The sequence below is a fragment of the Coregonus lavaretus genome, assembly GCF_964263955.1.
Source record: "Coregonus lavaretus genome assembly, chromosome: 16".
In the NCBI taxonomy this organism is placed as follows: domain Eukaryota; kingdom Metazoa; phylum Chordata; class Actinopteri; order Salmoniformes; family Salmonidae; genus Coregonus; species Coregonus lavaretus.
Window position 1 is genome coordinate 10511023 of NC_140003.1, and position 72089 is coordinate 10583111.

General features: G+C 43.1%; 1 protein-coding gene and 3 pseudogenes across 4 annotated transcripts; 1 reads left to right on the forward strand and 3 right to left on the reverse strand.

The window, feature by feature from the left end:
- Window positions 1-7383: 7383 nt before the first annotated feature.
- On the reverse strand, window positions 7384-32377 carry LOC311143594 (sterol 26-hydroxylase, mitochondrial-like; the record flags this gene model as incomplete). The annotated part of the gene is made up of 9 exons (XM_084179444.1): window positions 7384-7885; window positions 8619-8819; window positions 8987-9068; window positions 9244-9410; window positions 9504-9667; window positions 14592-14789; window positions 30363-30562; window positions 31305-31495; window positions 32135-32377. 9 exons carry the CDS (start codon window positions 32375-32377, stop codon window positions 7754-7756), a joined length of 1578 nt encoding a protein of 525 aa, XP_084035570.1. The 3' UTR covers window positions 7384-7753.
- LOC311143595 (toll-like receptor 13) lies at window positions 20701-21730 on the reverse strand (annotated as a pseudogene). The gene has a single exon. The product of its transcript is annotated as a toll-like receptor 13 (transcript).
- Window positions 21727-28082, reverse strand: LOC311143371 (annotated as a pseudogene). The gene is made up of 4 exons: window positions 28058-28082; window positions 22271-22956; window positions 21873-22014; window positions 21727-21790 (listed from the first exon to the last, which is right to left on the reverse strand). The product of its transcript is annotated as an uncharacterized misc_RNA (transcript).
- A 19500-nt stretch (window positions 32378-51877) lies between the features above and the next one.
- On the forward strand, window positions 51878-54275 carry LOC311143574 (mitochondrial chaperone BCS1-like; annotated as a pseudogene). Its single transcript has 7 exons — window positions 51878-52195; window positions 52402-52541; window positions 52672-52866; window positions 53006-53068; window positions 53347-53492; window positions 53826-53943; window positions 54057-54275. The product of its transcript is annotated as a mitochondrial chaperone BCS1-like (transcript).
- The last annotated feature ends 17814 nt before the right edge of the window (window positions 54276-72089 follow it).

Below are 72089 nucleotides of genomic sequence, written 5' to 3' on the forward strand. Positions count from 1 at the left end.
CTTCCATCAGCAAGGGCATTGAAGATGAAACGTAGCTGGGTCTTTCAGCATGACAATGATCCCAAACACACCACCCGGGCAACGAAGGAGTGGCTTCGTAGAAGCATTTCAAGGTCCTGGAGTGGCCTAGCCAGTCTCCAGATCTCAACCCCATAGAAAATCTTTGGAGGGAGTTGAAAGTCCGTGTTGCCCAGCGACAGCCCCAAAACATCACTGCTCTAGAGGAGATCTGCATGGAGGAATGGGCCAAAATACCAGCAACAGTGTGTGAAAACCTTGTGAAGACTTACAGAAAACGTTTGACCTGTGTCAAAGGGTATATAACAAAGTATTGAGAAACTTTTGTTATTGACCAAATACTTATTTTCCACCATAATTTGCAAATAAATTCATTAAAAATCCTACAATGTGATTTTCTGGATTTTCTTTTCTCATTTTGTCTGTCATAGTTGACGTGTACCTATGATGAAAAATACAGGCCTCTCTCATCTTTTTAAGTGGGAGAACTTGCACAATTGGTGGCTGACTAAATACTTTTTTTCCCCACTGTATATATATATATATTTTTTTTTTATATATATACACTACCGGTCAAAGGTTTTACTACACTACTCATTTATTTTTACTATTTTCTACATTGTAGAATAATAGTGAAGACATCAAAACTATGACATAACACATATGGAATCATATAGTAACCAAAAAAGTGTTTAACAAATCTAAATATATGTTATATTTGAGATTCTTCAAATAGCCACCCTTTGCCTTGATGACAGCTTTGCACACTCTTGGCATTCTCTCAACCAGCTCCATGAGGTAGTCCTGGAATGCATTTCAATTAACAGGTGTTGAATTTATTTCCTTCTTAATGTGTTTGAGTCAATCAGTTGTGTTATGACAAGGTAGAGGGGTATACAGAAGATAGCCCTATTTGGTAAAAGACAGTCCATCATTACTTTAAGACTTGTAGGTCAGTCAATACGGAACATTTCAAGAACTTTGAACGTTTCTTCAAGTGCAATCGCAAAAACCATCAAGCGCTATGATGAAACTGGCTATCATGAGGACCGCCACAGGAATGGAAGACCCATAGTTACCTGTGCTGCAGAGGATAAGTTCATTAGAGTTACCAGCCTCAGAAATTGCAGCCCAAATAAATGCTTCACAGAGTTCAAGTAACAGACACATCTCAACATCAACTGTTCAGAGTGGACTGTGTGAATCAGGCCTTCATGGTCGAATTGCTGCAAAGAAACCACTACTAAAGGCCACCAATAAGAATAAGACACTTTCTTGGGCCAAGAAACACAAGCAATGGACATTAGACCAGTGGAAATGTGTCGTTTGGTCTGGGGTCCAAACTGGAGATTTTTGGTTCCAACCGCCGTGTCTTTGTGAGACATGGTGTGGGTGAATGGATGATCTCCGCATATGTATTTCTCACCGTAAAGAATGGAGGAGGAGGTGTTATGGTGTGGGTGTGCTTTGCTGGTGACACCGTCTGATTTATTTAGAATTCAAGGCACAGTTAACCAGCATGGCTACCACATCATTCTGCAGCGATACGCCATCCCATCTGGTTTGGGCTTAGTGGGACTATCATTTGTTTTTCAACAGGACAATGACCCAACACACCTCCAGGCTGTGTAAGGGCTATTTTAACAAGAAGGAGGGTGATGGAATGCTACATCAGATGACGTGGCCTCCACAATCCCCTGACCTCAACCAAATTGAGATGGTTTGAGATGAGTCGGACTGCAGAGTGAAGGAAAAGCAGCCAACAAGTGCTCAGCATATGTGGGAACTCCTTCAAGATTGTTGGAAAAGCATTCCTCATGAAGCTGGTTGAGAGAATGCCAAGAGTGTGCAAAGCTGTCAAAGGCAAAGGGTGGCTATTTGAAGAATCTCAAATATAAAATATATTTTGATTTGTTTAACACTTTTTTGGTTCCTACATGATTCCATATGTGTTATTTCATAGTTCTGATGTCTTCACTATTATTCTACAATGTAGAAAATAGTAAAGAAATAAAGAAAAACCCTTTCAGGTAGGTGTTCTAAAACTTTTGACCGGTAGTGTTTTCATTTGCAAAACATTTTGCTTTGTCATTATGGGGTATTGTGTGCAGATTGATGAGGGAGAAAAACAATTTAATCCATTTTAGAATAAGGCTGTTATGTAACAAAATGTGGAAAAAAATCAAGGGGTCTGAATATTTTCCCAATGCACTGTACAGTGGGGGAAAAAAGTATTTAGTCAGCCACCAATTGTGCAAGTTCTCCCACTTAAAAAGATGAGAGAGGCCTGTAATTTTCATCATAGGTACACGTCAACTATGACAGACAAATTGAGAGAAAAAAATCCAGAGAATCACATTCTAGGATTTTTAATGAATTTATTTGCAAATTATGGTGGAAAATAAGTGTTTGGTCACCTACAAACAAGCAAGATTTCTGGCTCTCACAGACCTGTAACTTCTTCTTTAAGAGGCTCCTCTGTCCTCCACTCGTTACCTGTATTAATGGCACCTGTTTGAACTTGTTATCAGTATAAAAGACACCTGTCCACAACCTCAAACAGTCACACTCCAAACTCCACTATGGCCAAGACCAAAGAGCTGTCAAAGGACACCAGAAACAAAATTGTATACCTGCACCAGGCTGGGAAGACTGAATCTGCAATAGGTAAGCAGCTTGGTTTGAAGAAATCAACTGTGGGAGCAATTATTAGGAAATGGAAGACATACAAGACCACTGATAATCTCCCTCGATCTGGGGCTCCACGCAAGATCTCACCCCGTGGGGTCAAAATGATCTCAAGAACGGTGAGCAAAAATCCCAGAACCACACGGGGGGACCTAGTGAAGGACCTGCAGAGAGCTGGGACCAAAGTAACAAAGCCTACCATCAGTAACACACTACGCCGCCAGGGACTCAAATCCTGCAGTGCAAGACGTGTCCCCCTGCTTAAGACAGTACATGTCCAGGCCCGTCTGAAGTTTGCTAGAGTGCATTTGGATGATCCAGAAGAGGATTGGGAGAATGTCATATGGTCAGATGAAACCAAAATAGAACTTTTTAGTAAAAACTCAACTCGTCGTGTTTGGAGGACAAAGAATGCTGAGTTGCATCCAAAGAACACCATACCTACTGTGAAGCATGGGGGTGGAAACATCATGCTTTGGGGCTGTTTTTCTGCAAAGGGACCAGGACGACTGATCCGTGTAAAGGAAAGAATGAATGGGGCCATGTATCGTGAGATTTTGAGTGAAAACCTCCTTCCATCAGCAAGGGCATTGAAGATGAAATGTGGCTGGGTCTTTCAGCATGACAATCATCCCAAACACACCGCCCGGGCAACGAAGGAGTGGCTTCGTAAGAAGCATTTCAAGGTCCTGGAGTGGCCTAGCCAGTCTCCAGATCTCAACCCCATAGAAAATCTTTGGAGGGAGTTGAAAGTCTGTGTTGCCCAGCGACAGCCCCAAAACATCACTGCTCTAGAGGAGATCTGCATGGAGGAATGGGCCAAAATACCAGCAACAGTGTGTGAAAACCTTGTGAAGACTTACAGAAAACGTTTGACATGTGTCATTGCCAACAAAGGGTATATAACAAAGTATTGAGAAACTTTTGTTATTGACCAAATACTTATTTTCCACCATAATTTGCAAATAAATTCATTAAAAATCCTACAATGTGATTTTCTGATTTTTTTTCCTCATTTTGTCTGTCATAGTTGACGTGTACCTATGATGAAAATTACAGGCCTCTCTCATCTTTTTAAGTGGGAGAACTTGCACAATTGGTGGCTGACTAAATACTTTTTTCCCCCACTGTATATGTAATTTCCACCACACCTTGTCATTTCCACCACACCCATATTTTTTAGGTAAATGAGAATACTATTTATAATTTACATTGATTGATTTGTTTTAGATAGGGAAATCATATGGTTGTTATAATAATCTCACAAAAAGGTTGTGTGGAAGTATTATATTTTTCATGATAAATAAATGTTTTCAGCTGTCACAAAGGCAAGTTTGTACATTCATGGGTGGTGTTGAATTATTAATATTAGGAAAACCTTAAAAATATCTTAAAATAATATTCAATACAAGTTAATGTACAAATGTATAAGAAATGTGTTATAAATAAATTGTATGATATTTCATTTTAAACTAAAATGGATGTATAATGGCTATCTGGGAAAATGACAAAAATATATATATTCCTGAACAGTATGATCGCAGCCATTATCAGGTATCCAGGGTTTATATACATTGGGAGTACAGGAGGGGACTAAGCACGCACCCCTTAGGGGCCCCCGTGTTGAGGATCAGCGTGGCAGATGTGTTGTTACCTACCCTTACCACCTGGAGGCTGCCCGTCAGGAAGTCCAGGATCCAGGTGCAGAGGGAGGTGATTAATCCCAGGGTCCTTAGCTTAGTGATGAGCTTTGAGGGCACTATGGTGTTGAACGCTGAGCTGTAGTCAATGAATAGCATTCTCACGTAGGTGTTCCTCTTGTCCAGGTGGGAAAGGGCAGTGTGGAGTGCAATAGAGATTGCATCATCTGTGGATCTGTTGGGGCGGTATGCAAATTGGAGTGGGTCTAGGATTTCTGGGATAATGGTGTTGATGTGAGCCATGACCAGCCTTTCAAAGCACTTCATGGCTACAGACGTGAGTGCTACGGGTCGGTAGTCATTTAGGCAGGTTATTTTAGTGTTCTTGGGCACAGAGACTATGGTGGTCTGCTTGAAACATGTTGGTATTAGACTCAGTCAGGGACATGTTGAAAATGTCAGTGAAGACACTTGCCAGTTGGTCAGCGCATGCTCGGAGTACATTTCCTGGTAATCCGTCTGCCCTGCGGCCTTGTGAATGTTGACCTGCTTAAAAGTCTTACTCACATCGGCTACTGAGAGCGTGATCACATAGTCATCCAGAACAGCTGATGCTCTCATGCATGCTTCAGTGTTGCTTGCCTCGAAGCAAGCAAAAAAGTGATTTAGCTCGTCTGGTAGGCTCTTGTTCAGATTAAATCTTAGTCCTTTATTGACTCTTTGCCTGTTTGATGTTTCGTTGGAGGGCAAAGCAGGATTTCTTATACGCGTCCGGGTTAGAGTCCCGCTCCGTGAAAAAGGCACAAATTGCTAACGTTATGCACAATCGCTAGCATGCTACCACCTGTTGGGAACGTCCGATTACACCATGGTGAGATACGGTGCAACGTTAGCTAGTTAACGTTAAGCTAATGTAGCCAACTAGCAAACCAAGTTGCCTAACTAGCTAGCCCGCCAGGTTATATTTAGCCAGCTATAGCCCTGCCCTGGTGGGCTAACGTAAGCTAGCATGTCACCACGTGAAAAAGTATGACTACACAAACCGTGAGATAACGTTAACTTGCTGGCTAGCTCACAAAGAATGTGCGTTGTACACATAACTAAAGTCAATGGTTATCTAGCTAATTTTCAAAAGCATCTACTAACCAAAATAGCTTGTTAGCAGCTAGCAAACAGGGCTTACCTTATCACACAGCTCCAGCGATGCCTCTCACTTACAGAGGTCGGACAACAATAAAATATGCTTATCGGAGTAGTGGTTACAATCCAGTACATGCACAGAACCATACTTGGTTCTGATCGACGAAGAGACCTAAGGTTAGCTAGTTCACTACAAATGTTTTAATGTATTTAAAAATGCTAAGGTAGCTAGCTTGGTAATTCCGAAAAATGCTAAACAAGAATACACACGAGAAACACTATCAATTATTTACATGAGAAACTAAAAAGGCTATAATATCTACTTGCTAGGTTACTTGTTACTTGTTGATGTGTTTGCATTGAGAAATGTGCCTTGAGGGATGACGTCAAAGCTTGCGACAAGATGTGTAGTTCTGTATGATAGCCACATTAGCGGCTAATTAGCATTTCGTTTTGGGGGCTTAATTACAGGTGAATATATTGATAAAAGTTACATTGTCCAAAAGAGATTTGCGCTGTTATCAACACGTAAGCCTACACGAAACACAGACGATTTAAACTATATATACAAAAGTATGTGGATTCAGCTATTTCAGCCACACCCGTTGCTGACAGGTGTATAAAATCAAGCACACTGCCATGCAATCTCCATAGCCAAACATTGGCAGGAGAATGCCCTTACTGAAGAGCTCAGTGACTTTCAACATGGCACTGTCATAGGATGGCACCTTTCCAACAAGTCAGTTCGTCTAATTTTTTGCGTAATGCCAAGCGTCAGCTGGAGTGGTGTAAAGCTTGCTGCCATTGGACTCTGGAGCAGTGGAAACGCTTCTCTGGAGTGATGAATCACGCTAACCCATCTGGCAGTCCAACGGACGAATCTGGGTTTGGCGGATGCAAGGAGAACACTACCTGACCCAAATCATAGTGCCAGCTGTAAAGTTTGGTGGAGGAGGAATAATGGTCTGGGGCTGTTTTTCATGGTCGGGCAAGGCACCTTAGTTCCAGTGAAGGGAAATCTTAATACTACAGCATACAATGACATTCTAGACAATTCTGTGCACAAAGCAAGGTCCATACAGAAATGGTTTGTCGAGATCGGTGTGGAAGAACTTGACTGGCCTGCGCAGAGCCCTAACCTCAACCCCATCAAATACCTTTGGGATGAATTGGAACGCCGACTAATCGCCCAACATCAGTGCCCAACCTCACTAATGCTCTTGTGGCTGAATGGAAGCAAGTCCCCGCAGCAATGTTCCAACAGCTAGTGGAAAGCCTTCCCAGAAGAGTGGAGGCTGTTATAGCAGCAAAGTGTGGACCAACTCCATATTAATGCCCATGATTTTGGAATGAGATGTTCAACGAGCAGGTGTCCACATACTTTTGTTAATGTAGTGTATGAAGTAGTTCTAAAATCCCCAACGCAAAAATGAATGGTGAAAAAACGATTGGAACCATTTCCGGGTTTTACCGCAAGGTTTTATGGGTATTATGACTCATACTGTGGTACTCAATTCATGCACTGCGTTCATGCATCGTGCATATCCAGACCTCGTTACGACTAGCCCTACATGTGTAGCTACTGCAGTTGTTTGACACCATCAATAATTGTACTTCCTGGTGACAGGTATGCTACTTCCATCTGCTGGACATTATTGCAACATCACTGACATGAACCAATGACTGATTTTATGACTGATAAACCACAACATGTGGTTTTGGTGCACCTAAGTGGTGCACCAACATGTGGTTTAATAATCCACATAAGAAATTTTGAGAACTTCACAGATGGAGGGAATGAAGTATACATAGTATGTTTAAAAATGTAAAGCAGGCCTACACACACACACACACACACACAAACACACACACACACACACAGAGGGGGACGGATATATCAAGAACTACAACATCACTGTAGTGAATTTATTGACAGAAATTGAAAATACTTTCCATAGTAAGAAAATACATTTTCATCAACAAAATAGAGAATAACAGAACAGTTTGGTCTATATATAGCAATTCATATTGTACATAATAATAATAAGCCATTGTAAAGCCTTTTCAGAATTACCAACATAAGTAGGGAAGTAAAGCTGAACCACAGCAACTATGAAAACAAACCTTCAATACAACTGTAATACCACAGTATTGGGTTGGAGTGTAACAAGTATTTATGTATGTTTATTTTAATTCAACAATAGATATATTGAAGGCCTTTATAGCATTGCTGCTTGGGTACATGGCTATCACCCGGCTTTAACAAATCAAAGGGCAGCTTTGTTTGTCCTCTCCAGGAAGTGCAGATTGACTTGTCTGTCTGCTACTAAGACGGTGCGATTGAGGGCTTTCACCTCTCCTATGCTGGGGTCCGGTCTGATTTCAAACAGCTTGATTATCTGAGGGAGATTAAAAACAAAAATAATGTAATTGTCTGGGTCTCTTCAGGGGTATCCATGCTCACATAACATCCCTGTCCTATAAGCTCATTGACAACACCAAGTTCATGCCTCCACCGCCTACCACTAACTTATGAAACCATGCACCCTAGGGTATTCACACTATTGTAATTGGCTGCAGTAGCCTACACATGTACAGGATGTTCTGTTTTTGTATTTTAATGTAATCTGTGGTTATGTGTGATTATAATGTCCACCTAGGCCTTCATTATATTTGTAAATGAAAAGCAATGGGATGGAAGCTATTTGTAACTGAAAAGCAATGGAAGCCAAGGCAAACTTTTCATTCTAGGACTACCCAATGGACAACACATGTTTATTCAATACTTTTAATAAGTAGCCTGATGATGGTGAGTTCGAAGTTGCCAACTTGCTGCGCAAGACAAGTAGCCTATTATTGAGTAACTTGGTCAAGCATGACGTCTGCAGCAATGTGTATAAAAGCATTTGGTCACATTCCGGCTACAGTTGATTGATAATAAGGTAGGCTATGAGTTGTTCCAATAGTTTGGTAACAGTAGAATAGGTCTAGTAGGCTACAATTGCATGTAGCCTAGTAATTGAAGTAGCCTAGCTTACTGTAACTGTTCATCACCTCTGCTATCACCTGTGCTGCTATACACATTCTATACTTTTTCCTATGACACTCAGGTATAAAATCTCTGGCTCTTACCCGTGACAGAGCCAAGTACATCTCCAGTTCAGCTATACGACGACCTACACAGCCCCGAACCCCAAACCCAAATGGGATAGAGCCAAATGGGTTTGGTCGAACTCGGCCATCCCTCAACCAGCGTTCGGGCTTGAACTTCGATGGTTCTGGGAATGTCTTTTCATCCTGGCTGATGGCATAGTGACACATTGTAAACGAAGTCTACAGACACAAGACAGCAGGGAGGGAATTAATTGACAGCACTACACCAACAACGGCATGATTTACATGAATTCAAATGGTGTTTTGTTTTAATAGTTGGGCCAGTTTTAGGCCATTAAAGTGAAGATGTACTTGAAAGTTATTTGTTCCCCTAAAGCTAGACTAACCTTCTTGGTAAAAAAATGTCCGCCAATGATGATATCATTCTCTACCATGATACGTGCATTCAATGGGACCACAGGGTACATTCTGGTTAACAGGAAGTACATAAATTGTGTTAGAGAAAGATAAGGAACTATCAAGAACTCAATCCTTTCCGAAGAAAATATAAATGCTGACATACAAGAGCTAAATTAGGCAATCATACTCATGATGTATACCAGGGTTTCCCAAACTCGGTCCTGGTCACTTCCACAGTTCTTACCTCAGTGCTTCCTTGATGACAGCCCTGAGGTACGGCATACGGTTGACGTCTTGGGCAGATGGGATCTTGTCTCCTGGTATGCAGTGGGACACCTCCTGATAAAGGGTGTCCTGCACATTGGGGTCCCTGGACAGTAGGTGCATGGCCCACATTATGGTATTGGAAGTCTTCAAGTATGACAACAACAACAGTGTTAGTGAATTCAAGCCCTTATGGTACAACAGATCGAGATTGTAGTGAAACTACATGGATTTGCTAACCGTGTCCACTCCAGCCAACAACAGCTCAGCGACACTGCCGTACACCTCCTTGTTGGTCATGTTGGTGTTGGAGAGAAGGTACGTTAAATATTCTCCCTCGACTTCCTGGTCTGTGTCCACTCGCTTCTGAATTGCCTCCATCTTCATGTCAATCAACTTCCCAGCTGAAAACGTCTAGCATTATCTACCTCAGCGGTTCCCAAACATTTTAACTCGGGCCCCCCTTCCAGCATTCGGGAGACATGTCTATTTCTATGGGCACAAGCACTGTTCATGGCACAAACTGTTCACACCCCTCTTGTTGGTGGAGAGAATTTAGCAGTTTTAAAGCAAATGTTCTTGCAATTCTATGAATGTTGCCATGTCTAATGTGTATTCCTGTGATATTTGAGTGACAAAAAAATGACATATTCTATGGGCTAAAAAAAACATTTTTTTTTAAATGGGTTAGTTGATCTGGACATTTCTGACAAGTTATAAATAGCTTTCTAAGGTATGCAATGACTAACATGACAAAAGGAACTGATGATGCACTACCCAATTTCAAGAGGAAGTTTAAAGATGGACTGAGTTGCTTAAAATATTGTTTATACATATATATACAGTGAGGGAAAAAAGTATTTGATCTGCTGCTGATTTTGTACGTTTACCCACTGACAAAGAAATGATCAGTCTATAATTTTAATGGTAGGTTTATTTGAACAGTGAGAGACAGAATAACAACAACAAAATCCAGAAAAACGCATGTCATAAATGTTACAAATTGATTTGCATTTTAATGAGGGAAATAAGTATTTGACCCCCTCTCAATCAGAAAGATTTCTGGCTCCCAGGTGTCTTTTATACAGGTAACGAGCTGAGATTAGGAGCACACTCTTAAAGGGAGTGCTCCTAATCTCAGCTTGTTACCTGTATAAAAGACACCTGTCCACAGAAGCAATCAATCAGATTCCAAACTCTCCACCATGGCCAAGACCAAAGAGCTCTCCAAGGATGTCAGGGACAAGATTGTAGACCTACACAAGGCTGGAATGGGCTACAAGACCATCGCCAAGCAGCTTGGTGAGAAGGTGATAACAGTTGGTGCGATTATTTGCAAATGGAAGAAACACAAAATAACTGTCAATCTCCCTCGGCCTGGGACTCCATGCAAGATCGCACCTCGTGGAGTTGCAATGATCATGAAAACGGTGAGGAATCAGCCCAGAACTACACGGGAGGATCTTGTCAATGATCTCAAGGCAGTTGGGACCATAGTCACCAAGAAAACAATTGGTAACACACTACGCAGTGAAGGACTGAAATCCTGCAGCGCCCGCAAGGTCCCCCTGCTCAAGAAAGCACCTATACATGCCCGTCTGAAGTTTGACAATGAACATCTGAATGATTCAGAGGAGAACTGGGTGAAAGTGTTGTGGTCAGATGAGACCAAAATCGAGCTCTTTGGCATCAACTCAACTCGCCGTGTTTGGAGGAGAAGGAATGCTGCCTATGACCCCAAGAACACCATCCCCACCGTCAAACATGGAGGTGGAAACATTATGCCTTGGGGGTGTTTTTCTGCTAAGGGGACAGGACAACTTCACTGCATCAAAGGGACGATGGACGGGGCCATGTAACGTCAAATCTTGGGTGAGAACCTCCTTCCCTCAGCCAGGGCATTGAAAATGGGTCGTGGATGGGTATTCCAGCATGACAATGACCCAAAACACATGGACAAGGCAACAAAGGAGTGGCTCAAGAAGAAGCACATTAAGGTCCTGGAGTGGCCTAGCCAGTCCCAGACCTTAATCCCATAGAAAATCTGTGGAGGGAGCTGAAGATTCGAGTTGCCAAACTTCAGCCTCGAAACCTTAATGACTGGGAGAAGATCTGCAAAGAGGAGTGGGACAAAATCCCTCCTGAGATGTGTGCAAACCTGGTGGCCAACTACAAGAAACGTCTGACCTCTGTGATTGCCAACAAGGGTTTTGCCACCAAGTACTAAGTCATGTTTTGCAGAGGGGTCAAATACTTATTTCCCTCATTAAAATGCAAATCAATTTATAACATTTTTTACATGCGTTTTTCTGGATTTTGTTGTTGTTATTCTGTCTCTCACTGTTCAAATAAACCTACCATTAAAATTATAGACTGATCATTTCTTTGTCAGTGGGCAAACGTACAAAATCAGCAGGGGATCAAATACTTTTTTCCCTCACTGTATATACACACACACACATACATACATATATACACATGTGTATATACATATATATATACATTCATATATATACACACACACACACACACACACATACATACATGTGTATATATGTGTGTATTTATGTGTGTGTATATGTATATATATATATATATATATATATATATATATATATATAAACAACATTTTAACATCCTCTTGAAATATATGTATACACACACACACACACACACACACACACACACACACACACACATATATATATATATATATATATGTATACATACACTACCGTTCAAAAGTTTGGGGTCGCTTAGAAATGTTTTCGAAAGAAAAGCAAATTTTTTGTCATTTAAAATAACATCAAATTGATCAGAAATACAGTGTAGACATTGTTAATGTTGTAAATGGCTATTGTAGCTGGAAACGGCTGATTTTTAAGGGAATATCTACATAGACGAGGCCCATTATCAGCAACCATCAGTCCTGTGTTCCAATGGCACTTTGTTTGCTAATCCAAGTTTATCATTTTAAAAGGCTAATTGATCATTAAAACTGAAAACTGTTGTGCTGATTAAAGAAGCAATAAAACTGGCCTTCTTAAGACAAGTTGAGTATCTGGAGCATCAGCAATTGTGGGTTCGATTACAGGCTCAAAATGGCCAGAAACAAAGAACCTTCTTCTGAAACTCGTCAGTCTATTATTGTTCTGAGAAATGAAGGCTATTAAAAACCAGCCATTTCCAGCTACAATAGCCATTTACAACATTAACAATGTCTACACTGTATTTCTGATAAATTTGATGTTATTTTAATGGACAAAAAAATTGCTTTTCTTTCGAAAACAAGGACATTTCTAAGTGACCCCAAACTTTTGAACGGTAGTGTATATACACACACACACACATATATATACATATATACAGTACCAGTCAAAAGTTTGGACACCTACTAATTCACAGGTTTTTCAAGACATCAAAACTATGAAATAACACATATGGAATCATGTAGTAACCAAAAAAGTGTTAAACAAATCAAAATATATTTTATATTTGAGATTCTTCAAATAGCCACCCTTTGCCTTGATGACAGCTTTACACACTCTTGGCATTCTCTCAACCATGCCGACCCCTCAGTTTGGGAACCACTGATCTACAGTGGGGAAAAAAAGTATTTAGTCAGCCACCAATTGTGCAAGTTCTCCCACTTAAAAAGATGAGAGGCCTGTAATTTTCATCATAGGTACACGTCAACTATGACAGACAAATTGAGGGGGAAAAAATCCAGAAAATCACATTGTAGGATTTTTTATGAATTTATTTGCAAATTATGGTGGAAAATAAGTATTTGGTCACCTACAAACAAGCAAGATTTCTGGCTCTCACAGACCTGTAACTTCTTCTTTAAGAGGCTCCTCTGTCCTCCACTCATTACCTGTATTAATGGCACCTGTTTGAACTTGTTATCAGTATAAAAGACACCTTTCCACAACCTCAAACAGTCACACTCCAAACTCCACTATGGCCAAGACCAAAGAGCTGTCAAAGGACACCAGAAACAAAATAGTAGACCTGCACCAGGCTGGGAAGACTGATATTGTTGTAATTTTTTTGGCAAAATGTATAGAATTGCAAGAAAAGTAACTTGATTTGAAGAAATCAACTGTGGGAGCAATTATTAGGAAATGGAAGACATACAAGACCACTGATAATCTCCCTCGATCTGGGGCTCCACGCAAGATCTCACCCCGTGGGGTCAAAATGATCACAAGAACGGTGAGCAAAAATCCCAGAACCACACGGGGGGACCTAGTGAATGACCTGCAGAGAGCTGGGACCAAAGTAACAAAGCCTACCATCATTAACACACTACGCCGCCAGGGACTCAAATCCTGCAGTGCCAGGCGTGTCCCCCTGCTTAAGCCAGTACATGTCCAGGCCCGTCTGAAGTTTGCTAGAGTGCATTTGGATGATCCAGAAGAAGATTGGGAGAATGTCATATGGTCAGATGAAACCAAAATAGAACTTTTTGGTAAAAACTCAACTCGTCGTGTTTGGAGGACAAAGAATGCTGAGTTGCATCCAAAGAACACCATACCTACTGTGAAGCATGGGGGTGGAAACATCATGCTTTGGGGCTGTTTTTCTGCAAAGGGACCAGGACGACTGATCCGTGTAAAGGAAAGAATGAATGGGGCCATGTATCGTGAGATTTTGAGTGAAAAACCTCCTTCCATCAGCAAGGGCATTGAAGATGAAACGTGGCTGGGTCTTTCAGTATGACAATGATCCCAAACACACCGCCCGGGCAACGAAGGAGTGGCTTCGTAAGAAGCATTTCAAGGTCCTGGAGTGGCATAGCCAGTCTCCAGATCTCAACCCCATAGAAAATCTTTGGAGGGAGTTGAAAGTCTGTGTTGCCCAGCAACAGCCCCAAAACAGCTGCATGGAGGAATGGGCCAAAATACCAGCAACAGTGTGTGAAAACCTTGTGAAGACTTACAGAAAACGTTTGACCTGTGTCATTGCCAACAAAGGGTATATAACAAAATATTGAGAAACTTTTGTTATTGACCAAATACTTATTTTCCACCATAATTTGCAAATAAATTCATTAAAAATCCTACAATGTGATTTTCTGGATTTTTTTTCCTCATTTTGTCTGTCATAGTTGACGTGTACCTATGATGAAAATTACAGGCCTCTCTCATCTTTTTAAGTGGGAGAACTTGCACAATTGGTGGCTGACTAAATACTTTTTTTCCCCACTGTATCTGACCTAATAGGTAATCAACTGAATTCACAATGCACTCTCCAATCCAATGCTTTTTAAATTCTTGAGAAGGTGTGAACAAGTGACGGAATGTATTGTGCCAAATAACTCACAGAATTTGAAGATACCCTCCCAGCCAGCGATGTAGCGCCTGTAGATTGGCAGGATGTTGCGGCTCCACTTAGGCAGCATGGCCACCGGCATGCTGTAGGAGAACATCTGAGCGATGGAGTCGATGAAGTCCTGCGTCTCTACCGGGATCTCTTCCTCCAGACAGCCGATCCGCGTCTCAAACAGGATGGAAGAGATTCCTGAAGAACAGAGATTAGATATTTATCATTGAAACAGATGACGGAAATTCTCATTTGATGGACCAGAGTTGTATGCAGTAACTTACTTTCTATAATAACTTGTAAACTTTTAACTTCATTTAATTAAAGTTTAAGATAAACTTTTGTCTGCAGGTGATCAATGGTAAAGCCATAGACTTATAGAGCACATACACAACATCACTGTTCGACAAATATGTTGTGAGGAATGGATGAGCAGCAGTCGTCAGTATCATTTGCTGGGAAAATTAAAACCCACCCCCACAAAAAAAGCAGTACCATCAATATTCCAGTACTATATTTTCTATCAATAATCACTGAAGTATTTTGCATTAAATGCTACAAAGACCCACATATTCTGAAAGGCATCAGGCTTTCCTCTTATATGGACGTTTGTTCAAAGCAAGGCAAATCAAAAAACACAAAATATCAAACAAGATAACAAAAAAATAAGGTAAAGTAAGTATTTTGCAAAACAGGTAGCACATGTTAAAATGTAAAAAGACAGGTCTGTAAATGGTGAATACCCCTGTTGTGATAAGTCGTTATGGAGGAGGAAGGAAGAAAACAACTAAAAATGTCAAAACAAACATCTTCACATTTTCACAAATATTCAATAACCGTTAAGATAACCGTGTAGCTGTTAGTAGCAGTAGAAATATTTGTTTGAATGTTAAATAACGAGGCAGAGGCATTGATGCGAGTAACCAGTCTTGTTCAGTATATTGCAATACATCCGGGTATCTCAAGTACATCGGTAAAACACTGGAGTTGCAGTAATGAACATTTACCAACAGATGGCATCAATGTGCCATCTTCCACCCATAACATCTTCCCTTTTATAAAATAGGACAGGAGCTGTCAATTCACTAACAAAACAAACCTAGTAGTAATTTCCAACATGAACAGTTAAGTATTATTATTATTATTTTTATTTTTATTTTTTTTTATTAACCACTTAACACATTTTGATACTCTCTTCACTTTTATCTCTGTCTGTCAACAATCCCTAATGGGAAACCTACAGATTACGTCTTTTTGGTGGCTGGGACAGACGCCCGCAGCGTGAAAAGACAGGGCGCTTGTCTGCGTGGACTGCGGGCTCCCGCACAGGCGTGTCACCTGACTGTCTAAGGGGAGTATTGATGGGCGAGGGAGTGGCCGACCTGTGATCCCCTGGCTCTTCGCCCAGTGCCTCAGGCCCCATGTGACTTGCTGGGGTTCTGTCTTTTGTCATGCGACCCCTATGACCATCCGAGTTCTGAGTGGATGCTGGCTCAGCAATCCGAAGGTCAACCCTGTTACGACGGTACAGTGATCCGTTCACTTCGACCAAGTAGGAGCGTGGTGCCACTTTCTGTACACAGGATCCGAGTCTCCAGAGGCCCGTCCGGTCCCCTGGTAGTGGCTTCATTCGCACCGTTTCACCCACCCTGAGCTCAGGTAAGTCTTTTGCTGATTTGTCGTAGATGAACTTGGAGACCTGTCTTCTGTGACGTAGCTTCACCAGCACGTCTGTCACCACACATGGCTCCAGGAGAGTGCTTGCTACTGGCAGAGCTGCTTTTAAACGCCGTGCCATGAGGCGCTGGGCCGGGCTGCTATCCATGCCTTCTGTCGGGGTATTGCGCCATTGCAGGATTGCTTTCCAGGCATCTTTGCCCTCTCGCAGAGCTTTTTTGCAGAGGTTCTTTGCAATTTTGACTGCCGACTCAGCCTTCCCATTAGCTTTTGGGTGTCGTGGTGATGAAGTGACGTGCTCGAATTCCCATTCTGCAGCAAATTTTCGGAACTCACATCCGGAGAATTGGGGTCCATTATCTGAAATTACCCTATCTGGCTGGCCATAGCGGGCAAACTGAGCCTTGCAGCGTTTGATCGTTGTCTCTGCTGAGAGGTCGGGGAGGAGGTCAATCTCCCAGAAGTCTGAGTAATGATCAACTACCAGCAGAAAGTCTTTGCCACTGTGCTGGAAGAGATCTAGACTTACTATCTGCCAGGGGCGCATTGGTAGCTCGTGGGACATCATCATCTCTCTCTGTTGCTCAATGGCATATTCATTGCAGATTGTGCATTTACTGACATAGTCTTTGATTTCACTCTGCATTCCTGGCCAATACAGTGTGTCACGTGCTTGTCTGTAACAGGCCTCACCTCCTATGTGACTTGAGTGCACGCGCGCCAACATCTCAGGGCGCAGAGACCGGGGAATAACGACTCTCTGACCCTTGAATATTACTCCGTTTTGAACACTGAGCTCTTCTTTGACTGGCCAATATTCTCTGGTGGCTAAAGCAGTTTCTTCCTTGCAGTCGGGCCAGCCCATCAGAATCACAGACCTCAATGCCTGGAGTTGCTCATCCCTGTCTGTGTGCTGTCTGATTTGTATAAGGCGCTGGTCCGTAACATTGAGGTAGTCAGCCTGGTTGATGTGTTCAACATCCACTTGCTCTGTTTGTAAGCTGCACACTGCGTGTTGTTCATGCATGGAGCGTGTGTGAGTGCCTGATGCAGTAGCCCTGCTGAGCGTGTCACTCACATACATCTCTGGCCCTGGCTTATACACCACCTTGAGGTTGTAGTTTTGTAGGGCCAGTAGCATGCTCTGCAGTCGTTTCGGGGCATTCAGGAGAGGCTTGCTGAATATAGCAATAAGGGGCTTGTGATCTGTCTCTGCGGTAATATTGTCACGCCCGTACAGGTAGTGGTGGAAGCGTTGGCATGCAAATACAATGCTGAGGCACTCCTTCTCTATCTGGGCATAGTTCTGCTCTGTTGGAGTGAGTGCCCTAGAGGCGAATGCCACAGGCTGGCCCTCTTGCATGAGGCAACAGCCCAGTCCATACTGGCTTGAGTCACTCTGAATCGTGACAGGTTTTGACACATCGTAGTATCGCAGTACAGGTGTCTGGGTGACCAGTTGTTTTATTTCCCTCACCGCTGTGTCATGTTTTGGGAGCCAATGCCAGATGGTGTCGTTGTCCATGAGTCTCCTTAGTGGTTCACACACTTCAGAGAGCCGCGGTAGGAACTTGGCCAGGTAGGTGACGAATCCGACGAAGCGCTGCACTGCCTTCACGTCAGATGGGTGGGGCATATCCAAGACAGCCTTCACTTTTTCTGGATCCGCCTTCAATCCGGTGGAGGACAAGATGTGCCCATGAAAGCGAACCTCTGGCACTTTAAACTGAAGCTTTTTTATGCTTAGCCTTAGCTTGACCTGTCTGCATCTGACCATCAGGGCCAGCAGCTTGGCGTCATGGTCACATTCTGCCTCCTCATCACTGTCCCCACAGCCCACTACGAGGATGTCATCTGCTATGGGTTCCACGCCGCTGAGTCCCATCAACAGCTCGTGCTGTTTCCGCTGATACACCTCTGGAGCCACGGAGACACCAAACGGGAGCTTCAACCACCTCTTCCTGCCCCAGGGTGTCCAAAAGGTGGTCATGTAGCTGCTGGGCTCGTCAAGCTTGCACTGCAGGAAGGCATCTCTGGCGTCCACGAGCGTGAAGACTCTGGCCTTTGGGAGCTTGTAAAGAACATCCTCCAACGTGGGCATAATGTAATGTGAACGTCTCAGAGCCCGGTTGAGGTGTTTAGGATCTATGCATATCCGTAGCTTGTCTGGTTTCTTGACGATAACCATATTACTTATCCAGTCTGTAGGCTCGGTGACGGATATGATGTGGCCATCTGCTTCGTATTTGTCAAGCTGAGCCTTTGTAGCTGCTTTCATGGCCACTGGTACATTGCGAGGTGCACACTGGACAGGCTGGATTGCTGCATCCAACTCAAAGTGGACTTCGCCGGGAACTGACTCGACCGGTGCGTTGAAGACATCATGGTACTTGCTTAGGAGAGTCTCCTTGCTCAGGGGCCCAGCCTGGACTTTGTCTATAATGTTAAGATCAGCTGGGATGGTGAAGTTAATAAGCCCAAGGCGCTCGCATGTAGAACCTGACAGTAATGGCTGTTGACTAGCCTCAACTATTTCAAACTCAAGAGTGTGTTTCTGGCCACGTAAAACACACTCTGTCACAAACAGGCCTAAAGAGGTCATGAACTGGCCTGAATACAGTTTCAGCTTGGTGCTACTCTGTGTGAGTTTGTCTCTGGGCGCGAGCCTCCTTTTATCTTTAAGGCTCATAACGTTACATGTGGCCCCTGAATCTAGCTGGCATTGCTGTGGTTTATTATTAAGTAGCAGAGTGACAAACCATTTTTTTCCTTTTGCCCTTACTGCCCCTATGCACTCGCTAGCATATACATCCTCTGTGCTGTTGTTCCCTTCATCTGTGTTTATTTCAATGGAGTGCACTTTACCCTCCTTTCTCTTGCTTTTCATGCAGGCCCTTGCGAAGTGATTAGCTGTACCACAGGATTTGCATATTTTTCCATAGGCTGGGCAGTGTTCTTTTCCTCGTCCATGAGAAATGCCACAATATCGGCATGCATTGGGGTTGTCTACTGCAGAGTTGGCTGTAGTATTAGTATTAGCTGTGGCAAAAGGGAATTTCTTTATTGGCTGCCTGAATGTAACATTGACATTGTCCATATGTTGCCTTTCTAGCTCCATGGACCTTATCTGTATATCCGTAAGCTCTGCTGCACGGCATGTCTCCACTGCCAAGACTAGTGTCAGGTCACGTTCTCTCAGCAAACGTCTGCGGGTGCCCTCATCAGTTATGCCAAGCACTATCTTGTCTCTGATCAGTTCATCTCTTAAAGCACCATAGTCACATGTAGCTGCCTTTTCCCTTAGCTTAGTGACAAAGCTGTCAATGGACTCCCCGTCCTCCTGTTTGCAACAACCGAAAACATAACGCTCGTAGATAACGTTCTTTGCTGGCTTAAAGTAAAGTTCGAGAGCATCAAGAATAGCTGTAGCGTTACCTTGCTGAGCTGCTGTTAGGTTCAGGTTGTGTTTGTATACGTGTCGGCATTCTGCTCCCATTATAGTCCTCAAAGTGGCAGCCACTACCTCATCGTCCTTTTCCCGAAGTCCCGTTGCTAGTGCATAGTCCTCCCATTCACCTCTAAACGTATCCCAGTTTGTGCTCCAATCTCCGCTGAGCTTCATAACGGCGGGAGGGGAAATGTTCGCTGCCATGTCTAAACGGTGCTAACAACACTGAAGCTAACTAGCAAACTCAATCTAGCTAAGGACAATTCCGGAGAAGTTTTACTCAACTAAGCTTTTTAAAACCAGAACAGGTGACTCTAATTTGCGGAAAGCATGGTTAGTTATCCGACTCTGACACCATGTTTGAATGTTAAATAACGAGGCAGAGGCATTGATGCGAGTAACCAGTCTTGTTCAGTATATTGCAATACATCCGGGTATCTCAAGTACATCGGTAAAACACTGGAGTTGCAGTAATGAACATTTACCAACAGATGGCATCAATGTGCCATCTTCCACCCATAACAATATTGTTGTCCGTTAGTTTAGTCCAGTTAGGGTAGGGATGGTACGGTAAAGGGGAAAAAGTATAGAGAAAAATTAAAAATAAATAAAGGGTATTAGAAATGATGCAAACAATTAAATTGATAGAACCAACAATCTGCAATATTAAAGCTGATCTAAAAATTACAAATAAAAACTGTATCTGTGTCTGCTATTGCTGTCCATTGGCTGGTTCAGTGGTTGTCCCACTGGCTATCATAAGTTGAATGCACCAATTTGTAAGTCGCTCTGGATAAGAGCGTCTGCTAAATGATGTAAATGTAAATGTAATAGAACTGTTGTGGGATCAGGACAGTACGGGAATTTCCTTTATAGGACGTGAATATGAAAATGTATGCACTCACTAACTGTAAGTCGCTCTGGATAAGAGCGTCTGCTAAATGACTAAAATGTAAATGTAAAATGTTCAGGAGCGAGTTTGGTTCAGAGGCGGTCAGAGAAGGGAGGCTGCAGGGCCGGGTCCTGGGGCCAGTCCAGTTAGATCCTGGTCTTGACAAGCCTGGCCAGCCTGTGTTGGGCAGACAGGTGACGAGCGGGGGATGTCCTCCAGGAAGACCACGATGAGGATGTCCCCACCAGCAGACGGAGGGTGGCCAGTCGCAGCTCCAAGGAGCACCAGTTACCGCGCGGGTAGTGACGACTCACCAGACACAGGGTGTAGCTGCTGCCGTAGAGGCTGTCTGTGATGTTGTCCACAATGACCTTCCCCAGCTGGAAGTCCCTGTTGTACAGACTGAGACACAGGAATGGAGGACCCCTCTGCTTGAGGCCTGGCAGCAGCTGCTTCGCCACCCAGTGTTAGTCTCTCCCGCTATACGACACAAAGGCATCGTAAACATTTTTTAAAAGGCATCATAGCGGTATCGCTCCCTGGGGTTGGGCCTCCGCACAGCCTCCTCCATCCAGCCTCGGGCAATGTGACAGAGGGCCAGCAGGTTGTCTCCAGCCAGCTGATTGAGCAGGACCAAAATTATGAAGAGGAGCAGGCTCAGGGAGGTGCATATGAAGAGGAAAAAGCCCATGTCCAGGGAACAGTTGGCCTCTTGGGGAAGCTCTGGATGCCATCTTAATTTTTGCACGTTATCGCCAGCTCCACAGCATGCCATATGATGACCTGGATTTGTCTCTGTCCCCTGGCCCAGTTCTCCAGCCAGGCGTTCTCACAGCTGCAGTGCAGGCGAGGATAGTAGAACTTCACATACCTCAGGCTGGTCTGAGGTTCTGAAAATTTCTCCATCACACTAAACTCCTCTGTCACATCCACATATAGGAGCCTGAGGAAGTGCAGGTCTCTACTCAACTCCTCCCCCAGAGGAAGGATTCTACAGTAGATCAGACTCAAGCTCTCCAGCCTAGTCAGGTTGTGAAACATACTGCCCAGTGCTGGCTGCACGATGAGGTCCACGTTCATTAGCTTCAGATCTCTCTGCACTAGTGTGTTCAGGTCAGTCATGTCCGTATGGGGTGCAACATGTCCAAACTCTGTTGAGGAAACCAGCCGGAACTCAAACTCCTGCAGGGAGGTGGAGTACCATGCAAAGAAGTCAGAACAACACAGGAGTCGTCCTATCATGACATTGAGGAAGACAACTGACCGAAATAATGACCTCCAGCAGTCCTGGAAGATCACAGTCGATGGAGAGCTGAGTTTTAAAGCGAAGCCTGGTTTTGGGGCTCTGTCGCTGACAATGATGATGGTAAGAGGACACCAGGAGCTAATGTTCATGTGAGTCAGACCTTGAGGGAAGACACCAAATAAGTGTGTCAGATTCACACTTGTCTCTAACTCACTGGTTGGAGGGCGAAAGTCCAAATTTACTTCCTTCAGCAAAATAAGGTGGATGAATGCAGATGCTTCAATATGTATAAGTGGGTTATCATACAGCAGTAGGGTTTCCAAGCTGTGCAGGCCAAATAAACTTTTCTCAGATGTTATGTAGTTGTTCTTGAATTTAGGATTAAGTAACAATATTTGTGTCATTGAAAATTTCACAAATGGATTCGAAGGAAATCATATATATTCTGCTGATTCCAGACTGCAGAAGCTGTGTCTGTAGCTCACCAATGTCGGGCAAATCGAGAGATGAAATGTTTTCAAAGCTTCGGAATGCTCCTTTCGATAAATTATGTGCATTAGGGAATGAAAAAATAAAAAATTGAAGATGATTGAAATAAGGAAGTTCAAGAATGGCTCCATTTGTGTCTGAGTAATTTTTGTGTCTCAAAATGACTATCCCCTTTGACTCAAAGTCCAGGGTCGTCAATGACCGTGACATATCACCTATCCGACATAGCAAATCAGTAAGCTCCTGTGTACAGCTGCTGACTGTGATTTTCTTCTAAACAGGGATCCCCTCCATTGTGTCTATTACCATCACAGACAGCCTGTAGTTCTAAATGGACAGTTCCTCCAGATTAGCCAGGTCACTGAATGTGTTGGAGGAAAGGATGAATTGTAACACTGTAGCTCACAGAAAAGAGAAAGTGTGTTCACACTGGACAGCCCCTTGAAGGTGGCAGGTAGAATCATGGGCAGACAGCCTTTGACATAAAGGATCTCAAGGATGCGGAATCAAGAGTGAGCACCAGGCTGCATCACAGATCCATTCCTGATCTGGATACAGAGGGTCTGGTAGTGAGACGGGATGATGGATAGGTTGAGTTTGAAGTCACATACATCTCAGCAAATGGCAGATAGGCTGTTGTAACGACATTCCATTGGGTGAAAGATATCCCAGGTCCGGACAGACTCATCATATAACACACATTTATTACTCAACCAACCCCAGGATCCAATGATGCAAACCGCTAATTGTCTCAACTGAACACGGTGTAGCCTCATCTTTCTTGTGAAGTGGAGAAATTGGTCATGTAAAATCACATTGTATTTGTCACATGCGCCGAATACAACAGGTGTAGGTAGATCCTCGTACTCCTGAGTGGCGCAGTGGTCTAAGGCACTGCATCGCAGTGCTAACTGTGCCACTAGAGATCCTGGTTCGAATCCAGGCTCTGTCGCAGCCGGCCGCGACCGGGAGACTCATGGGCGGTGCACAATTGGCCCAGCGTCGTCCAGGGTAGGGGAGGGAATGGCCGGCAGGGATGTAGTTCAGTTGATAGAGCATGGCGTTTGCAACGCCAGGGTTGTGGGTTCGATTCCCATGGGGGGCCAGTATAAAAAAATATGTGTTCACTAACTGTAAGTCGCTCTGGATAAGAGCGTCTGCTAAAGACGTAAATGTAAACTTACCATGAAATGCTTACTTGCAAGCCCTTAACCAACAATGCAGAGTTTTATTTATTTTTTAAGAAAAAAAGAATTTATATATTTACATTTAAGTCATTTAGCAGACGCTCTTATCCAGAGCGACTTACAGTTAGTTACTTTTACTTATATATATATATATATATATATATATATATATATATATATATATATATATATTTTTTTTTTTTTTTTTTTTTTTTGTTATAAACTAAACTAAAGTAAGAAAAAGTAACAATTAAATTAAAGAGCCTATATACAGGGGGTACCGGTACCGAGTCAATGTGCGGGGGTACAGGTTAGTTGAGGTAATTAAGGTAATACAGTGCATTCAGAAAGTATTCTGACCCCTTGACTTTTCCCCCATTTTGTTAACAGACTTATTCTAAAATGGATGATTTTTTTTTTTCCCTCATCAATCTACACACAATACCCCATAATGACAAAGCAAAATAACAGGTTATTAGACGTTTTTGCACATTTATTAAAAATACATACTGAAATATCACATTTACATAAGTATTCAGACCGTTTACTCAGTACTTTGTTGAAGCACCTTTGGCAGCGATTACAGCCTGGAGTCTTCTTGGGTATGACGCTACAAGCTTGGCACACCTGTATTTGGGGAGTTTCTCCCATTCTTCTCAACAAATCCTCTCAAGCTCTGTCAGGTTGGATGGGGAGCATCACTGCACAGCTATTTTCAGGTCTCTCCAGAGATGTTCGATCAGGTTCAAGTCCGGGCTCTGGCTGGGCCACTCAAGAACATTAAGACTTGTCCCGAAGTCACTCCTGCGTTGTCTTGGCTGTGTGCTTAGCGTCGTTGTCCTGTTGGAAGGTGAACCTTCGACCCAGTCTGAGGTCCTGAGCGCTCTGGAACAGGTTTTCATCAACGATCTCTTTGTACTTTGCTCCGTTCATCTTCCCCTCGATCCTGACTAGTCTCCCAGTCCCTGCCGCTGAAAAACATCCCCTCAGCATGATGCTGCCACCACCATTCTTCACCGTAGGGATGGTGCCAGGTTTCCTCCAGACGTGACGCTTGGCATTCAGGCCAAAGAATTCAATCTTGGTTTCATCAGACCAGAGAATCTGGGGCTGTCATGTGTCTTTTTACTGAGGAGTGGCTTCCGTCTGGCTCAGTTTGGCCAAGTTGTAGAAACATCTCAAGGATGATCAATGGAAACAGGATGCACCTGAGCTCAATTTCGAATCTCATATCAAAGGGTCTGAATACTTATGTAAATAAGGTATTACCATTGTTTATTTTTAATACATTTGAAAATAATTCTAAAAACCTGTTTTCTCTTTGTCATTATGGGATATTGTGTGTAGATTGACGAGGAAATGTGTTATTCAATCCATTTTAGAATAATGCTGTAATGTAACAAAATGTGGAAAAAGGGAAGGGGTCTGAATACTTTCCGAATGCACTGTATGTACATGTAGGTAGGGGTAATGTGACTATGCATACTATTGATAATAAACAGCAAGTAGCAGAAGCGTATAAAAGGGGGTCCATGCAAATAGTCCTGGTAGCAGGGAGGTAGCTCAGTTGGTAGAGCATGGCGTTTGCAACGCCAGGGTTTTGGGTTCGATTCCCACGGGGGGCCAGTATGAAAAATTTAAAATAATAATGTATGCACTAACTGTAAGTCGCTCTGGATAAGAGTGTCTGCTAAATGACGTAAATGTAAATGTTCTTCGGCTTATCATGAGGTACTCTACTTCACGCGAGGAAAACCTTGAGACTTTCTTAAAATTAGAGATCGCGCCCCAGCTGTTATTGACAAATAGACACAGACCACCGCCCCTCGTCTTTCCAGAGGTTGCTGGTCTATTTTACCGATGCACATAACACCCAGCCAATTGTATATTATCCATGTCCTAGTTCAGCCACAACTCTGTGAAATGTTTTTAATGTCCGGTTGGTAGGATAGTCTCGAACAGAGCTCAGCCAGTTTATTCTCCAGTGATTGCATGTTCGCCAGTAGGACGGATGGTAAAGGCGGATTATCCACTCACCGATGAATTCTCACCAAGCACCGGGTCTGCCCCTGTATCAGCGTCTCCTCTTCATGCGAATGACGGGGATTTGGGCCTGGTCCGGGAGGAGCCGTAAATCTTTCGCCTCCGATTCATTAAAGAAAAAAAATCTGTGTCCACTCCGAGGTGAGGAATCACTGTTCTGATGTCCAGAAGCTCTTTTCGGTCATGAGAGAGTGGCAGAAACATTATGTACAAAAAAGTTGCAAACAACACAAAAAAACACACAGATGGTTAGGAGCCCGTAAAACGGCAGCCATCCCCTTCGGCGCCATTTACCCAGACAGCAAGGTTTATACAAATCTCAGCTTTTAAAGTTTGTTTGCGGAAGAAGAAGAAGTCATTAAAGAAAAAAATAAGCAAACACGTTTGGTGTTTGCCAAAAGGCATGTGGGAGACTCCCCAAACATATGGAAGAAGGTACTCTGGTCAGATGAGACTAAAATTTAGCTTTTTGACCATCAAGGAAAACGCTATGTCTGGCATAAACCCAACACCTCTCATCATTCCGAGAACACCATCCCCACAATGAAGCATGGTGGTGGCAGCATCATGCTGTGGGGATGTTTGTCATCAGCATGGACTGGGAAACTGGTCAGAATTGAAGGAATGATGGATGTCGCTAAATACAGGGAAATTCTTGAGGGTAACCTGTTTCAATCTTCCAGAGATTTGAGACTGGGACGGAGGTTCACCTTCCAGCAGGACAATGACCCTAAGCATATTGCTAAAGCAACACTCGAGTGGTTTAAGGGGAAACATTTAAATGTCTTGGAATGGCCTAGTCAAAGCCCAGACCTCAATCCAATTGAGAATCTGTGGTATGACTTAAAGATTGCTGTACACCAGCGGAACCCATCCAACTTGAAGGAGCTGGGGCAGTTTTGCCTTGAAGAATGGGCAAAAATCCCAGTGGCTAGATGTGCCAAGCTTATAGAGACATACCCCAAGAGACTTGCAGCTGTAATTGCTGCAAAAGGTGGCTCTACAAAGTATTGACTTTGGGGGGGGGGGGGGGGGGGTCATTTATATGGTCATTTATTCAATGACCACCAAACTTTTCCCAGTCTGCTTTATGAAAGCACAATCTTCTGAGTGGTACCCTATCTGTAAAAGTAACAACAAAGTTCATGGTACACAAAATCAGGAAATTATCACTTCCAACAGTAGAATCATTCCTTACATTCCAATCATTTATTACATTCCAGATGCAATCGAGTTAGAAGCCAGTGTGAGGTCCAGGCAGGATGTAACCCCTCTAACAACCTCAACTCTTATAACAAATCCATCGTTAAGACATACTAATGCTATTGTTTCCATAATATATTCCACAATAGTACCATTAGCACCTGTATGTGTGCTTCCCCATAAACTATTATGTCCATTAAAGTCACTGCACCATATCTCTCTAGAGCCCAATTCTGCTGATATTTCATCAAACATTGCTACAGATAGTTGACGACAAGGGTTGTAATAATGTTGCAACTTAATATTACTACCTGCACTGTAGATTTCCACCATCACACATTCATATTCAGATGGGACAGGTATACTATAATATACAAGACCTTCCCTTATGAAAGTAGCACACCCACCACCCTGTCCAATTGATCTATCAGATCTGATTGAACAATAACCAGGAATACAATCAAGATGTGGTCTAAGCCACGTTTCTTGAACACATATCACATCAGGTTTGATCTCTAAATCAATTACATATTTCTTAATCTCCTGACTGTTAGCAATAAGGCTTCTGGCATTCCACTGAAGGATGACAAAAACCATAACTCTAATTATCATCATACTGAGACATTCCATCATTAGTATTATTAGGAGTCAACATATCAACAATCATGGCGACAGTAACATCTGAAACTCCTAAAAACTCTGTTGCTGCTTCCACAATGGTCTTCAACTTGGCAGTTCTTCTTTCGACAAACGCAGTCAGTTTGATAAGCTTTCCAGTGAAGGCTATACAGTCAAACTGATGAACTATCAAGGTGTCCTTTGACACAACACATTTGTGAGAACAAGATTTCCTACAGTAGGTCCACTTATTCCAGGTGACCCTATTAACTCCATCATTCTGCCTAATAGTTCCATCAATCTGCATTGCAGTCTCTGCATAAGAGACATTAAGAGTGATTTTATATCTTTGGGCCACTCTAGCCTGCTTCTGCACCTGGCATCCACCAAATGCTGCACTGTTCCCTCCCACAATTACAACACTTAATGTTGACATTGTTCCCACATTCACCATAATCATGTTCCCCTCCACACTTGGCACATCTTTTTTTTACTTTGCACAGAGCCGCTTTATATCCCATTCTTTGCCATTTAAAACACCTTCATGGAGGTGGGACAAACTCTAACAGTGAAAGCCAGGAAGCCCATCTGTACTTTCTTATGCAAAACCTTATCAAACATTGAGTACTGACAGGCTTTCACTTCTCTGCCCCTCTTTCTTACTGAACAGCCTTTTGGCTTCAACCATAATGCCCGCCTCTACATTTTATTTTATATCATCTATGGACATAGATGGTGGAACCCCAGAAATGACCCTCCCTCAGCTTAGCCGAAGCTCCAGGGACACGACTTGTGATTTTCTTCCCATTGAGTTTTCATTTTCAGATTCTTCCCTTGCTGAACATGGTCTGCACAGAATATTAACAGCCTACCATTACCAATAAACCGGGCTAATGTGACTTCACCTATCTCTTTTTTTTAACGGCCTTGGTTAATCGAATAGGGTGTAGATGAGACCCTGTGGTCGCATCAAACATGATTACAACTTTAATCTCCGACACATCATTACTTTAGTTTTCACTACCTTCACCCTCTTCACGCTCTCAACACTAGAAGTGGCACTGCTGTTAGCAGCGCTTATAGCAGGGCCATTCTGTTTCCGTTTCCTTTTCACCAAAGACCATCCAGGTCCTTGACTTTCATCATCCCGACCCATCAGAACTATCATCCATGTCGACCACAGTCCAGCACAGCTGTTGCTAGGGACCACAAACACGTTTTCCCTTTCCGAAGATTCTGACAATGTCTGTAGCTCCGGATTGTGAGAGAAAGATCACGTATTTACCTGATTTGTTTAATTAATATGCTTAACAATTGTAGAGACATTTCTTAACTACCAATGCTGTGCTTTTCATAAGGATTGTTCCCTCTAGCTCCCCGCAGCTGGTCTGGGCGTGTAGTCAAGGACATGAGATAGAGATCAACTTGAGGAGCAGATAGACCTGTATTGTTTCAATTTCTCTTTGCTTCTGAGTAACCTGGTCACATGGCATAAGACAAAGAGCCTCAGAGTGACCACAGTTTTTCAGTTCATCCTGTCTTTTACTATCTTCCAAGGGCACAGCTGTGTGGAGACATGGGCAGTAACGGAGCTAACGTTATCACTTGTTTGTGCGCTATGACCCGATACACATAGCCACAAGAAGAAAACAAGGTAGCTCATGATCTGCCGGGGAAGGGTGGAACCAGCCATGACTAATCATTTTTAGGTCCACTATATAAGACGTCAGCATTTCCTGTTCGTTGGGCTCTCACTCTATCCACTTGGTTGTGTGGGTATTGCGACCAGCTCCCTTATCGATAAGTTATTTTAATAAAGTGAATACCCTGATTGGTGGTTGACTTTGTATCTCCTCATTATTGATTAAAATATCCACCACAGGATTCAACGTTGTCTAACGCTCAAGCTCGAGTGGAAGTTAATTCTGTAGTTTGTCCAAGGGAATCAATTTCAATCGCAATGTTCTTTTGTCCAGTTGAATGCTGTTTGATCCAGTCAATTTATCCAGTGAGATAATCAGAATGCTCCTCTATCCGATGGGATGACACATTGGTGGGATTGCTTGTCCGATGGAATGAAAACCTTCAGTTCTTCCACTGCTTTGTCCGCTAGCTGTGTTGTATCTGTGTGCATCTTCTCTTTGTCTTGTTATATATCGTTTACTAGCTGTGCAATCTCTTCCACATCGGTAGACACTTTCCACACTTAGACACTCAAATTAATATGATATGTTACGTTTAGCATGGTTACATAAGACAGAAGGTTACTTAAGGCAAAAACAAAAGGAGGGTGGTTGGTCGGGGTGGATGGGTGAGCGAATCTCATCACGGACAACTTTAGCAACTTTGCAACTACTTATTACGTTTTAACAACTTTGCAACTACTTAGCATGTTAGCTAACCCTTTCCCTAACCCTAACCGTAACCCTTTTAGCTAACCCTTCCACTAACCTTAACCCCTAGCCTAGCTAACATTAGCATTAGCCACCTAGCTAACATTAGCAACAACAAATTCGAATTCGTAACATATCATACATTTCACAAATTGAAATAGTTGAAAATGTTATGCATGGAGATAGCCTACATGAGCCTCATACATGCTTATAATTAGTTATATAGCATTATAAACTGGGTACTTCGAGCCCTGAATGCTGATTGGCTGACAGCCGTGGTATACCACGGGTATGACAAAACATTTATTTTTACTGCTCTAATTACGTTGGTAACCAGTTTATAAGAGCAATAAGGCACCTTGGAGGTTTGTGGTATATGGCCAATATACCACGGCTAAGGGCTGCATCCAGGCACTCCGCGTTGCGTCTTGCATTAGAACAGCCCTTAGCCATGGTATATTCTCCTTGTGCCTTATTGCTTAATTATACCTGATTCTTTATAATTTAACTTAAAATGAACTAGAAATAAGGGTGAAAGAATCGTCCCCTCAACACAGGCAGGATTTCCCACATACCCTCCAGAGAGAATCGGTAGAGCTCATTGGACAGGTTGGTCACAAGGTCTCCCGACGGGCTTATCCGGCGCAGGTGGTAGATCCTCTTGATCAGGTCGCTGACCACCTCGTTGACCACATCTCCGTACTGCACCGAGTCTTTGGGGTGCAGCATGCGCTTGTTCAGCACAGTCCGCAGCTTGTACCACTTTTCCCCTTCCCTGTCAGGAAACACAATATCTCAGGCTCTGCATTACACACTCACAGCACATTCACAACAATAACAATAAGGCAGGATAATACATTTGGATTAGTTGGCACATATTGGAATATAGCACGTTAATGCTCTTATGTAAGCGGCTCATTTATTTGGTTTTACTGTTTTTGAGCATCCGATTGATTCACATGACTGGACTTTGACCTACAAAGGGTCTTGCAGCATTTGGAGTTCATGGAACACAACTGAGGAAATGTAGTCAGAATGGCTGCCGTGCTTATCTATTTGAAACATCTATGTTGGTATGCATATCAAATCTCACTAAGATAGATGGCTACTTAGGCCATGTAAGATGGATGTAGGCTCATACAGTTTGATGGTTCCAAAAGGATACTCCCAGTGCAAACTGTGCTGTGTTAGTCTTAGGTCATGTTTCCTGCCTTGCACGGCCTATGGAAATGTATAATGACACAGCCTTTCTGGATCACTATTGATCACTATCTGTGGCAATCGCTTTCATGACAGAGCACTAGTGTATCAATTACGTCCCTGGGTGTGATTATAAGACATGTACACTAATGTGACTGTTTTCCATTTCCCACTGCTATGTCCCTCTCTTATGTGATCTCATCACTGCCCGCCATCAGATGGCAAAGCTATCAATTGGTTGAGGCAAAAGACCAGCATTGCACAGGGATGTCATTGTCACCACCTGTCAGGAGACAGTGGCCATCCCTGGGCCTTACTCAGTAAAGGGGCCGTAGCCGATGCCCCTCAGGTCCCGGTACTCTGTCCAGAGGGACATGTCTCCTCGGCTGGGGAACTTCTCATCCTTCCTAAGTAGCTCCTCCAGGAGCTCCACACTGTTGAGGGCGATCGAGTTAAAGCTGCCCGTGCCCACTTTGTACATGGGGCCGTACAGCTGTTTCTCATACACCTAGTACAGACAGACAGAGAGACAGACAGAGACAGAGAGAGAGAGAGAGAGAGAGAGAGAGAGAGAGAGAGAGAGAGAGAGAGAGAGAGAGAGAGAGAGAGAGAGACTAGTATTCGTGGAGGAAGAAAAACTCAGGGTGTTACATACAGTGTACTTTATAGTACACACATTTCTAAACATCTCTACCATTCAGGATGTTCCACATTGTTATGTAACTGAATATATCACAATTATGGATTGATATTCGGAAATGGGGTCAACAAACCCCTCGACATGCATTCTGGCAAAATAAATTTAAACCGCTGCCCTTTTGTAATGTCAATGGAGATGGCCCTTGGGATAGCATTTCCAAAGCAAAGGCAGCTCTTGGAGAAGGTAAACACTGCATGTCAGAGAATACCTGTTATGCACCCTAACTGTCTCTGTGGGTCAGCTCTGTGACTAAACACAAACGCCTCACACAGATCTCATGTTTCAACTCTAGTTAGTGAGCAGTAACAGAGAAACACAAAGTAAGGTCCCAGAAACTTACTGTACCCAAAACATAGAGAGGGGTAAATATCAACAGCCACCATAGAAAACAGAGAGCACACTTAGAAAACACACATTTCCATAGAGGGCATAGCCTTTTTCCTGTACCTGTAGCTCATGTAGACGGTTGTAGTAGCCTTTGACAAACATTCTGTACAACATCTCCCAGGTTTTGATCCTGGGGAGGTCATCCGCGGTCTGATTCTTACCCTGGGAGGTGGATGGTAGGGTGTTGGAGGGAGAAGGGGTGCCCCCTACCCACCTGGTGCAGACCAGATCTTGGGCTTTGAGGCACGGCAGGAACCAGCGGCCGCTCCTCTGCACCACACTCTGGGCAAGACGGACGGCCATGATGGGAGCAGTAAGAGAAATGTCTAAAAACACAGGGCTCCTGTTTCACCAGTGAGAATGGGGAGGGGCCATGTCCTTGGGAGCCTGGGGAAGTTAACCCTTCAACTCCAACACTGAAGAACAGGAGGGAAGGCTCTCTTGAAGAGCAGCCATACTGGAAGAATGTTTACTTGGAACACAGAAATAACTAGTCTCTCTTGACAGATGGGTTGCCTCCCACAATGTACCAATGTTCCAGCATTGGTCTGGGATTTCCAAGAATAAGAAATAACAGTGAATGCTGAAATGGAGAATGTGTTGAAACATTTAAAATGTCATATCAAACTGATATAATAAGGAAGTTAATAACAATGAATGTTAGATTAAAATGAGTAGTGTATTTTCTGGAACACACTTTTGTAGTCTAGTGAATCTATTTTAAACAGTGTAACATTTACATTTACATTTTAGTCATTTAGCAGACGCTCTTATCCAGAGCGACTTACAGGAGCAATTAGGGTTAAGTGCCTTGCTCAAGGGCACATTAACGTCATTTAGCAGACGCTCTTAGCCAGAGCGACTCGCAAATTGGTGCGTTCACCCTATAGCCAGTGGGATAACCACTTTACAATTTGGGGGGGGGGGGGGGGGGGGGGTTAGAAGGAACACTTTATCCTATCCCAGGTATTCCTTAAAGAGGTGGGGTTTCAAATGTCTCCGGAAGGTGGTGAGTGACTCCGCTGTCCTGGCGTCGTGAGGGAGCTTGTTCCACCATTGGGGTGCCAGAGCAGCGAACAGTTTTGACTGGGCTGAGCGGGAGCTATGCTTCCGCAGAGGAAGGGGAGCCAGCAGGCCAGAGGTGGATGAACGTAATGCCCTCGTTTGGGTGTAGGGACTGATCAGAGCCTGAAGGTACAGAGGTGCCGTTCCCCTCACTGCTCCATAGGCAAGCACCATGGTCTTGTAGCGGATGCGAGCTTCAACTGGAAGCCAGTGGAGTGTGCGGAGGAGGGGGGTGACGTGAGAGAACTTGGGAAGGTTGAACACCAGACGGGCTGCGGCATTCTGGATGAGTTGTAGGGGTTTAATGGCACAGGCAGGGAGGCCAGCCAACAGCGAGTTGCAGTAGTCCAGACGGGGTAACACTTGTTTTATAAGGGATATTGGCCAATCATGTTCTTGAGTGACTTGTATTTCCTTGTTCAAATAGAAAATACGAAAGCAATTATGCATATAAATAATTAAATATATATATATATATATATATATATATATATATTAATTAATTACGAAAATATATATATATAAATCATGTTTTTTATAGCATTTTTATTTTTCTACCTTTTTTCAGTGAAGGTATAGTTCAGAAAAAAGTAATGTTGATAGAAATGAAACAATATTATAATAGAGTAGTATCTTGAGCAATTCAAACAGCTGCCTAGCAGAATGTGCAGCTGACTGAAAACCCCCTGGTTCGATTCCAGGCTGTATCACAACCGGTCGTGATTGGGAGTCCCATAGGGCGGCGCACAATTGGCCCAGCGTCGTCCGGGTTTGGCCGGTGTAGGCCGTTATTGTAAATAAGAATTTGTTCTTAACTGACTAGTTAAATAAAGGTAAAATAAAACATTTAAAAAATGCAATAATACATTTCACATAAAACATTTAATGGGACATACATTTAGAATTGATTTGTGTAATCATATAGTATATAGTATAACACAGCACTAGTAGCTTATGGGACATAGCTTTTTTGTTCATAAAGCAGTAGTATCTGTCAAGTCTTTTGGTGACTAACTTGATCTTGTTCCCTCTTTCCTCTGGCTGTTATTTATTTTCCTTTGAAGCAGCCTGCATCTTTTCACCTCAGAACTCTAACACACCGTTGTATAATCAATATTAAGAATTGTATACGTTATGTATTAGGTGTGTAGTGCTTTTTTAATAAGAGTATCTGTGTCTTACCTTTAGCTTTTCTTTGGCTTTACCTCAGAGTAGTCAGCATCAGCCTGAGGAGGACAAAGCTTCAAGGGGCATTTCTACATTGGGAGCCCAAAGCCAGTAGGGGCATCCTCCCCGGCAGAAAACAATTAATTAAAAAATTTCAATGCATGATTTTGGTCAACATTGAGAGATTAGAACATTGAGAGAACAGATATTTTTCAGGTAACTTGCACCTTCCCACCTGCCACAGCAGACACTGCCAATACTCAATTACAGTACCTACTGTGGATTTCTCTACTCTGGAACATTCTCTACTCTCTACTCTGGAACACATACACTATATATACAAAAGTATGTGGACAGCCCTTCAAATTAGTGGATTTCGCTATTTCAACCACACCTGTTGCTGACAGGTGTATAAAATCGAGCACACAGCCATGCAATCTCCATAGACAAACATTGGCAGTAGAATGGCCTTACTGAAGAGCTCAGTGACTGTCAACGTGGCACCGTCATAGCATGCCACCTTTCCAACAAGTCAGTTCGTCAAATTTCTAAACCTTCCCCGGTCAACTGTAAGTGCTGTTATTGTGAAGTGGAAACGTCTAGGAGCAACAACGGCTCAGCCGCGAAGTGGTAGGCCACACAAGCTCACAGAACAGGAGCACCGAGTGCTGAAGCGCGTCGCGCATAAAAAAATGTCTGTCCTCGGTTGCAACACTCACTACCGAGTTCCAAACTGCCTCTGGAAGCAACGTCAGCACAATAACTGTTCGTCGGGAGCTTCATGAAATGGGTTTTCCATGCAAGCTTAAGATCACCGTGCGCAATGCCAAGCGTCGGCTGGAGTGGTGTAAAGCTTGCCGCCATTGGACTCTTGAGCAATGGAAACGCGTTCTCTGGAGTGATGAATCACGCTTCACCATCTGGCAGTCCAACGGAAGAATCTGGGTTTGGCGGATGCCAGGAGAATGCTACCTGCCCCAATGCATAGTGCCAACTGTAAAGTTTGGTGGAGGAGGAATAATGGTATGGGGCTGTTTTTCATGGTTCGGGCTAGGCCCCTTAGTTCCAGTGAAGGGAAATATTAACACTACAACATACAATGACATTCGGTGCTTCCAGCTTTGTGGCAACAGTTTGGGGAAGGCCCTTTCCTGTTTCAACATAACAATGCCCCCGTGCACAAAGCGAGGTCCATACAGAAATGGTTTGTCGAGATCGGTGTGGAAGAACTTGACTGGCCTGCTCAAAGCCCTGACCTCAACCCCATCGAACTCCTTTGGGATGAATTGGAATGCCGACTGCGAGCCAGGCCTAATTGCCCAACATCAGTGCCCGACCTCACTATTGCTCTTGTGGCTGAATGGAAGCAAGTCCCCGCAGCGATGTTCCAACATCTAGTGGAAAGCCTTCCCAGAAGAGTGGAGGCTGTTATAGCAGCGAAGGGGGGACCTACTCCATATTAATGCCCATGGTTTTGGAATGAGATGTTCGACGAGCAGGTGTCCACATACTTTTGGTAATGTAGGGTACACCTACAGTGTATTGTCAAAAACCTCAATACCCAACAACACACTAACGGAAAACTGTAATATATACGGTCATTTTAGGTGTTATCAACAGTTAATTCTGAAACATTTTACTGCAGCATACTGTCAATTATGGTGAATTGTGGGAAAATTACTGTATTTCGAATAGTACTGTAATTACACCCCACAGAATACAGTACTGTATCTTTGGAGTGCCAAAAACCTTTTGACCACTAGTGGGTGCATGGAATTGTTGTTTCCGGTTCATTAACATTTTGAGGCATGCCTTGTAAGAGGCCTCTAGAAGTACAAGTGATATAAAACACCAAATCCATTAATATGCTGTAATGTGTAAACACTTTATCTAGCAGCCAACCTGCTTGCACCAATCCCTTGTAATTACAGTTAAATACTGTCAAATACAAACCCCTCCCCTCAATGAATTTCATTCATACATTCCGATTACGGTAGCATTGACCTTTTTACAGTATAATACAGTCAATTGTATTGTACTGTGTGTCATTACACAGTACTTGCTTTAATACCGTATTTATATTACAGTAGGTGTACTGTAATATGAAATACTGAATTTTACTCGCCACAGAGCTGCCTGTAATATACTGTCAAATTCATGGCAAACCCTTTACAGTTTAGACTCTGACCTGTCTAATTAGCCAAACTGATTAAAGAATCCCACAGTAACCAAACACCCTTACCCTCACCCTCTCACACACACACACGCACTGGAGGGAATGTAGAGAAAAACAAATAACAATTTAAAACATTTGTATATTTCCTGATCAATATACCATCTATAAATTTTTCGACTCATAACGATCCATTTTTGTTTCTGCAATGGAATGAGAAGCAGTGGTGTGATACATTACATCATAAGGTGATAAATCATAAGGCCTATAGACTGTCTTTCTTAACCATGTGAGCCAGGGAGGCTGTGGGTGACGGGACCTGAACTGATTCTACCTCTGTTCAATGGTTTCCTCCGTTGTCTGGCGTCGATCTGAGCATAGGTCACATCATCCCTGGCTACAGCTGCATAACTATATATGGAACCCAAGGGTTCTATATGGAACCAATTTTGGGATCTATATACAGTAGAACCTTTAGGGGTGAAATGATGCAAGCAATATAACCCTTTTTGGTTCTAGCCAGAACCTTCTTTAGTAAGAGTATACAATTTAACGTTTTCCCCTGTCCTTTTACAATCTAGATGAGATCCATGTGAGAGCTACAGATGTCAGGTCTTAATTTTATCACCCTGTTGTCGCAGAGGATATTCCTGCACAGCAAGAAATTCAAACTTACAGTATAATCAAAAATGCTTCTAAAGTTTATAATTTCCAATTTATAATGTCAGACTTGATTTGCCCTAACAAAAACATTTATCAACTCCTGCAAAAATGTCCATTAATTATAATCCACATAATTCACATTTCTTGTTGGTGCAGGATTATTTTTACTGTATGGCACAACTTAGTTCGTTAACAATAGTAAGACTGTCTTACCTGCAACACACATCTTCATCAGAGTAAATTGCCTCTGCATGAGGTGCATTGGTCTGGCCTGACATGTAGGATAATTGAACACCATTAGAAAGACAGCAATGATCCCTTTACTCTTTAGATCAGTTTGTTTGCTATTTTAAAAAAATGCGGAGGGCACTAACATTCACACATAATATTGCATAATGGATCAGCTGACTGGGAACGGTCACAGTGTATGAAGCCTGTTGATCCATCCCACTAACACAACTGTTTTGAGTAATTGTCACGTTGTAGAAGGATTTGAAGACAGGCGCAGGAATACGTATGTAACACCCTGGCTCTGGGACTCTATATGTTGAGCCAGGGTGTGTTCTTTCTATGTGGTGTATTTCTATGTTGGGAGTTCTAGTTTGTTTATTTCTATGTTGGCCTGAGTGACTCCCAATCAGAGGCAACAAGTGTCAGCTTTTGGCTGGTTGTCTCTGATTGGGAGCCATATTTAAACTGTCTGTTTTTCCCTTTGTGTTGGTGGGTTCTTGTTCCGTGTTGGTCTATGTTACCTAGGACGTTACGAGTCGTTTGTTGTTTTTGTTTACTGTCCGTGTTTATCGCTAATGATAAATAAACATGTTCGTTCATCACGCTGCGCCTTGGTCCTCCTCTCTTAACGACGATCGTGACAACGTAATAGGGGTTTTATTTTCTCCACCCAACACAAGGTACATCATGAACAACGACGGGGACGAAGCCCAAAACAAACACACATATATATATATATATATATATATATATATAACACAGGGATGTGACCCAAACAAAAGTGTGTAAACCTCTAAACAATACACAGGACGAGAACCATAATAACAAGAGCACTATCTGTAAACAATACACGGGACGAGACCCGTATTACCAAGCGCACAATAAACGGTACTCACGAGACCAACGGACATGGGACAATAATCAACAAGGACAATGGGGAACAGAGGGCACTTATAATGGAATGAATCAGATCAGTGACGCCTAGAAGGCCGGTGACGTAGACCTCCGGAGCTGGTGAACGGAATGAGGAGCAGTACCAGGGGGATTCGTGACAGTAATTAACTATTGATTAAATGATCATGGTCTTCCACAATTATGTTTAATCAGGTGTTACAGCCGGTCTGGAACAAAAACCTGCACATCCCATCCTGCAGCCCTCTAGGATCAGATTTTCCCACTCCTGCCTCAGATGAATAAAGACCAATCTTTTCAATAATTCAATAATTAAATGCGATTGAGTTCAATAAATCAATAATTCATGTAAATTAAATTATCACATGGCAGGCTAATTGAGAGAAAAAAATAGAGATCAGATTCATAGCTTTACATGCTTCATAGAGTACATTAGATCAGAGCTTGAAGTTTAAAGTAACAAATGGACTGACCATGCCAGTGCTACAAAGGTACAGTGCCTTCAGAAAGTATTCATTTTGTGGTGTTACCACCTGAATTCAAAATGGATTCAATTAATTTTTTTCTCACCCATTTACAAACAATACCCCATTATGACAAAGTGAAAACATGTTTTTAGATTTCGTTGCAAATATATTGAAAATGAAATACAGAAATATATCATTTACATACACTACCAGTCAAAAGTTTGGACACACCTACTCATTCAAGGGTTTTTCTTTATTTTTACTATTATTTACATTGTAGAATAATAGTAAAGACATCAAAACTATGAAATCACACATTTGGAATCATGAATATAACTCAAAATATATTTTATATTTGAGATTCATCAAATAGCTACCCTTTGCTTTGATGACAGCTTTGCACACTCTTGGCATTCTTTTTCCACGTTTTGTTACGTTACAGCCTTATTCTAAAATGTATTAAATAAAACATTTTCCTCTTCAATCTACACAAAACATCCCATAATGACAAAGTGAAAACAGGTTTTTTTAAATGTTTGCAAATTTATAAAACATAAACAGCAATATCTTATTTACATAAGTATTAAGACCCTTTGCTATAAGAATCAATATTGAGCTTGGGTGCATCCTGTTTCAATTGATCATCGTTGAGATGTTTCTACAACTTCATTGGAGTCCACCTGTGGTAAATTCAATTGATTGGACATGATTTGGAAAGGCACACACCTGTATACAGTGGGGGAAAAAAGTATTTAGTCAGCCACCAATTGTGCAAGTTCTCCCACTTAAAAAGATGAGAGAGGCCTGTAATTTTCATCATAGGTACACGTCAACTATGACAGACAAATTGAGAGAAAAAAATCCAGAAAATCACATTGTAGGATTTTTAATGAATTTATTTGCAAATTATGGTGGAAAATAAGTATTTGGTCACCTACAAACAAGCAAGATTTCTGGCTCTCACAGACCTGTAACTTCTTCTTTAAGAGGCTCCTCTGTCCTCCACTCGTTACCTGTATTAATGGCACCTGTTTGAACTTGTTATCAGTATAAAAGACACCTGTCCACAACCTCAAACAGTCACACTCCAAACTCCATTATGGCCAAGACCAAAGAGCTGTCAAAGGACACCAGAAACAAAATTGTAGACCTGCACCAGGCTGGGAAGACTGAATCTGCAATAGGTAAGCAGCTTGGTTTGAAGAAATCAACTGTGGGAGCAATTATTAGGAAATGGAAGACATACAAGACCACTGAAAATCTCCCTCGATCTGGGGCTCCACGCAAGATCTCACCCCGTGGGGTCAAAATGATCACAAGAACGGTGAGCAAAAATCCCAGAACCACACGGGGGGACCTAGTGAATGACCTGCAGAGAGCTGGGACCAAAGTAACAAAGCCTACCATCAGTAACACACTACGCCGCCAGGGACTCAAATCCTGCAGTGCAAGACGTGTCCCCCTGCTTAAGCCAGTACATGTCCAGGCCCGTCTGAAGTTTGCTAGAGTGCATTTGGATGATCCAGAAGAGGATTGGGAGAATGTCATATGGTCAGATGAAACCAAAATAGAACTTTTTGGTAAAAACTAAACTCGTTGTGTTTGGAGGACAAATAATAATAATAATAATAATAATATGCCATTTAGCAGACGCTTTTATCCAAAGCGACTTACAGTCATGCGTGCATACATTTTTGTGTATGGGTGGTCCCGGGGATCGAACCCACTATCTTGGCGTTACAAGCGCTGTGCTCTACCAGCTGAAAGAATGCTGAGTTGCATCCAAAGAACACCATACCTACTGTGAAGCATGGGGGTGGAAACATCATGCTTTGGGGCTGTTTTTCTGCAAAGGGACCAGGACGACTGATCCATGTAAAGGAAAGAATGAATGGGGCCATGTATCGTGAGATTTTGAGTGAAAACCTCCTTCCATCAGCAAGGGCATTGAAGATGAAACGTGGCTGGGTCTTTCAGCATGACAATGATCCCAAACACACCGCCCGGGCAACGAAGGAGTGGCTTCGTAAGAAGCATTTCAAGGTCCTGGAGTAGCCTAGCCAGTCTCCAGATCTCAACCCCATAGAAAATCTTTGGAGGGAGTTGAAAGTCCGTGTTGCCCAGCGACAGCCCCAAAACATCACTGCTCTAGAGGAGATCTGCATGGAGGAATGGGCCAAAATACCAGCAACAGTGTGTGAAAACCTTGTGAAGACTTACAGAAAACGTTTGACCTGTGTCATTGCCAACAAAGGGTATATAACAAAGTATTGAGAAACTTTTGTTATTGACCAAATACTTATTTTCCACCATAATTTGCAAATAAATTCACAAGAAATCCTACAATGTGATTTTCTGGATTTCTTTTTCTCATTTTGTCTGTCATAGTTGACGTGTACCTATGATGAAAATTACAGGCTTCTCTCATCTTTTTAAGTGGGAGAACTTGCACAATTGGTGGCTGACTAAATACTTTTTTCCCCACTGTATATAACATCCCACAGTTGACAGTGCATGTCAGAGCAAAAACCAAGCAGAGAGGTCAAAGGAATTGTCCGTAAAGCTCCGTGACAGGATTGTGTCGAGGCACAGATCTGGGGAAGGGTACCAAAACATTTCTGCAGCACTGAAGTTCCCCAAGAACACAATGGCCATCATTCTTAAATGGAAGAAGTTTGGAACCACCAAGACTCTTCCTAGAGCTGGCCGCCCAGCCAAACTGAACAATCTGGGGAGAAGGGCCTTGGTCAGGGAGGTGACCAAGAACCCGATGGTCACTCTGACAGAGCTCCACAATTCCTCTGTGGAGATGAGAGAACCTTCCAGAAGGACAACAATCTCTGCAGCACTTCACCAATCAGGCCTTTATGGTAGAGTGGCCAGACAGAAGCTACTCCTCAGTAAAATGCACATGACAGCCAACTTGGAGTTTGCCAAAAGGCACCTAAAGACTATCAGACCATGAGAAACAAGATTATCTGGTCTGATGAAACCAAGATTGAACACTTTGGCCTGAATGCCAAGCGTCACGTCTGGAGGAAACCTGGCACCATCCCTACGGTGAAGAATGGTGGTGGCAGCATCATGCTGTGGGGATGTTTTTCAGCGGCAGGGAATGGGAGACTAGTCAGGATCGAGGGAAAGATGAACAGAGCAAAGTACAGAGAGATCCTTGATGAAAACCTGCTCCAAAGCGCTCAGGACCTCAGACTGGGGTGAACAGTACAACGACCCTAAGCGTACAGCCAAGACAACGCAGGAGTGGCTTCAGGACAAGTCTCTGAATGTCCATGAGTGACCGAGCCAGAGCCCGGACTTGAACCCGATCTAACATCTCTGGAGAGACCTGAAAATAGTTCTGCAGCGACGCTCCCCATCCAACCTGGCAGAGCTTGAGAGGATCTGCAGAGAAGAATGGGAGAAACTCCCCAAATACAGGTGTGCCAAGCTTGTAGCGGCATACCCAAGAAGACTCAGGCTGTAATCGCTGCCAAAGGTGCTTCAACAAAGTACTGAGTAAAGGGTCTGAATATTTATGTAAATGTGATATTTATGTTGTTGTTTTTTAAATAAATTTGCTACAATTTCTAAAAACCTGTTTTTGCTTTGTCATTATGGGGTATTGTGTGTAGATTGATGAGGGGAAAAAACTATGTAATCAATTTTAGGAAAAGGCTGTAATGTAACAGAATGTGGAAAAAGTCAAAGGGTCTGAATACTTTCTGAATGCACTGTATATGATGGGATGTATGGACAGTATGTGGATAGGCCTTGACTACAATACGGTATATACTGTACATAGAGTATGAAGTGAGTAACAGTATGTAAACATTATTAAAGTGACCAGTGTTCCATGACTATGTACATAGGGCAGAAGCCTCCAAGGTGCATGTTAGAGTAATCGGGTGGTAGCCGGCTAGTGACAGTGACTAAAGTTCAGGGCATGGTACTGGGCGGAGGCCGGCTAGTGTTGACAATTTAACAGTTTGATGGCCTTAAGATAGAGGCTGTTTTTCAGTCTCTCAGTCCCAGCTTTGATGTTCCTGTAATGACCTCGCCTTCTGGGTGGTAGCGGGGTGAACATGTCGTGGCTCAGGTGGCTGAGGCCCTTGATGATCTTCTTGAACTCCACTTTGTCTCTGTACTGACAATTTGTCTGTTTGATTGCCTTACGAAGGGCATAACTGGACTGTTTGTACTCAACTATATTCCCAGTCACCTTGCCGTGGTTAAATGCTGTGGTTCAAGCTTTCAGTTTTGCGCGAATGCTGCCATTTATCCACAGTTTTTGGTTTGGATAGGTTTTAATTGTCACAGTGGGAACAACATCCCCTATACACTTCCTGATGAACTCAGTCACCATGTCAGTGTATAAGTCACTTTTACTCTCGGAGGAAACCTGGATCATATCCCAGTCTGCGTGATCAAAACAATCTTGAAGCATGGATTCCGATTGGTCAGACCGGGTACTTCCTGTTTGGGTTTCTGCCTATAGGAAGAGAGGAGCAGGATGGAGGTGTGATCTGATTTGCCGAATGGAGGGTGGGGGAGGGCCTTGTAGCTGTCCCGGAAGGGAGAGTAGCAATGGTAGCAATGGAGAGTTTTTGATGCGTGAGCGGCGCAGGCAATGTGTTGATAATACGTTTGTAGCGTTTTCTTAAAATGTGCTATACTAAAGTCCACCAAAAAAATACAAAATACTGCAAAGTTGCTTAGGAGCCATGAACAGGGCTACCATGTCTATCGGCGCCATCTTGACCAAAGTGTTATGTTTGGGGCAAATCCAACACAACACATCACTGAGTACCACTCTTCATATTTTCAAGCTTGGTGATGGCAGCATTATGTTATGAGTATGCTTGTCATCGGCAAGGACTAGGGAGTAGAGCTAAGCACAGGCAAAACCTAGTTCAGTCTGCTTTCCAACAGACACTGGGATACAAATTCACCTTTCAGCAGAACAAGAACATAAAACACAAGGCCAAATATACATTGGAGTTGCTTACCAAGACGACATTGAATGTTCCTGAGTGGCCTAGTTAGAGTTTTGACTTAAATCGGCTTGAAAATCTATGGCAAGACTTGGAAATGGCTGTCTAGCAATGATCAACAACCAACTTGCCAGCTCTTGAAGAATTGTTAAAAGAATTTGCAAATATTGTACAATCCATGTGTGCAAATTCAAAAAAACATGTTTTCACTTTCTCATTATGGGGTATTGTGTGTAGATGGGTGAGAACAAACATTATTTAATCAATTTTGAATTCAAGCTGTAACACAAAATGTAGAATAAGTCAAGGGGTATGAATACTTTCCTACATAAGGACCCGAAACGGCGGCGTCCGTATGATCAGTGGGACTCACCATTTGGCAAACGGACGGCCCCTTACTAGACGTCCGCGGGTGAGCTAAAAATGGGGCGACGGCCCCGGGTCGAGCCCCCGGGCCCCGCCCCGCGCGAAGTCGTGAAACGAAGTCTCCAGGACTTTCGCTTTCCGGGATATAAATTTTTCTTTTTTGGGGCAAAATCCTGCAGTACCGGACAGTTCCACAGTGTGGCGATGAGCGTCATATTGCAAATGGACGTTTCATCAGCCAAATGGACGTGGCCGTTTCTCGTAAACTGTACCGACTTTGAAAACGAAACTCGGTGAGCGGGGGGGCGGCCAGATGTGCTTTTAGCCTGAAGACAAGATGGCGTCGAGGACGCGTCGCTCTTCGAGTTAATGCACATTTTCTGGGATTAGATGTCGAAAACGGTCATACAGCGCTAATTTGACCGCTTCCTTACCCTACGGTGTAAGGAAAAATGGAACGAGAAATTTAACTGTCGTCGTTTACGAGAAAAACGTCACATAAAACGTCACATTGATGATGAAAAAAAAATAAAATGTTTTGTAGAAAACACTTATAGGCCCATTTGAGGCGTGTTAAGGCGGATCCGTTAAGGCAGGTTTCGGAGCTCTACGTGATTTCTGTGATTTTATGTGATTTTCTGGGTAAAATTTGTCCATCTGTAACTAGTTATTAACTAGTTATTTGCAACACTGATATGTACGTGTCCATTTGCCATTACGTATATTGCCAGTGCCAATATGTTGTAATGCAATTGGACAGTGCCAATATGTTGTAATACAATTGGACAGTGCCAATATGTTGTAATGCAATTGTACAAACTAACACAAGTACTCTTTTGAGACCCAAAGAACCACCCCAGAAGCCCAGGACACAGAGAAAGCACCCATAGAGACATGCTGTAGCCTGACAAGTGCTCACACTAGCCATCAGACCTCCGAAAAAAACTCACACGCACAGCCAAGCTGGAGTGATACAGTGTAGGGCTTACAGACGCACAGAGCCTGCAATAGTTACCTGAATTGGAACCATCAAAGAACCGTCAGACCTAGAGCTCTGAAACGGTTCTAGAGCTTAAGCCGGTCCTGCACAGTGAGTTTCGTGACTCTAGGAGGTTCTCCGGCCGAGAAACAGCCTCGTACATTTGCAAACGTTCCATTCATTTTTATCATCACGAATATTACGACATTTAGAAAAGTCCCAGAATCACAAGGCTGGGTGCATTGAAACTGGCCCGGCCCATAGAAACGGAACATAAAAGTCTCTGGCCGATAGCTCGTTCAGGGACCCCGTAGCGACCCCTGAAATAAGTGATTTTTCAGCACTAATTAAGGTCGCTGCGCGGGCTCCGAATGACCTATCAAGCCGAAACTCTGGATTCCGGTTCGCCTCAGCTGGGCCTACACATAATGTCAGAATCGGACCCGCAGCTTGAACGTAACTACGTGTTTTATGTTTTTTTATGGTTTCGAACAGAAGGCGCTATGTGTTTTGGTCCGGCTCTGACATATGTGATAGGTGGCTTCTAAACGAGTTGGACAAAGTGAGTTTGGTGTCAGATTGTATCCGTTTGGTGTCAGTATGACATTTTTTTGGAGTGATGGCTGAGTTGATGGCTGGAGTTTGCAGCAGAAAGTATTGGCAGTGGCAATATGTCATATGGCAAATGGACATTCTCCATCGCCCAAACAGGGAGTTACCATCACCAAGTTGTCATGTTGAAACCATCACTGAAAGGCAAATGGATGGCATCAATGTAGTCTCTAGGCCGTTCCGAGTTCAACGAGGTGCCCCACTTGACCATAGCTCGCTCGGGCTGACCGCAGCGTCAGTGCAAATAAGTAGGCCCGGAATGAAGCCTGACTAGTAGTGATTTCAACATGATTGGACATTTTGCGGCCTTCTCCCCCCTTCGACTATCTCATCGGGGGGAGGTTGGGGTGGACAAGCCACAGAGTTATTCTAGCTGCGTGCAGCGGTTCATTCAGTCTGACCCATCCGAGTAGTTCCCCCACAGGATAACATGGGTATACATGTAATGCTCTAACTCTGCTCCTGTTTATGCAATTTGCAAAATTCCTTTTGCCACGTGATCAGGGTCACCTGTAGCTCCTCTGATATGAATATGAATACAGTACATGGTCCCCTTCATGTACTAAAACAGAAGTATGACCTGGGGTGAAATAAAAAAAACGGGCTTTCTGAAATCAACACTGAGAGGCAAATGGATGGCATCACTGTAATCTCGAGGCCGCTCCGAGTTCAACGAGGTGCCCCACTTGACCGTAGCTCGCTCGGGCTGACCGCAGTGACTGTGCAAACAAAAAAGGCCCAAAATGAAGCCTTGACCTCAATTTATATGCTTTTGGGCCACAGCGAGAGAACCGTTGAGGCTAGAAACACAATTCAACCACAGGAACGCTCCTAAGATCCTCCCGATCCGCGCAAGCCTACCCGTGACCATTTGAAATTAACCCTTAACAGGGTGCATTTATTCACACTCATTTCCCCCCATAGAAATACATTGCCTGCTGCCCTAACTTCAACTTGATGCCTATATGGGTTGCTATGTTCCAACTTCCGGTTGCTCCAGGAAGCTTAAACTCAACACAGGTAATCCTTATAGTGGCCTGATGGGTTGACAAAGAAGACAGTTTGATATAATAATAAATAATAATATGCCATTTAGCAGACGCTTTTATCCAAAGCGACTTACAGTCATGCGTGCATACATTTTTTTGTGTATGGGTGGTCCCGGGGATCGAACCCACTACCTTGGCATTACAAGCGCCGTGCTCTACCAGCTGAGCTACAGAGGTCCAAGTCGCATAGGCAATACAGCCAATGCCAGCATAACATATTGGCATTGGCAATGTTTCATATGGCAAACGTACAAGTACATTTGGAATATGTTTGAATGGGCCTTTATTATGAGCCAAATGGACATGCTGAAATCAACACCAATGACTAAGGGAGAGGACCCACTATCACTTCTAGGCCATCACGAGTTCAGTTAGCTTTACATTTGGGCAATTCAGCTTTGTAATAGCAAATTACAGCATGTCCAATTCATGATCCATTGTAAGATATTACTATTACCCATAATTCATTGCCAGTCTTAACATGTTATACTGAAATTGGACAGTGTCCATTTGTCATGTGATGTATTGCCAGTGCCAATATGTCCAGTTTAACAGGGATATGAGGGGATTGAGGGAGTGGAACCTAACATACTGATATATATATATACCATTTTGTCATTATACAGGCCATTTGGACATGGTTCACTTACTTTGGCTTTGGAACTGACTTCCTATGATCATATCTGGCAAATGGACATGACATACTGATTTGGTACTTTCAAGACTTACATATGCCATTTGGACATTTAATATGACATTTGGACATTATATATATAATTTGTATGTTTCATATGCCATTTGGACGTTGCATGTGCCATTTGGACATGGTTCTGACTTTTGGGTCCAGAACCCAACTTCCTGTGATCCGATGTGACAAAAGTACACTTTGTCCATTTGCAATATAATGTGTGACAAATGAACAACTTGTCCATTTGGCAGTGTAACATGCCTGATATGGACATTCCATAGGCCTAATGGACAAACCAACATATAATAAAACAAATCTATATCCATACGGTTCTTTAATAATGTATAATTAATAAAAAAAATCGAATTTGACTTTAGAGTACATTTGAAATATGCTCACGAAATATTAATATCGCTTGCCCCCTTCAGGATTTTTGAGTTACTACACTGACATTTATCATATAAAATTCGCAATAAGTTATATGGCAAATTCCAGCATTTGAGTGGTATTTTTAATTGTCTGTATGTTTTGCCCATTGCCAATAAGTTCCCATGTTATTTTGTCCAAAAAACAGGTAATATCCCTTCAATGAGTACTGAAACAACAAGATGCCATTCCCGAGGATAAAGTTGATAAAACTGTCAGAAATCAGTTCATTGAGGGCGTCATTGATCCTACTCTCAAGAGAGAGCTGCGGAAGTTAGTCAGGAAGAGGCCTCAGTGTACTCTGTTTGATGTACAGTTGGAGTCGGAAGTTTACATGCACCTTAGCCAAATACATTTAAACTCAGTTTTTCACAATTCCTGACATTTAATCCTAGTAAATATTCCCTGTCTTAGGTCATTTAGGATAACCACTTTCATTTAAGAATGTGAAATGTCAGAATAATAGTAGAGAGAATGATTTATTTCAGCTTTTTTTTCTTTTATCACATTCCTAGTGGGTCAGAAGTTTACATGCACTCAATTCGTATTTGGTAGCATTGCCTTTAAATTGTTTAACTTGGGTCAAACGTTTCGGGTAGCCTTCCACAAGCTTCCCACAATAAGTTGGGTGAATTTTGGCTCATTCCTCCTGACAGAGCTGATGTAACTGAGTCAGGTTTGTAGGCCTCCTTGCTCGCACACGCTTTTTCAGTTCTGCCCACACATTTTTAATAGGATTGAGGTCAGGTCTTTGTGATGGCCACTCCAATATCTTGACTTTGTTGTCCTTAAGCCATTTTGCCACAACTTTGGAAGTATGCTTGGGGTCATTGTCCATTTGGAAGACATATTTGCGACCAAGCTTTAACTTCCTGACTGATGTCTTGAGATGTTGCTTCAATATATCCCCATAATCTTCCTTCCTCATGATGCCATCTATTTTGTGAAGTGCACCAGTCCCTCCTGCAGCAGAGCACCCCCACAGCATGATGCTGCCACCCCAGTGCTTCACGGTTGGGATCGTGTTCTTCTGCTTGCAAGTAACCCCCTTGTAACGATCGTTGACTGATGAAGCGGACCAAGGCGCAGCGTGATAAACGTACATACTTTATTCAGTACTAAACACGAACAAAACAACAAACGAAACGTGAAGTCCTAGGTTAACACAAAACCTTAACGGAACAAGATCCCACAACCTAACATGCCACAAGGCTGCCTAAGTATGGTCCCCAATCAGAGACAACGAGCTACAGCTGCCTCTGATTGGGAACCACCCTGGCCAACATAGATCTAAACGATCTAGAACAAAAACATAGAAAAACTAAACATAGAAAAATCCACACCCTGGCTCAACCTTTAAGAGTCCCCAGAGCCAGGGCGTGACACCCCTTTTTCCTCCAAACATAACAATGGTCATTATGGCCAAAGAGTTCTATTTTTGTTTCATCAGACCAGAGGACATTTCTCCAAAAAGTACGATCTTTGTCCCCCTGTGCAGTTGCAAACCGTAGTCTGGCTTTTCTATGGCGGTTTTGGAGCAGTGGCTTCTTCCTTGCTGAGTGGCCTTTCAGGTTATGTCGATATAGGACTCGTTTTACTGTGGATATATATACTTTTGTACTTGTTTCCTCCAGCATCTTCACAAGGTCCTTTGCTGTTGTTCTGGGATTGATTTGCACTTTTCACACCAAAGTACGTTAATTTCCAGGAGACAGAACGCGTCTCCTTCCTGAGCAGTATGACGGCGGTGTGGTCCCATGGTGTTTATACTTGCATACTATTGTTTGTACAGATGAACATGGTTCCTTTCAGGCATTTGGAAATTGCTCGCAAGGATGAACCAGACTTGTGGAGGTCTACAATTTATTTTCTGAGGTCTTGGCTGATTTATTTTCATTTTCCCATGATGTCAAGCAAAGAGGTACTGAGTTTGAAGGTAGGCCTTGAAATACATCCACAGGTACATCTCCAATTGATGTCAATTAGCCTATCAGAAGCTTCTAAAGCCATGACATCATTTTCTGGAATTTTCCAAGCTGTTTAAAGGCACAGTCAACTTCTGACCCACTGTATAATCTGTCTGTAAACAATTGTTGGAAAAATTACTTGTGTCATGCACAAAGTAGATGTCCTAACCGACTTGCCAAAACTATAGTTTGTTAACAAGAAATGTGTGGAGTGGTTGAAAAACGAGTTTTAATGACTCCAACCTAAGTGTATGTAAACTTCCGACTTCAACTGTACGTGAGGAAGCCATCACCTGGACACTGGAGGACCAGCCCAGTAACACTAAGGTTGTCAAGGGTAGGAAAGTGGTGTGTTACAAGACAGTGAGGGATTCTCAGTGTTCTGCCATTGATGTACAGGAGAAACCAGCTGTCTCTTTGGAAGATGTTCTTAAAGTGGTGGCAGAGCAGAGTAAAGCCATTGGGGAGCTAACAAACGCAGAACGGGGTCTTGCTCTGAACAAGGAGAAAACTGGTAATGACACAGGGGGGAAACATAGAGCCAAACCGAAGTTTACTGATGACGGTCAGGCCATTTGCTTCAGGTGTAAAGGTGTGGGACACATTGTTAAACCATGCACAAAGAAGAGCATTTCAGTAAATGAGTTCACTACCACACAAGCTGCTAGTGTGCAGGAAAACTACATCCTCGGTTACCAAGAGCTGGGCAATTCGGGGAAAATCTGTAGGCTTACCCAACAGTACTTGTAGGCGTGACTGGTTTCTTGAGCACGCAGTGGGCAAATGTCCAGTTGTAGATCTCAAGATTGGGGTGGGTCGCTGCAAACTGTTTGCTGGATACCGGGAGCCATGTCAGCACTATCCATTCTTCAGAGAACACTTACTAGGGGAAGATTAAGACATTATTTTGACAGCAGGACGGCTTAAGATAACTGCAGCTAACGGGTTGGACATCACTTACCTAGGTTACCTTGAGTTAGACGTAGAGCCCATGGGGACAACTTTACCTGGGTGTGGCTTCCTGGTAGTCGAAGATCCTCAGCAGTCACAGACTACAGTACCAGGTCTCCTTGGAATGAACATCATCAGCAGATGCAGACAACTAGTCCATGCTGAGTTTGACACAACTCTAGGTTGTGAGTTGGATTCTGATTGGAGAGAAGCCTTTCAGCGAGTACAGAAATGTGATGTCATTGAAAAGTCTTCAGCTGCCCATGTGGCTGGTACCGATACTGCGTCTTCCGTAGCCACAGTCTATGCAAGGGGACTTAAAACTCTCTTGGGAGTGTCGTGACTTTCATTAATGTGATGGCTGTTATTTATCGAATCAACTATCTATGTCTAATTGTTACCCGATGAAATTAATCATGTAACAATTAACTCATTAGGAATTTGGGGCACCACGGAAGAAGTTGTTTATAGAGCTACCATCTCCCGAATTTTACTCTAAAAGATATATATGTTATATATCGATAACAGTCACTTATTAATAATTACCTCATATCAGTCTCATTCTGAGAGACCAAATTCTACTCTCCCATTGACCTCCATACAAACTTATTATTTTCGTGGACAGATTTTATTATTTTCGTGGACAGATTTTGGGAGGAGTAAACCCTCTCCCTTCGCCTCTTCCTCTCTGACCAAACCACAGCATCACTGTTGAAGTGAAATGCCCAAGCTGTGGTGTAACAAGGCAAGGGGTACTACGGTTCTACGAATGAGACTTGCAAGACTGGAAAATTATGATATGTGAAGACTGTGAATACACCTTTTTGGGATGTAATCTAGCTAACTAGCTAAATTAGCTAAATTGCTAGCTACCGCCTTTGCACACAATCTCTCAAGTCATCTGTCTGTTGCTAAAACAGTCTGACAGCCGGTAGCTAGCTATGATCAGAGAAACAGTTCCAACCAGCCTGAGCCCCTAGCCAGTAGCTAATAATAATACTGTAACTTAGAAGAGTGTCTAATATTTATATTCTAGGCTGCGAAGAGGTAGAAAACCTGCATTGAGTAGCCTACATAGCTAGGAAACACAAGGACCATGCTTCTATCAGACTTCATAGATGCCGTGAAGGACAACCCTTACTTTGGAGCTGGCTTTGGGCTGGTGGAGGTGGTCTCAGCCATTGCTGTGGACAGGAAATCAGCCCAATTTGAGATGATCTTCTTCCGGAGGAACTACATGATCACCCTGGAGGTGCCCAGCCGGGACGAGCTACCACTGGCTGCTGAGCTGGGTCACCAAGCACGCTAATCACACACAGCACCTGAGTGTGGAGACCTTCTACATGGAGCATGAGAGCGGACGGGTCCACACGCAGTTTGACTTTCACCCCAATCCTGGGAACCACATCATCTGGTGAGACCTGAAACGACTCAATATCAATGTCTGTACTCTGAGTATTCTGTTGGAGTTACCTTAGTGGGCTCTCATAGTTCATCTCTGTTGTTCTCTGAGCTGATGTGAGGAAATGATGCTGAACCTAACCAGGGAGGCACTTTTGTTTCAGATTGAGTTGGTAAACTGTGTGCTCACTGCTGACTGCCATCGGTGTTTGAGTGTAGGTATGGGAGGAAGTGGATCAGAGTGGAGAGGACCAGAGAGAAACAGATGGTGGATCTTCACACAGGCACTCCCTGGGAGTCAGTCACCTTCACCGCCATGGGGAGAAATAGACACGTCTTCTTCAACATCCTGCAAGAAGGTACGCTAGAATCTAGACTAGTAGACACAGTGACAGTGGCCCAGGAAAATGTGCACACAACTTGATATGTGATTGGCTGCTGCAAATGAGGGAGATGATTGGCTGTCTTGTCTGTTTGGGTGTGATGTAGCCAGGGAGTTGGCCCTGAAGCAGGAGGAGGGTCGGACGGTGATGTACACGGCCCTGGGCTCCGAGTGGAGGCCTTTTGGGTTCCTGCGGCGACGGCAGCCCATCAGCTCGGTTGTCCTGGAGCAGGGCTTGGCCGATAGGATCGTAGACGACGTGAAGGAGTTAATCGGAAACCCTAAGTGGTACACAGACCGAGGTAATTCCAATTCAGTAATTAATGATGAATTAATGGCTGTTTTGAAATGGAATTGACCCCATCCCTGCTCCCCATATAAGCAAATGAGTGTGGTCTTGTGTCAGTGTTAATGTGGTTGTGTTTTATGTTCTGCATCCAGGGATCCCTACAGGAGAGGTTATCTGCTGTATGGACCTCCAGGCTGTGGGAAAAGCAGCTTATTGTGAGTAAACTGGGAATATGGCAGCCTCAACCTTTCTTTGGAGCTTTTTGTTAGTGGTGTTTACATAATCCCTTGAAGACATTCCGTTTAAAGGGGTAGTTCACTCAAAACATTGAAGTTAATAGGATAGATCACTCAAAACACAGAATTACATGATTTTCCAGTACATTTGGGTTATTTTGCTGCTAAATGAGATAACGCTTGAGAGACAGAAGTGGATGGAGAGATATATAGACAGTACACAGTGTGACCTGCGTGCCTGCCTGCATGTATTTCAGTATGGCCCTGGCCGGAGAGCTGGGCTACCACATCTGCCTGATGACCTTGAGCGACCGCAGCCTGTCTGACGACCGCCTCAAACACCTGCGTGGCATGGAGGACGTGGACGCCGCCTTCGTCAGCCGAGAGCTGCTGCCCACAAAGAGTACGTATATTGCACCTGCTTGTCCTGCTATATATTGTATACTGTACTGTATATATCTTTGTTAAGATTATTTTGTTTAATTTCTACTCCCATCTTAAAAGAAGAGGTATAGAGGTTTGTGTGCAAACATATGGTGGGTAGTATTCATGAATTACTGTAATTCACAGTTTCAATTCCTGTTAATCTATGGCAATCGCAAAGCCTCTGATCCTGCAAAGACACTGTAATCTGGCATTTACTCTACTTACTACAGGGAAGGTTAGATCCAAGACCCTTCCTGCAGGTAGGTTGTGCTTTAGGACTGACTCATTATTGCATTTCTCTGTCCCACAGGCCCTCTGGCCTACCAGGGCATGGGCAGGCTGACCTTCAGTGGCCTCCTCAACGTTTCGGATTGAGTGGCCTCGTCGGAGGCCAAAATCAACTTAATGACCGCCAACTTCATAGACAGGTATGGGCCACTTTGAGATGTAACAGTACCTACAGTATTTAGCTAAATGTATTGTTTGTATTGGGATCAAATCCTCTGTGTATCCTGACTACCATCTCCCTTCCTCCCTGTAGGTTGGACCTAGCTCTGATCAGGCCGGTTCGTGTGGACTTGAAGCAGTACGTGGGCCACTGCACACACTGGTAGCTCACCCAGATGTTCCGACACCACAGAGGGGGATCGATTTGGCCGCACAGCCCGACATCAGTGCCGCCCAGGTGCAGGGACACTTCATGCTGTTCAAAATGGACCCAACAGGCTCCATAGACAATGTGGCCAAGATGAAGCAGTGAGGAGATGCAAATGACTCAGGGAAGGAGGATCACAGAAGCAGTCACCAGTTGACAAGAAAGGAGAAGATGAATGGACTCCATGTTTGAGATTGAAAATGCTTCAACTTTATTTGCTATCATGTATGGGAAAGCGATTATGGCGTGCTCACATACTGAATAAAAGTGAGTCTGAGTGAAAATTTGACATGTGTTTTAAATCAAATCAAAGGCACAAAAGTAAGTACTATTGCCATGGTATTTATGTAGAGATTAAAGGTAAACAGGGTGTGGCACGAATTACTCTCAGAGAATTTTAAGAATTTCAAAATTGGCAATCCATTGGCAAATCTAGCTGAGAAGTCATCCAGTCAACCAGACTTCTATGTCAAGTGTCAACTCCCTCCTACTGATACACGCTGTTGTGCAAATCCAATACACTTCTGAAGTCCACTCTGCATTTGATTGAATCTTGGCCTAAGTCTACCTTCAGCTAGGTAGCCTTTCTCATTTGTTGATTTGAGAAGTCTCTGTGACCCTCTGTTTTTGGCAACTACTTACAAGAATTGATGTCCCTAGCTGAAATAAGTAACAGCGAGAGTGCATGTGAGTAATCACGAAAATCCTCTCCCTCTCGCTGATGGCGGCCATAGATGTGCAACAGCTGAGATGCACTGCGCTAATCTGTATAAGCCCCCCTTAGATACAGTGGCTTGCGAAAGTATTCACCCCCTTTGGCATTTTTCCTATTTTGTTGCCTTACAACCTGGAATTAAAATTGATTTTGGGGGGGTTTGTATAATTTGATTTACACAACATGCCTACCTCTTTGAAGACGCAAAATATTTTTTCTTGTGAAACAAACAAGAAATAAGACAAAAAAACAGAAAACTTGAGCGTACATAAGTATTCGCCCCCCCCAAAGTCAATACTTTATGGAGCCACCTTTTGCAGCAATTACAGCTGCACGTCTCTTGGGGTATGTCTCTATAAGCTTGGCACATCTAGCCACTGGGATTTTTGCCCAATCTTCAAGGTAAAACTGCCCCAGCTCCTTCAAGTTGGATGGGTTCTGCTGGTGTACAGCAATCTTTAAGTCATACCACAGATTCTCAATTGGATTGAGGTCTGGGCTTTGACTAGGCCATTCCAAGATATTTAAATGTTTCCCCTTAAACCACTCAAGTGTTGCTTTAGCAGTATGCTTAGGGTCATTGTCCTGCTGGAAGGTGAACCTCCATCCCAGTCTCAATTCTCTGGAAGACTGAAACAGGTTTCCCTCAAGAATTTCCCTGTATTTAGCGCCATCCATCATTCCTTCAATTCTGACCAGTTTCCCAGTACCTGCCGATGAAAAACACCCCCACAGCATGCCGCTGCCACCACCATGCTTCACTGTGGGGATGGTGTTCTCGGGGGGATGAGAGGTGTTGGGTTTGCGCCAGACATAGCGTTTTCCTTGATGGCCAAAAAGCTCAATTTTAGTCTCATCTGACCAGAGTACCTTCTTCCATATGTTTGGGTAGTCTCCCACATGCCTTTTGGTGAACACCAAATGTGTTTGCTTATTTTTTTCTTTAAGCGATGGCTTTTTTCTGGCCACTCTTCCGTAAAGCCCGGCTCTGTGGAGTGTACGGCTTAAAGTGGTCCTATGGACAGATACTCCAATCTCCGCTGTGGAGCTTTGCAGCTCCTTCAGGGTTATCTTTGGTCTCTTTGTTGCCTCTCTGATTAATGCCCTCCTTGCCTGGCCTGGAGTTTTGGTGGGTGGCCCTCTCTTGGCAGGTTTGTTGTGGTGCCATATTATTTTTTTTATAATGGATTTAATGGTGCTCTGTGGGATGTTCAAAGTTTCAGATATTTCTTTATAACCCAACCCTGATCTGTACTTCTCCACAACTTTGTCCCTGACCTGGTTGGAGAGCTCCTTGGTCTTCATGGTGCCGCTTGCTTGGTGGTGCCCCTTGCTTAGTGGTGTTGCAGTCTCTGGGGCCTTTCAGAGCAGGTGAATATATACTGAGATCATGTGACAGATCAAGTGACACTTAGATTGCACACAGGTGGACTTTATTTAACTAATTATGTGACTTCTGAAGGTAATTGGTTGCACCAGATCTTATTTAGGGTCTTCATAGCAAAGGGGTTGAATATATACTTACGCACCACTTTTCCGTTATTTATTTTTTATAATTTTTTTAAACACGTTATTTTTTTCATTTCACTTCACCAATTTGGACTATTTTGTGCATGTCCATTACATGAAATCCACATAAAAATCAATTTAAATGACAGGTTGTAATGCAACAAAATAGAAAAAACGCCAAGGGGGATGAATACTTTTTCAAGGCACTGTACGAGAACAGGTTACTGGGCTGCTTTGACTCCCCACCCATGCATAACCGCTCTTCCTCTAAGGCTGACCCCCTCAACAGAGACAGTATGAAATCTACCTTTTCGTCAGTACACTGATCTCTGGCTCGAATTACACGTTCAACTTCCTCAATGAACACATCAACTAACCGACCATCTTTAGAGACATCACCACTAAAAGGCTGGATCTGACGCTCTCTAGGTACATACACATATGACCTTGTGGACCCATTGCCCAGAGCTGCAATTGTTGCCATTGCTTCGTCATGTTTCCTATTTAGCTCTGCAATCTGTGACTGTAAATCAACTACAGGGTTACCCTCACCACCAAGGGCGGCTTCACCATCACCTGCTGGCTCTGACATAGTGAAATGTTTGTACTCAAACTCAGTTCAAGGATATACTGAAGAGCAGAAACAGTATCTGAAAGTTGCTGGATAGATGGAGATGGTGGCAGATGGTCCTCTGTGATGGTCCGCGATGGTCTGCGATGATCTACAATGGTTCACGGTGTTCTCTGGATCCCAGCAGTCTGGTTACAGAAATTCCACAGCAACTCCAGGCAGGCCTCACTGCCGGTTCTCAGATCCCCTGGCACCGTCCCTCATCAGATCTCTCTGGCCCCGTACCACTCTTCACCACTACCTTAATTATGCACTTCACTACTCTAACAAAGCTATCAGAACCCCACTCCTGGTACCAAAATGTGTAGCCTGGCGAAAGTAAACCCAGCACAGGACACAAACTAAGTTGGGGTTGTTTATTCTGTCGAAGCTTACATTTCAAATAGGATAATGTAGAAGGGAAATCACCGCAAGGTGAAGTCACCATAAGGTAAAGTTTAGTCTAAATCACAATCAAGTTAAATAAATCTGTGAGTAAAGTGCATAAAAACTATCTGAGTACAATAAGGACAAAGTGAAATGCATAAACGGTAGTGGCTCTGCTTTCTATAGAAATACACAAGAAAATACAGAGACCACAATGTTCACTGTTAGAGTGGACTTTTCAAATATCTGGGTACAAGATGTCCATAAACAAAATGACTTTGTGCATGAAAAAACCAAAATAAATGTTGTCATAAAACAATATGAATACTTACAAACACACTGTCCACGTGATACCCTAACCCCACATGGAACAGTAGATCCTCATCTCACCCATACAGCACTGGGGGGAAATGTCATATCAACAGATAAGTTACAATAAAAAAATGAAACAAAATACAACACCCTGAAGCTTTACACAAAATAGAATGTCATTCTGATAATTACTCACGCTTCAAATAATGTTATCATCAACTCCACAACATGGTTCTGAGAGCACTGGTATTCAGCTAGCAAGAAGCTAACATCCTCATGTCAATCTGAAAGTATCAACAGGCTAACGTTACCATCTGGCATAAATATTACAAAACAAACTCATATACACTGCAGATGATGCAAAATATGATATATATAGTAAGATAAAAAAAAGTATTATTTACCCATCTGAAGTAGTATTGCACCCACAATGGATTTCGACAGCTCTCCAGTGTAATTGCTTGCTCTCACTCTTACACACTGCATGTGCAATACCATAGTGGTTTGCACACATTATTTATGGGACAGTGTCATCTAGTGGATATAAATGAATACAGCTACGTGCTTTTACCACCTGGTTACACTAAAAATGCTTTCCAGTTTCACTGACTCAAGCCTCTTTCATATTACCCATAAGCACTCTGTTCCATTGCGCCGAATATCATGCATTTCAATGGAGACATCCACAACAGAGTGAAAACGCAGTTGAAGGCTATGTTGCGAGACGGACACCACATACCTTTAGATTTTTGGTCTTTTGGTCTAAGAACAGGAAGTTACCAAAACATAGAAGAAGATGAAAATATGATATTTTCGATGATGGCTTCATGGGGAAGAGCTTCCCAGCGACATGTTTATTGTTTGAGAAGCAGGATTATGTCCTAGACTAGTGTTTAGGTTTGATTAGTCCAATAAGCTTTTGCAAGCGTTCTGTCTTGTGCGCAGTCTGTGGCAAGCAATGTCGGGAGAAGAGGAATATTGGGACAGGGACACAGAAAGCTGGATTTCTGAGGTGAAATGGATGGGACAAAAAGAGGAAGAGGGTGAAGAGAATGAGGAAAGCAGAGGTTGGATTTGAATTTGTGGAAGATGGCAATAAAAATGGAGATGGTTGTCGAAGAAGATTGGTGTCAAGTGCAAACCGAGTGAGCCTTGCGCCAGACCAAGTTAGGGAGGTGAAATGGATGTGAATGAGGCTGAGTTAAGTGAGGTGGAAAGTGTGGTGAAGAGTTCAGAGCCTGAGCCTGGTATCGATGGACATAATACAAAATAATCTGGTCCAGTAGGAGTGACATTTTTGGAGAAAGTGGATCCTTGCCTTTTGGCGCATCCATTTGTGGTTTCAGGGTGTGTTGGAAAGGAGTTGGGTGCAGTTGTATCAGTGAAGGTAACCTGTAGTGGACTTGTGATATATGTTTGTGTTTCTTCGGATCTGTTTCTTGCTTTGCGCCATTGAAAGGAGTGATTTCTGGGGTAGCGTTAAGTGTGCAGGTGGAGCAATTGAGGTTGAGGTGTTTGTGGCGCCCGCCGTTTGGTGCGACACAGACCCGGTGATGAGAGTGGTGAAACAGAGGAGTCACTTCTTCTTCTTCGTCTTCTTCTTCTTCTTCTTCTTCTTCTTCTTCGATATCATGGCGGTCCGCAAACAATAGTTTAAGTGCATGCAGCCACCTACTGTGCTGGAATGTACGATCAATCATGATCTGTACTACCATGAAAATAAAATTCAAAACCAAATAAATCCCTAACTTCTACCACACCCTCCCCCCTCCCTCCAAAATCCCTCCTCACCCCATTAAACTTTATCCATATCATGCTGAAACACTCCACCCATGTCAACAACCATTTCAACAGTAACATTTGTTACCCCCAATATCTATTTTGCTCCACAATAACCTTCAACCTGGCATTTCTGCTTTCCACAACCCAAGTCGTATTGATAACCTTACCAATAAAAGCTATGAATTCAACTTCATTCATTATTAAAGTGTCCTTTGACACTGCACATTCATGAGAACAAGATTTCTGAACAGGCCTCGAAACCATGCCAGGACCATCAGAAGCACCAGCCCCGACAGTACGTCCACTTACTACAGGTACATCCATGTAAGCTCCATCAGTCCGCACTGTAGTTCTACCAATTCGTTTTACGGCCTCTGCATACGATACATCATGACTGATCCTATATCTCTGAGCCTCTCTAGCCTCTCTCTGTACCAAATGTTGCACTGTGTTCTCCCCCACAATTACAGCACTTAACCTTCGCATTGCTTCCACATTCATCATAATCATGTGCCCCATCACACATATTTTCTTTCCTTTACACTGAGCAGGTACATGTCCCATTCTTTGGCATTTAAAACACAGCAGTGCATATGGGACAAATTCTCTAACATTGAAACTCAGGAATCGTATCTGTACTTTTCCCAGCAAGACAATCTCAAACCTCAGCATCACTGATAAGCTTCCACTTCATTGACCCTCTTTCCTACTGATCAACCTTTTGGCCTCAATCATATTGGACCCCAGTGATGACTCCCCTCAATCTAGCATATGCACCAGGGACATGGCTTTTAATCTTCTTCCCATTAATCTTTTCCATTTTCAAAATCTTCTCTTGCTGACCCTGGCTACAACACAATATTAACAATCTACCATTTCTAATTAACAGAGCGAATTTCACTTCACCTACCTCTTTCTCTACGGCATTAGTTAGTCAGATATGGTGTAAGTGAGGCCCTGTGGTCTCATCAAACACTATCACCACTTTCCACTCCAACACATCACTACTATTGCTTCCTACCTTGGCCCTCTTTATGCTTTCTTTACTAGACGCCCCACTGCTTTCTGTTTCATGATCTCTCTTCTTCCTATGTCTTTCCACTACCAACCATTCCGGTCCTTGAACATCATCCTCCCGCTCCATACCATCAGAACTGACACCCATATTGTTCGCATTCCAGCACAGCTGTTGCTTCACCAACTTTTTCTCAATTTTCTTCATTTCGTCCGCACTACTCGCCGCCATTACGCCCCCTGACGTATTTCTCTTACACCCAGCAGCTCAAACAGAGGAGTCACTGTCAGTCCTTTTGAGTTTCCATTTCATGGAATTATTTAAAAACCACTACTCACATGTATGACGGATGCATATTTTGCATATATTTACAGATAAAATGACACTTAAAATCAAAACGACACAAGATATATAAAAAAAAGCCTCTGTATTAGTCTGACTATAAGACCTAAGAACCTGTGTGTGGAATAATGTGAATGTACGTCCTTTGAAGAAAAATGAATTGCCGCACGGGAACATGTCATTTTGAGAAAATGGCCGATAAAGATAGGCTAATGCAATTAAAATGTACTTTCCATAAATATGACAATTTATGTCACATTAATTAATTTCTTATTTATATATCACTTCTAAACTGACAAATAAACATAAAATATACCTTTTACAAATACAGTAGCACATTTAATACATTTGTTTCAAGCAATAGAGCATATGCTTTGAACACTAGTCTGTTGAGTAAATCTGCAGTTTTGGGAAAATTCTCATATCACTTTGCTCAATTTGTCACATACAAGGCATACACATTTTGTATGGCTGGTGAAATGTGCAGAACATTAATCAGCTATGCCTGCACCATCTGTAAGGCCCTCTTTGAGTTGTTGCTGGTGCCGCTTTACTTTCTTGACTGTGTCATGGGACCTGCGCCTACGCGTGGCACACTCCATTGAAGCAGCATCAGCTCTCACAACATGCCTCGCATCCTCCTCTCTGACTGCTTCCCTGCTTCCAGTGTCACCAAAGTGCTGTCAAGCCACAATTTGTCCATCACATTTGATATAGCAGTGGCTCCCTCATTGAACATGCCTACTGCCATACTGGCTGCTGCATTAATGCGACCTGTGCCCACAAGGACAGTTTTGGGGCATCGCAACCATATAGTTCAGATATATATTTGCATTCTAGGTTCCTCCGTGCTGCATTATTTTTGAGGAGGTCATCATTTGACATTCTATGATATATAGGTACCATTTTCTGTGCAACCTCTCTATTCAAAACTGGGTCGATCTTCACAATTTTCATGCCCTCTACGTCATCCTGGTTATTAAGAATTGCACCCCTGTAATAGTTTTGCAGACTCTTACATTTTTGTGCAGTGAGTTTCCCTACACCTCTCCCCCCAAGGTGTTTACGAAGCGCTGTTCCCATCCTCTTATGGGCATGATTGATGCATTCTAGTTTCCCTATCTCAATGCCTGTGTAGAGATCTAATTTTAAAACTGCCTTGTATGCAGTACTGTCACCATCTGAGAGCATCTCGGTGTAACGTAAGCGGTGGCGACTGACTGATCTGGCCCACATGCATTTAGCTGCTTCCTGCTCCATTGCTTTGCTCGAACCTGAGAAGTTTTGAGCACAGTCATCTCCATATGAACCCTTCCATTCCCTGAACTCCTCCTCAGTAATTCCACTTTTCCTTTTCATCACACATGCATGGCAGTATGAAGACAACACCTCATAGTCTATCACTAGACATGTTGCAATGTCTATGCACACACCTATCCCGTAGTTGGAAGAGAATCCTCTCCTGTGCCAAGTGCCATCAAAGGATACATGAATGTCTATGATGGCATCCTCATCTTCCTTCAGCAATTCTGCTATGTCTGGGTCTATATCTGTGTATGCTCTTCTAATTAGCTTTGCAGCACTCTCCATTGACTGTCGCCCTCTCTGAATCTCTGCAACTAAAGTGGGGGGGGGGGGCACCACTGGGAACTATTGAAGATACATATGGTGTCCACCACCGCCCATCGATCTACAGGTAGTGAGCACTGACAGGAGAAGCCATTGAAAGGTTTGAGAGGGTAACAGCTGAGATGGGTAAGGGGGTAAGGGACACCTAAGAAATTGATCCAAGGATTCACTAACGCATACAATTTAGGGAATATCAAAAAAACTATTTCAAATCTTTACTTGGGTATTCTATCCTCAAAGAAACACTCTACAAACTATATTAAACAGAAATGGGAGGAGGAACTTAACATTTAAATAACGGATGAAACATGGTTGAACATATCTGAAATTCAATTAAGCTCTACCAACTCAAGGACTTGGAGAGAATTCTGTTGGAAGAATGTTATACGTTTCTTCATAACACCTAAACTGAAATAAAAAAAGACTGGCTCACAACACCCTTGTTGGAGAGAACGCGGGTTATCAAGTGCGGATCACACTCATATATTTTGGTCCTGCCCCGCAATTGAAACTTGCTGGGGAGAAATAAGATCTAACATTGGAAAAATAATGGGATTTGACATAGAACAAACATTCATTTCTTTGTATTTGGGTGAAATACCTGATAACTTACACAATAGAGATAAGTACCTGTTGAAGGTCCTACTGGCAGCCAGTAAAAGGCTATAACTAGGAAATGGCTACAAAAAGACCCTCCCACCGTGACACAATGGATAGACATTGCTAAAGAAATACATTATATGGAGCGTATTACCTTTACTTTAAGAACTCATGAGAGACAAATGGGTTTCGTACTTTAAAATTGTCTAATTCAAAGATGATGTTACTGTAACTAATCTGATGTATGTATGATGTGTGCTGTACCTGCCAGATTATTTTTATTATGTTGTTTTATTTAAACAATTATTTGTGTGTTCTTCAATAAAAACAAGGTACAAAAAAAAAAGTATTCTGAGAAATGTGTTCAACCGTGCCTGTAATTAATTTAGGCTTATCCTAAATTGTTTATTTGGGGTATCAGGTTGATTGTGGAGGTCTGCACACTGTGAAATCTATAGTAATTTAGACTAAGAATGCATTGAGATACCGATCTGTCATTAACATGCCACTCGCATCAAAAGCTCCTGCTGAAATGTCATTGCCAGAATCCATAAATAAAATTGTGTAATGAAGCATATGTGTAACTATTTGAAGCGAAGGTCTTAAGTTAAAACATTCTAATGCGGTTTGTCGCTCCCCCGGGCTCATGCAGTGGAGGAGATCTTCGTGGGCTATACTAAGCCTTGTCTCAGGGTAGTAGGTTGGTGGTCTGTTGATATCCCTCTGGTGGCGTGGGGGCTGTGCTTTGGCAAAGTGGGTGGGGTTATATCCTGCCTGGTTGGCCCTGTCTGGGGGTATCATCGGACGGGGCCACAGTGCCCCCCCCCCCTCAACCTCCAGTATCTATGCTGCAATAGTCTATGTGCCGGGGGGCTAGGGTCAGTCTGTTATATCTGGTGATATTCTCCTGTCTTATCCGGGGTCCTGTGTGAATTTAAGTATGATCCCTCTAATTCTCCCTCTCTCTCCCTCCCATCCCGGAGGACCTGAGCCCTAGGACCATGCCTCAGGACTACCTGGCCTGATGACTCCTATGAAAAGCCAAGTGACATTTACTCCTGATGTACTGACCTGTTGCAACCTCTACAACCACTGTGATTATTATTTGACCCTGCTGGTCATCTATGAATGTTTGAACACCTTGGAGAAAAATCTGGCCTTAATGGCCATGTACTGTTATAATCTCCACCCGGCACAGCCAGAAGGGGACTGGCCACCCCTCAGACCCTGGTTCCTCTCTAGGTTTCTTCCTAGGTTTCTGCCTTTCTAGGGAGTTTTTCCTAGCCACCGTGCTTCTACATCTGCATTGCTTGCTGTTTGGGGTTTTAGGCTGGGTTTCTGTATAGCACTTTGTGACATCTGCTGATGTAAAATGGGCTTTATAAATAACATTTGATTGATTGATTGATTTTACAAGTACAACCCAGAATGATTGTACAACCCAGAACGAAGGGTTAGAAAATGTCTGTGGTTTTAAGTGCTGATTTTGTTTACTTATTACTTACTACTTTCATTATAGATTTTAGCATTATTATGATGATTATGAATGAAATTACATTCTCTCCCGTTAACAGAAGTATAACCTTTATTATGATTTATTATAATTATGTATTTTGATATAGAAGCTAACATCTAAATTCTTACATAAAAATGTAATGATGATTATCACAGATTGAGTGATAAGAGGAGGGAATGTGATGGACATTTTTATGTTTGTGCTTTTCTAATAACCAATTTCTGTGTTCTATGTTTGTGCTTTTCTAATAACCAATTTCTATGTTCATGCAAGTGACTGATTGAAAGAATCCTCACTATCAGTATCTGCAATTTGGCAGTACGTCTAAACCCTTGTTTTGAGAACGAAAGATATCTCAGTTTCAAGGTTCATTTAAGATTGACTTCGAGTGTCCCTGTTTAGATATTCCACGACACCTGGTTGGTGGGGTCTATGGTGATTTTCAGTGCAGTGTTTAGACTGTACAAGTTGGTTTATTTGTGACATGTGGAATACAAGCGACTGTTAGCTGGCTGGCTAGCTGCTGTCTGGTTATCGCTGCTAGCTGTCATTTTCATCTCAACTAATTTGCGTTTCGACGCACTGCTGCAGGCTACCTCTTTCCTCCTCTACCTGTACTGCCACTGCCTCGATCGGCTGATCAGGCAAATGTTTTCTTTCATTCACTGCTTTTCTCGTATTGGCTAACTGAGACCGCATATTTTTATTCACATACTCTAGGTATATTGTTCGAGATTTGCTCATTATGTCTCTCTTTACGGGGATTCTTCACAGGAGATATTTTCAAACAAGGAAGTGCTGTGCGGCACGTGAGGCATTTTAACCAATCAGGTTGCCGGAAAAGGCCTTTAAATGCCAGTAACCAATCGAATGTCAGGAAATTACAAATATTTCAACACGAAGCACTACGTCTACAAAGGATATAGCCATGTATGGACCAGCTAATGATATGCTCCGGAAAACAAGCTTTTGAATGATATGTTATTCAACATGGAGAGTTTTAAAAATAGTTCTACATGAAACATGCTAACAAGAATGAGATTTATGCTAGGTGTAGTTGACGGATTTGGGATAAAATTAAATATTTATATACATTATTGACGATTTATTTGTACATTTATGAAAGTATGGAAGTTATAGTTGCAAAATATCCCAAAATCTGAAAATTGACAGATGGAAGCAAAATAACAATTTCTGCTTGTGGTGCCTGGCCTTAAGTCTGAGATTTTACCTGACAACGTCATGTTAGGATATATCAGTTATCCTGTTAAAGCTTTTGTGCCGAATCCACTGAGGTGTTTCAGGTGCAACGTTTATGGTCATGTCGCAGCAGTGTGTAGAAGGGAGATTCCAAGACATGGGAAGTGTGCAGGAGGTCATGGGACAAAGTTGTGTGTGTCAACTGTAGAGGTGCCTATGTTGCTGGGGATCGGAAGTGTCCAGTGCGAGAGAGGCAGGTGGAGGTGGCCAGAGTCAGAGTACTGCAGAAGGTGTAGTATGTTGTGCAAGCACAGAGGGATAGGCCAACAAGTGATATATGCTTCAGTAAGGTTGGGTTCATAGCAATGGTTATCAACTGTACTGCAGAAATGGAACATAAATCACAGAAAATAGTTGTTGTGGTGGCAGCTGCAGAGAAGTATTTGGGTACACGAGATTTGACTTCAGAAGAGTTACAGGGTGTGTTGAGTGTTGGTGTTCCATCCTCTCAGGCCGGTGGTGGAAAGTAGTGGAATTGGGTGGTGTTTTTTATTTTTGTGAAATAGTGGTATATAGGTGGAGGGTTAGTTGGTGGTGCCTTATTCTATTACATCTTTATTTTGCCATGATACCAAAGAAGAAGAAGGCTTAATGGGATAGCTAGCAACTTGTAAACAATTACCCATTCCTAAAAGTGAGTACTATTTGAATAGTAATGTTAAATAATACACATTTGCCGTTAAGGTCAGGTTGGATGGGGAGCTTTGCTGCACAGCTATTTTCAGGTCTCTCCAGAGATGTTAGATCGGGTTCAAGTCTGGGCTCTGGCTGGGCCATTCAAGGACATTCAGAGACTTGTCCCGAAGCCACTCCTGCGTTGTCTTGGTTGTGTGCTTAGGGTTGTTGTCCTGTTGGAAGGTGAACCTTCACCACAGTCTGAGGTCCTGAGCGCTCTGCAGCAGGTTTTCATCAATGATCTCTCTGTACTTTGCTCCGTTCATCTTTTCCTCGATCCTGACTAGTCTCCCAGTCCCTGCCGCTGAAAAACATCCAACATGATGCTGCCACCACCGTGCTTCACCGTAGGGATGGTGCCAGGTTTCCTCCATTCGTGACGCTTGGCATTCAGGCCAAAGAGTTAAATCTTGGTTTCATCAGACCAGAGAATCTTGTTTCTCATGGTCTGAGAGTCTTTAGGTGCCTTTTGGCAAACTCCAAGTGGGCTGTCATGTGCCTTTTACTGAGGAGTGGCTTCCGTCTAGCCACTCTACCGTAAAGGCCTGATTGGTGGAGTGCTGCAGAGATGGCTGTCCTTCTGGAAGGTTCTCCCATCTCCACAGAGGAACTCCAGAGCTCTGTCAGCGTGACCATCGGGTTCTTGCTCACCTCCCTGAGCAAGGCCCTTCTCCCCCGATTGCTCAGTTTGGCTGGGCGGCCAGCTCTAGGAAGAGTCTTGGTGGTTCCAAACTTCTTCCATTTAAGAATGATGGAGGCCACTGTGTTCTTGGGGATCTTCAATGCTGCAGAATTCTTTTGGTACCCTTCCCCAGATCTGTGCCTCCAAACAATCCTGTCACGGAGCTCTACAGACATTTCCTTCGACCTCATGGCTTGGTTTTTGCTCTGACATGCACTGTCAACTGTGGGACCTTACATAGACAGGTGTGTGCCTTTCCAAATCATGTCCAATCAATTGAATTTACAACAGGTGGACTCCAATCAAGTTGCAGAAACATCTCAAGGATGTTCAATGGAAACTGGATGCACCTGAGCTCAATTTTGAGTCTCATAGCAAAGGGTCTGAATACTTATGTAAATAAGGTAGATTTTTTTGTAATTAGTATTTTTTTAATTTGAAAAAAAAATCGCTTTGTCATTATGGGGTATTGTGTGTAGATTGCTGAGGATTTTTTTTTTCATCCATTTTAGAATAAGGCTGTAACATAACAAAATGTGGAAAAAGTCAAGGGATCTGAATACTTTCCGAAGGCACTGTATTTACAATGTGACTTATTTTATTACTATGACACCGTTGTCACCATTGTACTGTCTGTGTGAGAAGCCTGTAAGTACATGACAATGAAATCAGATTTGACTGAATTTGATGTGTAGTCACCAGTGGGTCCAGGTGACCAGGACTGCCCTCGTTATATATGGCAGCTGTAGTGTCGCCGGTCGGCAGAATGGCAGGTGGGCTGCAGATTAGAGTCTTCTCTTTTCAGCAGGAGCCATTTGCTTTCAAACCTGTCTTTACCCGCAATTGTATTAGAAATATTTGGGAAGGCCTGTTTTGTGTGCATGCAGTTCACTGACAGATTTGCCACGCGTTCCCGACTGTAGGCTATGTCTTGTTATTGGTCTACACACAATCCACAGCTAGGCTATTTTTGATCCTCTGTGGCTAAACTTATAGGCCTTCTCATGGTGTAGTAGGCTATTCTAAATTATTTAATTTCTTTCTGAACAGACAGCAGTAATTCTATACCTTTGGAAAATGTATTTCAATTAATCATGGGTGCTGCAGCTCCTCAAGAACCCTTCGAGCGGGTATGATTCTATAAGAAAATGCAACGCTAGAGAGATGAGAGTTCCAGGCTCATGTCTATCAGAGCAGAGAGAGGGAGTGAGATCATAGAAAGTGAATCTCATTCTAGTTTTGTGAAAGATACAGGTGCGCATCTCACACAGCCACGCGTTGGTCTCAAACACAGGTTGCAATGTTGGTTGCAACCCGAATCAACTCTTAGAATATCTGGCCCGGGATGAAAATCTACTTTTTCACATTACGGATCCTGCACATTGGCATTCTGCAGACAGGCTGAGATGAGGGGGCACTTGCGTAGCCATATGCTCTTTCAGTGACCCCCACTGTGACTTTGTGACCGCTAGCGATAAGCAGCTGAGTACCCATGGTCTGGAACACGACCGTCCACTTGCTGCACCCGAGGGTATGCTGCTGTTGGAATATTTACAGAATTTTTTTAATAAATGCATCCTCTACACACACACAAACACTCACACACAGTGTTATATGTAGGATAGAACCTACACTGGATGCCTCAATTTGTGTAAATGTTTGTGCTCAGGTGACAAGGTGTCAACAACGACAGGCCAGGGTGGATGCAGCCAATCGCTCTGGAGACCAGCTCTGGAAGGCAAAGAAGGGCCAGGAAACGCAATCCAGCTTGTTAGAAATTGATGTTATCCTTCAATAACACAGACCCCAAAGCAAATCATGAGGGGGGGAAATATATTTATTCAAAGAGAACAAATCATAGTTGTTATGCTGGAAAGTAGATGGCAGATGTTCATTCTTCCCTGTCCTCAGTGTTTCTCTACTGAACAAAGAGACAGGATGTAGTTTATAGCCTCAAGCCTTGCATGTGGCTGACCAATTAGAATTCCTTGCAATAAAATTGGGCCAATAGCCAAACCCCAATTATCCTGTTTCAGGCTCAATGTATAGACAATTTCGACCAATGAGAACATGCCACATGTAGCTATGAATCCTGGACTGAAACCCCTACACAGATTCTAAACAGATGTTGAATTGAAAAACAACTATTTCCATTGATCGTTAATTCGCTATTGACCTATAGTCCTCTATTGACCACTAGTCCTCTGCGTTGTGTATTTATCTTAAAATATTATTACACTCCCCCCTAGACCATTTAAAAAATAAATATACTTTAAATGTATTTTTAGAAAACAATAGAAAACATAAAAAAATTTAGAGTATAAAAAACATTAGCTGTAAGCATAAAATCATTTATATTAAACACCTTGCATTTCTATAAAACACAAAGGGCACATTTTACTTGCCATTGCAATAAGAAATAGATTTCACACAAAGTTGTAGAAAATAAGTGTTAACAGGTGTGATGATGACCCTTACGATTCCTACCACATCCTGTATTAGGAGGAAACTCACAAAAAAATAATTGTCTGCAAGACAATAATATTCAATCATCCTATTGACAAGGTAATCATTCACAGAGTCCTTTAAGAGTGACCAGCTCTTCCACACCGGTATCAGTCCCACATAGATAACTATTAGAGGGTATGTTCTGACAGCCTGCCGGTAGTGAGGAATTCTTCTTCCTTTACACTGGTTGATAAGGACGTCGTCTCTAATGAACACTTCACCAGTGATCTTGTATCGTTTCAGGTACAGGCCTTGGGTCAAGGGATATTACTGCAGCTTCAGACGATAGATTCTCATAACTTGAAAGTAAATATGTCCTGGTTTCAAGAGAAATGTATATTTCACTTAGATTTCCCTAAGTAAGCATGTCCCGATTATCAGGAAAAAGTGGACATTTCACCTAGATATCCTTAATTTGATGACTGCGGTGTACAACATAGAAGCTTATCAGGTTCTGATCATCTTACTATGCTTCTTCACCCGAGATCAGCCTCCGACTGCTAATCAATCAGTTCTTTATTCTCCAGGCTCCGCTTTGTCATCAAAATGGACAACCTTACAATGAGTGACATGTATCCACCGTGATTTTCCCTGAACTTTCACTGCTGACCTCGTTGTGAGCAAAACTTCATAAGGGCCTTCCCATTTTGGCCCTAATGTGTCTGTTACGTGTTTTTTTACCATCACCCACTGTCCTGGCACTACATCATGTCCCCCCTCGGGAGTTATTCCCCACGCCTTTTACTTGTCTGTCTGCTTCCCCTACTGCATTAGAACGTTGTATGCAATAGTTAAGCGTTGTGTCACTCATAAAGTGTACGTTTGCCTTTCTCAAATCTAACGTGCCTGGGAAGTAACATGGGTCGACCTGTGACGACCTCAAATGTACTCAACCCTGTGGTTTTGTTATGTGTGGCCCATATACACTGCTCAAAAAAATAAAGGGAACACTTAAACAACACAATGTAACTCCAAGTCAATCACACTTCTGTGAAATCAAACTGTCCACTTAGGAAGCAACACTGATTGACAATAAATTGCACATGCTGTTGTGCAAATGGAATAGACAACAGGTGGAAATTATAGGCAATTAGCAAGACACCCCCAATAAAGGACTGGTTTTACAGGTGGTGACCACAGACCACTTCTCAGTTCCTATGCTTCCTGGCTGATGTTTTGGTCACTATTGAATGCTGGTGGTGCTTTCACTCTAGTGGTAGCATGAGACGGAGTCTACAACCCACACAAGTGTCTCAGGTAGTGCAGCTCATCCAGGATGGCACATCAATGCGAGCTGTGGCAAGAAGTTTTGCTGTGTCTGTCAGCGTAGTGTCCAGAGCATGGAGGCGCTACCAGGAGACAGGCCAGTACATCAGGAGACGTGGAGGAGACCGTAGGAGGGCAACAACCCAGCAGCAGGACTGCTACCTCCGCCTTTGTGCAAGGAGGAGCAGGAGGAGCACTGCCAGAGCCCTGCAAAATGACCTCCAGCAGGCCACAAATGTGCATGTGTCTGCTCAAACGGTCAGAAACAGACTCCATGAGGGTGGTATGAGGGCCCGACGTCCACAGGTGGGGGTTGTGCTTACAGCCCAACACCGTGCAGGACGTTTGGCATTTGCCAGAGAACACCAAGATTGGCAAATTCGCCACTGGCGCCCTGTGCTCTTCACAGATGAAAGCAGGTTCACACTGAGCACATGTGACAGACGTGACAGAGTCTGGAGATGCCGTGGAGAACGTTCTGCTGCCTGCAACATCCTCCAGCATGACCGGTTTGGCGGTGGGTCAGTCATGATATGGGGTGGCATTTCTTTGGGGGGCCGCACAGCCCTCCATGTGCTCGCCAGAGGTAGCCTGACTGCCATTAGGTACCGAGATGAGATCCTCAGACCCCTTGTGAGACCATATGCTGGTGCGGTTGGCCCTGGGTTCCTCCTAATGCAAGACAATGCTAGACCTCATGTGGCTGGAGTGTGTCAGCAGTTCCTGCAAGAGGAAGGCATTGATGCTATGGACTGGCCCGCCCGTTCCCCAGACCTGAATCCAATTGAGCACATCTGGGACATCATGTCTCGCTCCATCCACCAACGCCACGTTGCACCACAGACTGTCCAGGAGTTGGCGGATGCTTTAGTCCAGGTCTGGGAGGAGATCCCTCAGGAGACCATCCGCCACCTCATCAGGAGCATGCCCAGGTGTTGTAGGGAGGTCATACAGGCACGTGGAGGCCACACACACTACTGAGCCTCATTTTGACTTGTTTTAAGGACATTACATCAAAGTTGTATCAGCCTGTAGTGTGGTTTTCCACTTTAATTTTGAGGGTGACTCCAAATCCAGACCTCCATGGGTTGATACATTTGATTTCCATTGA